This window comes from Adiantum capillus-veneris, chromosome 8, assembly GCF_014529385.1.
Source record: "Adiantum capillus-veneris isolate H3 chromosome 8, ASM1452938v2, whole genome shotgun sequence".
In the NCBI taxonomy this organism is placed as follows: domain Eukaryota; kingdom Viridiplantae; phylum Streptophyta; class Polypodiopsida; order Polypodiales; family Pteridaceae; genus Adiantum; species Adiantum capillus-veneris.
In genome coordinates this window covers 102,633,068-102,705,156 of record NC_140938.1, presented here as the reverse complement: position 1 = coordinate 102,705,156, position 72,089 = coordinate 102,633,068, and positions in this window count along the sequence as shown.

Sequence of the window (72,089 nt, the reverse complement as noted above, 5' to 3'; positions counted from 1 at the left end):
CTTTAGAGATAAGAGAATCGTACTCTGCTTCCATAGCCTCTTGCCATTGATCCTTTTGTGGTGAAGAGATAGCTTCATCATAAGTAACGGGATCTTCAGAAGTAGAAAAAGCATTATCAGCAATATCGTCATCATAAACATGGCATGAGCCATGTTCAAAATCAATAGGCAGATCAACAAAAATATCAATATCATCATTGGCAACATTTGGAATGGATGGTTGTGAGGAGGAAAGTTTCTCTATAGGAAGAGTTTCATCTTCTGAAAGAAATGGAAAAGCCTGAAGCAATGATTTAGTATCATCAAAATCATCCATGGACCATGAGCCTCCCATAAGCTGTTCGTTAAAAGTAGCATCACGATTCACAATTACTTTCTTGGAGGAAGGGTCATAGAATTTGTAGCCTTTGGTAGTGTCAGAATATCCAATAAAAATAACTTTAAGACCAGGAGCATCAAGCTTTATTCGTGTTTCTTTGGGAACATGAATATAAGCAATACATCCAAAGGTTCGAAAATGAGATACAAAAGGAATGTCACCTGTCCATGCTGTGATGGGTATCTTACCAGAGGGTGCAGTAGTAGGAAGATGATTCTGAATAAATGTTGCTGTCAAAATAGTTTCAGTCCAAAAAACACGAGATAAGCCAGAATGAATCAGCATACATCTTACAGCATTGAGAATAGTGCGATTCTTTCGTTCAGCAACACCATTCTGTTGAGGCGAATATGGAATAGTGTGTTCATGATGAATTCCACTGTCAGCACAGTAACTTACAAACTCTCAAGAAACATATTCGCCTCCATTGTCACTACGAAGCTTCTTAAGGCGACGACCAGTTTGAAGTTCCGCAGCCTTGTGGAATTGTTTGAAAACAGATAAGGCTTCAGATTTTTGTCTAAGTAGAAATACAATCGTATACCTTGAGAAATCATCAATGAAAGTAATGAAGTAGCGATATTGTGATCTCGAAGAAGGTAGAGGTCCACATATATCAGTATGAACAAGATCCAATATGTCATGAGAATGAGTTGTATTTGAAAGAGGAAAGGGTTTACGATTGTGTTTCCCAAGAGCACAAAATTCACAAATTCCCATATGGGGATGGGCTTTAAGATCCATGCCATGAACAAGATCACGACGTTGAAGATCAAGGAGTTTTGAGAAATCAGCATGAACAAAACGGTGATGCCATACTTTGCAATCATGATCACCTGGAGCAGTGACAATATTTGCTACAGCATCGTTGAAAGAGAGTTCAAACAAATTACGGTTTCGAGGAGCAGTGGCTATAGTCTGTCCATCTTTCTCAATTCCGTATTTGGTATAATCAAATCCAACAAACAGACCAAGATCAACAAGTCTAGCAACTGAAAGACGATTACGTTGAAGATCTGGTACATGTAATACTCCTCGTAAAATTCGAGTGGAAGAAGATAAGGTACCAAGATATAAGTCTCCAATACCCTTTACTTGACAAGTAGTATCATCAGCAAGATAAACAACACGTTGAACTGGCAGTGGATGATAGTTATGGAGCCACTTAGACTCATATGTCATATTTCCTGTAGCACCAGAATCGACAATAAAAAGTGATCCATCACGTACATGAAGTATTCTGTCTGGAGCAACTGAACATAGGACGCAGCTTGTTTCTTGTACAATGTTGTTTCGATGTTCAGTAGCATATGCTCTATTCCGATCTGTGTCGAATCGACGCTTATAGCACATATGAGTGGGATGATCAGATCGTCCACAATATTCACAAGAAGAAGAAGAAGAGTCTCTAGATAAACATGGTTGTTTTGTGGTAATATTGTGTTCTTCATCATATTGACGTGCCCAACAATCATCTTCAGTATGGCCATGTCTGTTGCAGTAAGAACATTGCTTATTAGGAAATTTGAGACGAGAGAAAATATTACCGCGACGGCCACCTCTGCGGTTTCCTCGTTGAAATGGACGCCTTCGAGCATAAAAATCACGTTCCATCTGTTGTGACTCAGTCTCCTCTTGTGAAATCATAGCTGTATCGTGACCAGCATTCCGACGTTCTTGACGTTGAGAGTATTCAATTAAAGACATGCAAGCTTGGTCGAAATCAAGACCATCTTTATTAGAGAGAATAGTAACAATGTTATCATAAGAAGAGTCCTTCACTGTATCAAGGAGAAGTGTAATCAGTTGCTTTTGTGGAATAGGATCACCGACAGCAGCAAGTTGATTAATAATAGATTTGAAAGACTCAATATGTCCCGTCATGGCAGTGCCAACTTCATATTGTAACTTGTTAAGAAACCCTCTCAAATAAAGTATTTCTGTAACAGATTTCTTCTGAAAGTTTGCAATAAGGTACTTCCATACGTCATGGGAAGTAGGCAGTTCATACATATCAAGCAAAAGGGAATGAGTAAGAGCAGAAAGAATATACCGACGAGTTGCTTTATCACGTCGTTGCCAATCCGTATAGGCAACATTCCAATCTTCAAATATAGGTCCTTCAGTGATAAGCGCGTTATCATTATCCGTATCAACAGGCTGAGGCGGATAAACACGATTTCCAAGAACAACATCGAAGAGTTCATCGCCTTCAAGAATTAACAACATCTTTGCTTTCCAGCCTGGAAATCCTTGACCTTGGAAAGGAGGAACAGAACGCTGGCCAGAAGGAAAGCCGTTGACGAGAATATTCATAGCCATATCTTGTTGCGAGAAGACGTATAAGATAAGATCGCATAATCTGCACACCATATATGGTGAAGGCTTCAAAATGTTTTAACAGGCCTTTAATCCTGAAACACATTTCCTTCAATGCGGTGTTCTTGCTCTTCCACACACCCAACACTTGCTTCACAACTAACAAGGCATCACCTTTTATGCTCAAACTTCTAATCCCATGCTTTAGAAAAATGTGTAATTTGGATTTCAACGTAGCATGTTCAGCCTCATTGTTACTACGTGCATCCAATTTGAACCCTCTCTTGCATACTAGCTTCCTCTCTGGATCATAAAGTGCTATACCCCTTGAAGCTACAGCATGGCTCTTTCTGTATGAGCCATCAAAGAAGAACACATGTTCATTGCAACTTCCCTTCTCACCACCTCTTCCACTAAAAAAGAGAACTCAAACTCTTGCAGCTCAATTACCCATTTCTTGATCACATTTGACATGTTTGTCCATTAACTAACTATGGAAAAAAGGTGCAACTCGTTAAAAAAACAAAAGGTCATGGTAGCAAGTAATGACAAAATCATCGACAAGCAAATATTACATTGACCATCGCTAGCTCTACTTCTGATAATTTTCTCTCTACTACCAACTTCACGCGGCTTGCACAATACGGTGGCCTCATATAATGGCTACCCTTCCTCTTTTGCAATAGCATGGCTCCAATGGAATCATCCCCTATTGATGGGTTTACATAAAACACTTCCTCCCAATCAAGAGCCTGCATGGTTGACAACCCCCCTAGCACCTCTTTCATTTCTTGAAACACTGCTTCACACTTGTCATCACATTGCAATGGATCATGATTTGCCAATTGTTGTAATGTATAAAGGAGCTGTGAAGACAATGGAAAAAAACCGTGCCATGTACTTCACTGTGTATAAAGGTTGCCAATTGCTTCGTACTCATAGGTGATGGAAGAAGAATAATAGACCTAACCTTGTTTGGATCAGCCTCAATGCCATTTTTTGACACCATATGGCCCAATAACTTCACCCTTGGCTGTGCTAGATGTCATTTCTTTGGATTTAGTTGTCCTCCACTCATGATATTGAGCCAATACCATCAGCAACTTCTCATGGTGTTCAACCATATGGCTGTAGACACAAAAGTCATCCATAAAAGCTTTAATACAACTACCAATGAATGGTTCCAATACCCAATTTGCTCTCCCTTGATAGAAAGATGGTCCATTTGACAACCCAAATGGCAATCTCGTGTAGCAATAACAGCCCCATGGCATAATGAAAGTTGTCTTTGTTTGGTCTTTAAGAGCAATCTTCAATTGAAAATAGCCTGAAAAACCATCACACACACTATACCTCTCATAACCTGCCACTGAATCCAAGATCTCATTGATGAATGGAAGAGGATATGGGTTCTTCTTAGTGTTTGTATTTAAGGGTTTAAAATCTACACAAATCCTCCACTTTCCATCCTTCTTTGGGCTGACTACTATTGGACTCACCCATTCTGTGGTTTCCACTAGGACTATGAACCCTGCCTTCAATAACTTGTTCACCTCTTCCCGCAAGGATTCCATTTTCTCTTGACCCATCCTTCTTAGCCTTTGTCACACTGGTTTAGCACCTTCCTTCAGCTCTATACACATCTCTTCATATGAAATAATGAACAAATCAGGAAAACTAGCCAGCATGTGCAAATATATCTCCTTCTCCATAGCTGAGAGGTCTCCACTGATCATTTGTGTCATCAATTCCTACTTCTTTGACAATTCAATCTTGGTTTACATCAGCCCTTCAATCACTTCATAAGGCCCTTCATTTTCATCTTCAATCTCATTTGCAAATGCCACTAAACCAGACTCATGGATTTCTTTGTCCATCAGAAGAATTGCAACATCAACATTCTCATCACTGTTGGTAGTACTATCACTGTCCTTGTCTGTCACTGTGGAATAGTCTTCATCACTAGACTCATCCTCATCTTTATCCTCCAATACTTTCCTTATGTCCATATTATATAGCTTCTTGGCACCTGTCTTTCCATAGAGGCTAATTGTAACACATATCCAATCTTGAATAGCTCCCACTACACGTAACCATGGTATACCCAGTATAATAGGATATGCTCCCAACCCCGCTGGCATCACATGAAAATCAACCACCACCTTTGCATCATATGCCTGCACTTCTAATCTCTTTACAACACCCAAACATTTTACTTTCTGATGGTTTTCTAATCTGAAACTAAAGCCTGAGACCCTAGTCACTATAATACCCATCTTCTCAACACATGAGTGTGTTATGACACATATTTGGGCTCCACCATCAACTTAACCTTGTCCTAGATTTTTTCTTTGTGCCACACATCTTCTATTGGGAAAATGTCTCGTAGCTCATCCATTGTCAATACCTTGACTAAACCTCTCTCTAGTTCTTTCTCCATTGGGTTAACCATCCTCTTCCACTATCGATTTAGCTTAGGAACCATCTCTATAAGCTGCCCAAAAGTGATCTGCTTTCCTGCTTGTAAAATACTCCTTCAAGTCATAGCTTAATTTCCCATCCCGTAGTGAAAAATTTGAAACATGAAACTTGCGATGACGAGCCCTTCTTTTCCTCTTGGACTTGACATCCTCGTCTTCATGGATCTTTCCCTTCTTCTTACTAGGACCTGGGGCATTTCTTCCTTCCTTGTCGTGTGTGGTCCTCTTCCCAATAGGCATCACTAATGTATCCTCCAGCTTTGCTGCCTCCACTATCACTTTTGTCTTTCCATTTTCCTGTCGGGTTAATCCATTGGTTCCTTCTTCTCCCTTAAGTTCAATGCCATAATCATTAGACCTAGTTAGTACCTACCTTGGCAATGGATAAATGTATCCCCCCATCGTTGGTGGCTTATCACATTGCGGGCTCATATGGACCAACTCTCCACAATTATAACACGTGGGCATCTGCCTCCAGAATCTACCATTGCTTTGTCCAACACCATTCCTCGGTTTTTCTTCACCTCCTGACTGATTTGCAAACCTCCCCCGACCTCGATTATTTCCCACATTACCTAGCATGTTTAGATTGAGATTATTCATTAAATCTACCACTTGCCTCGTGTCTTGCCTTAGCCCATCATCTTGCACTACTGTAGTGACCATTGCTGGCATAACTTGAGGAGTAACAGAAACCACTGGTTCATGATGAACCCCTGGCATACAACCTTGCAAAGAATCCATAGGCTGAAATTCAGACCTCTTGGGAAAAGACTCTACTCCTGGCTGACTCATTATTCTCATCTTCCACTCTTTGTTCCTGCCACATCTAATACATCTTCATATGTTCTAGGCTTCTTTAGCTCCACTCTCCAATGTATATTATCCCAAAGACCAGCCAAGAACCTGTCCTTCTTCATTATGTCAGGTGGAGGTACCTGTGGTGCTAAGGCCTTGCACATCCGCTCCCATGCCATTGAAAACTTATGTATGTATGCATCTACTGCCTTACCTTCCCTTTGCACCAAACCGTATACTTCTTGCCACACTTTGTCAGGATCTTCCATCTTCACAAACTCCACTTCCAATCCATGCCTTAGATTTTCCAAACTTAATCTCATAGGTGGATCCTCCGCACGCGACCCCTCTTCAAATGCTTAGGACCAAACTCATGCATCACTTTTCAAACAAATTTGGAGAATACGTAACATGTGTGGAGGATCGTGAATCTAATTGCTAATGTAGGAAACCTCCATCTTTTCCAAAAATTCTTTCACATCTTCATCACTTCTTCCATGGATCTGGAAAATGTGCAATCCTTTATTTTATGCACCATGCATGTGTATGTACATATGCGGAATCACTTCTTCCAAAAAACTCTTGACATAATTTGCCCACCCCCTAGCCTGCTAGATCATTCATGATCAGCAGCAGCATAAAGCGATATGAGACTCGGCGCATCACAAGTCTCCTCATCCCTCACAGACATTACTTGCTCCATAGACAGCTCATCTTGTTCCACCATCATTAATCTAGCATGATAAAATTTAAGACGCAATCCATTTACCCTTGACTTATGTAAAATCCCATCCAGGTTAGCCAACTGATATGTGCCATTCGGAAAACACTCCACTACCTTGAAAGGGCCTTCCCACTTAATTTGAAACTTCTTTTGGAAGGTGTTGTCCAGCTTACTGTTGTAGCGCAAAACCAAGTCATGCTTCTTGATACCCTTACTTTTGACCTTTTCATTTATCTTTGCCAAAGCCCTATCCTGCATCTGCCCATAATGCTCCAATGCACTCATCCTATCCAGCTGAACCTCTTGTAACTATAAGAGCCTCTCTTTGAATGCATCACTAGGCTTCCCAAGCAACTTCTCTAGCATCTTTACAGTAGGAAACTCTACTTCCACGGGCAATAGTACTTCCTTTCCATACACCAAATGAAATGGAGTAACCCTGTACCTATCTTCACCAAAGTACGGTAAGCCCATAATGCACTAGGCAATTCCAAATCCCAATTCTTTCCTTGGTGCTCTGTCACTTTCGAAAGGATTTGTACCAACTCACCATTGAATCTTTCATTCAAGCCATTACACTGTGGGTAATAAGGAGTGGTATGCTGATGCCTAATCTTCATCTTCACGCATAAAAAGTCTAGCAGTTTAGCTCTAAATCCTGGCCCCTTAAAAAAAAGTAGCTCCAATGGCACCCCAAACTTGCAACATATTTCATCATACACAAATTTTTCCACATCCTTTGCAGTGATCTGTTTTACTGCTATAGCCTCTGTCCATCTGGAGAGATAGTCCACTGCCGTCAAAATATAACTTTTGCCCATGCTTGTGATAGGTAACGGGCCTATTGCATCAATCCCCCACTTTTCAAACACATCAAACGCCATAATGGTTTTTCGTAGCTCTGGCTTCAACACTCTCTTCCCAAATGCTTGACACCTATTGCAAGACCTACACCAATGGTGAACATCCTTGTGCAAACTAGGCCAGACATTCCCCTCTTGCAAGATCTTATGCAACGTGATCTTTAGAGCAAAATTTCCACCACATGCACCTTCATGATTCTCTTCCAACACTCTGTAAAGCTCCTCCCTCCAAGGTACACGTCTCAACATAAGAGCATCCCCTTTTATGTATAAGACATCACCAATCAATTTGTACATGTATGTTCTACGCACAAAACCATACTTCTTAGACTTCTGAACCTCCTTTGGAATGATTCCTGTTAGCAAAAACTCCTCTTCTTGAGCCAAACTTTCCCGACCATGATAAAGAGGTAAAGTGGTCCTCAACACAAATAGCTCCCCAATCATGCTTTGAGCTGCTTCATGTGCCTCTCCATTTAGAGCACGTTCAATGTGTCTAATGCTCCATGCCTTAACAGGCCTTTAATTCTAAATAACATTTCCTTCAATGAGGTGTTCTTGCTCTTCCACACACCCAGCACTTGCTTCACAACTAACAAGGAATCATCTTTTATACTCAACCTTTTAACCCCATGCTTCAAACAAATGTGTAATCCAGCTTCCAATGTAGCATATTCAGCCTCATTGTTACTATGCGCATCCAACTTGAACCCTCTCTTGCATACTAGCTTCCCCTCTGGATCATAAAGTGCTATACCCCCTGAAGCCGCATCATGGCTCTTTCTGTATGAGCCATCAAAGAACAACACATGTGCATTGCTAATCTGTGGCACTTCTTCAACTACCTTGCTCACCACCTCTTCTTCAACAATAAGGGTATTCTCCTTGTAGGTCAACAAATCAGCTAGGGTAGCCCTTGTACTGTCTTCCACTAGAAAAGAGAACTCAAACTCTTGCAGTTCAATTACCCATTTCTTGACCATATTTGACATGTTAGCGCCATTAATTGACTATGGCAAAAAAGCATAGCTCGTCAAGAAAACAAAAGGTCATGGTAGCAAGTAATGACGAAATCGTCGACAAGCAAATATTACACTGGCCATCACTAGCTCTACTTCCGAGAACTTTCTCTCTGCTACCAACTTCACTTGACTTGCACAATACACTGGCCTCTTATAATGGCTGCCCTTCCCCTTTTGCAATAGCATGGATCCAATGGAATCATCCCCTACTAATGGATTTACATAAAAAACTTTCTCCCAATCTGGAGCCTGCATGGCTGACAGCCCCCCTAACACCTCTTGAAACACTTCTTCACACTTGTCATCCCATTGCAATGGATCATGCTTTGCCACTTGTTGTAATGGATAAAGAAGCTGAGAAGACAATGGAATAAACCGTGCCATGTACTTCACTTTGTGTATAAAGGTTGCCAATTGCTTTGTACTCGTAGGTGATGGAAGAAGAATAATAGACTTAACCTTGTCTAGATCAGCCTGAATGCCATTTTCTGACACCATGTGGCCCAATAACTTCACCCTTGGCTGTGCTAGATGACATTTATTTGGATTTAGCTGTCCTCCACATTCATCATATCGAGCCAATACCATCTGCAGCTTCTCATGGTGCTCAGCCCTACTGCTGTATACACAGAAGTCATCCATAAAGGCTTTAACACAACTACCAATGAAAGGTTCCAATACCCAATTTGCTCTCTCTTGATAGAAAGATGGTCCATTTGAGAACCCAAATGGAAATACTATGTAGCAATAGCAGCCCCATGGCGTAATGAAAGTTGTCTTTGTGCGGTCTTTAAGAGAAATCTTCAATTGAAAATAGCCTGAAAAACCATCACACAGACTGTACCTCTCATAACGTGCCATTGAATCCAAGATCTGATCTATGAATGGAAGAGGATATGGGTTCTTCTTAGTGGCTGCGTTTAAGGGTTTAAAATCTACACAAATCCTCCACTTCCCATCCTTCTTTGGACTAACTACTACTGGACTCACCCATTCTGTGGTCTCCATAGGGACTATGAACCCTGCCTTCAATAACTTGTCCACCTTTTCCCGCAACGCTGCCATCTGCTCTTAACCCATCCTTCTTAGCCTTTGCCACACTGGCTTAACACCTTCTTTCAGCTTTATATGCATCTCTTCGCCCTTGAATCCTCTGATCTCTTCATATGAAGTAATGAACAAATCACGAAAACTAGCCAGCATGTGCAAATATATCTCCTTATCCATAGCTGAGAGGTCTCCACTGATCATTTGTGTCATCAATTCATTCTTTTTTGACCATTCTACCTTGGTTTGCATCAGCCCTTCAATCACTTCATAAGGCCCTTCACTTTCATCTTCAACCTCATTTGCAAATGCGACTACACCAGACTCCTGGATTCCTTTGTCCATCAAAAGAAATGCAACATCAGCATCCTCATCACTGCTGGTAGTGCTATCACTGTCCTCATCTGTCACTGTAGAATAGTCTTCATCACTAGACTCACCCTCATCTTCATAAAGCTCTTCCAATCGTTTCCTTGTATCCATATTATACAGCTTCTTGGCACCTGTCGTTCCATAGAGGCTAAAACTACCATGTCGCCAATCTTGAACAACTCCCACTGCACACAGCCATGGTCTACCCAGTATAATAGGATATGCTCCCAACCCTGCTAGCATCACATGAAAATCAACCACTACCTTCGCATCATATGCCTCCACTTCTAAGCTCTTTACAACACCCAAACATTTTACTTTTTGATGGTTGGCCAATTTGATCCAAAAGCCTGACACCCCAGTCATTGTAAGACCCATCTTCTCCACACATGAGTGTGTTATGACGCATATTTGGGCTCCACCATCCACATAACCTTGTCCCAAATTTCTTCTTTTGTGCCACACATCTACGATTGGACAAATGTATGGTAGCTCATCCATCGCCAACACCTTCACTAACCTCTCTCTGGCTCTTTCTCCATTGGGTTAACCATCCTCTTCCACTGTCGCTTTAGTTTAGGAACCATCTCTATGAGCTACCCAAAAGTAACATCTGCCTTCCTGCTTGTCAGATCCTCCTTTAAGTCATAGATTAATTGCCCATCCCCTAGTGGAAAATCCGAAACATGAAACTTGCGACGAGCCCTCCTTTTCCTCTTGGCCTTGACATCTTCGCCTTCATGGCTCTTTCCCTTCTTCTTGCTAGGACCTGGGGCACTTCTTCCTTCCTTTTCCTCTGTGGTCCTCTTCCCAATAGGCATCACCAATGTATCCTCTAGCTTTGATGCCTTCTCCAAGGTGACTACACTTAGCACTTTTGTCTTTCCCTTTTCCTCCTGGGTTAATCCACTGGTTCCTTCATCTGTGACGGTGGTCGTTTGTGACGTGCAACAAGAGGTGCATGCATAGCATGGGCTACTGCCCTTAGTGAGAGTGGGTTCCCAAAATAGGGCGTCCCAAAGGCCCTGTTTTTTGAAAAAAAACAAAAAACAAAAAACAAAACATGAACTTCCTCGCTATGGTGGATGGACTGTGCGCAGAGATAACGCCATGCCCACGGCCTGCGTTGCTCGACACAACAAGCTTTGCTCCCCATCCCGGCACGCTCTCGTCAGGCCAAACATCACGTGATTCCAAGCAAGTCGACGGCTTCCCCAATTTGATGCAAGGTCGGCTTCACACGCGGCCTCCTTGGCTCTTGAGGGATTGGAGTCCCAACGCTCTGCGTTACATTCCAGGCTTCGTGCAGGTGACAAAAAATGCTCCCATAGGCTATGCGACCCCGTAGATCCCCTCTGCACATGATTTCATCGAGGCTGGATCTCGACCTTCCCCTTCGACAAGGGTTGTTACCCACGCAGCCGTTCGGTCTCTCTCCTTGACCCAGGGATCGTTGCCCACGTTGCCGACTTCATCTTCCCGTCCTCGGCTACCAAGGAATCTTGCCCACGCCCTGATGGCTTTTCATGATGCCGCCTTCTTCCTCCACTCCATGATGGCTTGGCCCGAGAGAGAGAGACAGAGAGAGAGAGAGAGAGAGAGAGAGAGAGAGAGAGAGAGAGAGAGAGACAGAGAGAGAAAGAGAAATCCATGCCTTCATAAGAAAACCATGCCATCTTCCCCGCCATGGCTCCACCCTCCTTCCTCCTCTCCACCTTGCTCTCATACCAATATAAGACCTAGGGTAACTGAACCTGTATATCCATAATGGTCCTTGCCAATACTGATGGAAAATGTGATGCGTCTAGCACACATTAAAAGGAATGTAAGTAGAATGTCAGGACAAGAGTCCTGTACCCTAAGAACTAGGTTAGTCACGGACTATGGCCAAATGCCGGGCTAGGCAGTGTGGACAGGGGATCCATCTAGGGCAAGGGGCTAGGAGCCCGCCTATATAAAGGGAGGTTGGCAGGAGGATCTCAATGCCTAGTTCCCTAGTTCTTACACTGGTATCGGAGCTTAGGATTCTCTCTTCCACTCTCTCTCTAGGCGTGGTCTCTTTAGGTCCCTAAAAGAAAGGACTTTGGGGTGAGAACCGTGGCTTTTTTGAAGCTTTTCCAAAAATAGCAGTTTGCCTCGCCAATTCGGGCAAACTTTCCTTTTTGGGACACAAAGCTATGGTGCATGAAATTCCAAGCTCTTGGGATTGACACAGGCGCCCTAGGGAAAGGAGGGAGTTTCCAGAACCCCGCGGCCATAGCCGGCCTAAGCAAGCCACGCCATCATCATCCGACTTTCAACGTGCAAAAAGTGAAAGGGCAGGGGAACTGAACATGCTCATCACCACTCAGCCATGCCCTATATAGGCCCTTGGCCTTCTTAATATAGGGACCCCCTTGACTGCATGCCCGTCCTGGTCCTACCATTGTCCTGACATTTCCTCCCAACCTCCCTTTATATAGGCGGGCTCCTAGCCCCTTGCCCTAGACGGATCCCATGTCCACACTGCCTAGCCCGGCCCTTGGCCGTAGTCCGTGATGTTCTTAGGGCACAAGACCCTTGTCTTGACATTACTTCCCCCTTAAGGAAGAGTTTTCGTCCTCGAAAACACAAGTAGTACTATCTTCTTAAGAATACCTATGTTTTCTTTATTGACGTCCCATAAGTGAGCCAGTTGTCTGTATGACCGATAATTGGTGCAGTGAGGAGGTTCAATGAAACCAAGAGTAACATCTTGATTTTCAACATTGTTGTCCGTTTGCAACCACTTCGGTCGAAATGGTAACTCCAGTTATAACTCACTTGAGTACTATAAAGGAGTAGCCACCATTAAGAGTCACTTGGGTCTAATTGGTAACTCCATTTATAACTCACTTGAGTACTGTAAAGGAGAAACCATAACGAGGAGTTGCCGAAAGAATAACCATGTTCAGATCTTCTGAAGGTACTGGAATAATTCAAGGAAACCTTGGCGCAACTGTCCCTGATGTTGAGAGCCAGATTTCCAACTCCCCACCACAAGAGGTGTTCAAAGTCGAAAAATGGTACTTAAGCAAATTCTAGAATAGGGAGAAAATCATCTATTCAGAAATGCATTGTTTTAACATATTCTCTTAGCAAATCCTTTAGCACAATATTACTCTTTGTAATCTGCCTATCCCCTTGGATAACTGACAGTACTGAGGGGTGTGTTTTCCTCACCGTTTACAGACAGTCGTCCCAGATGACTGGTAAACGGGGAATCACAGTATTGTACAATCATCGTGGTTAACTTGAGAAAATCTATAAACTCCCAAACCAAGCCATGACCTCTATTGGTGATTAGTAGACCCAAAAGTTATCTCATAGAGATAGTGCATATAGAGTGCATAATGCTTCATAAGCAACAACCTTAGGAATATGCATGCTGTTCGAAATCAGCCTTTACTAAACACTAGGGCCCATAACACCTAGTGTGCATGCATTTAGCAAAAACTAACCCGAACGTGTATATCCATACTACTCCTTGCATTGAATACTTATGCACAAAATGTGATGCGCCTAGCACACATTAAAAGGAATGTAAATAGTTCTGAAAAGAAACTAAATACTTTTAGTTGCAATATTTTGCAAGCCTTGCTGAAACGTCTGAATCACAGTAGAAGGTGAAACATTGATCACTTCTAGGTACAGACAATGAAACTTTTTCATTAACTGCTTATAGCTTTTCTATATGTATAAACAACCATCTATAATGTTGTTTAGCGGTACTTGTACCTTAATAAGTCATTCTGAGTATCCGACAATTTTTGGCCACGAAATTGCTCATGATATGTCAAGCTAAAAATGGTCTATAAAACAGATGTGACCAGCACCTAGGGACTTTGTCATGTCACATAATTGAAATAATGGCGCCAATGTCAGTCCAGAGACACATATTCTCCACATGTGGAATATGTCTCATGAAATGTGTAAAGAAGAACATCCTTCAAGTACAAGATGTACTTGTGTGTGGAGGTAACTGCAAACACTCTACGGTGGGAGTGAGAGGGACCCTCATTAGTCTTGCTCCACTGGCTAAACCGAACTCCTTGAGTTCATAGACCATGTTGTATCCCATGTGACAACATGTGCCAAATTGACCCCTACAAGTAGGTGCGTAACTGCATAAGGCAGAAAGACAGATTGGACACTTGGCCCAAAATACTTTGTGCCGGCATGCCCTTGGCATGGGTTTATAATATTCAAGCGTACTTAGACATCTTAAAACACCAAGCAAAGCATACTAAACATGGAATTGACACCAAATCAGTACACTTACCTATATGCAAATGCAATAACATACTGTACACTTACATGTATGAAAAGTGCAATAACATAATGTACACTTACCTGTATGCAAATGGAAAGGAGCACGTCCCCTACCTGAAAAACAAACAGTATTGCACTGAGAACACTGTTTGTTGCCTTTGCAACCCAAGCCCTTGAATTAGAATCTATGTAGTCAAATCCCTTGATAAGACTTCTTTGTAGAAACTGCTCAACTAGGAGATAATGGTAACCAACATAGTTATCCGTGTACAGATTGAGTGGAAGCAACTGGAAAAGTGTATTCGTCTGCTACCGCGTGGTAGATTTTGGAATTCTTTCCTTGAAAGTAGAACTGGGAGAGATCAATTGTGATCCTCAATGCAGATCAAACTGTGATCCTTAATGCCTATGGGGTGATGTAGCAATCACTCGCTGGGTCTTACCCCAAAACCGTATGTCCACAGACACTTCGTAGTGCCATAGAGAGAGCAGGAGACCCACACGAGTGAACGACTGATCCCTTACAACCATGTTGTCACTCCTGATTTCTCCGTCTATACTCCGTGGTAGAGATCAGCCGGTGTGAGGTTAAGATTATCAAGAAATTCACATGAGCGTTTGCACTGATAACATGTAGTGAAAACATGACACCCTAAACATCCGTGATGATATCTGTAATGACAAGACGCTTGCTTGTCAATTAAAATTAATGTGTACTCCACTGGGTAGAGCTATTCGATCTTGAGAACAATCATCCAAGGAATACTAACTAGTGAATCTTATCCTAGATTTAGAAATGGCCCGTAGCCAGCGTGCGTGGTTCATAGCCCGTATGGAAATGAGTGTTCAATCGATAAACCGATGAAAATAAATGTGAATGACACCTTGGCCAATTTGTAGCTGAGAATGGTAGAGCATCTTGGCTCAAAAGAACTCAGTAGTGAAACATGAAACAAACTTCGTACAAAATTTTCATTTTGTTCGTTATAGAAAGAAATGAAGAACGAACATAAGAGCATGCTGGGATGAGGAAATTTCCTTACATTTCTAGTGTGTGTGCGCCCAAAATGTGTGCTCTTAGACATCTTATGCTTGACTGCCAGCTTATCGTATAAGCATGCAACCATTTGACTGTATGGTGTTCGCATCCCGAGAGGGAACACAAGTCACATCTTGACCATCTACCGTGTATGGGTTGTGAATCCAATAGAAGTTTTAGGTTGTTTTGTATGCCTGAATAGCAACCAAAAATTATGGGAAACAATGCATAACTAATAGTGTCCTTGACAGAGTGATTTGTGAGAGCGTACTTTATACCATTTGGGTAGCATGCCTTGCATAAAAAAACAAAAACTCGTGGCTAGCGTGACAACCGTTGAAGTCAACACCCTAAGTGCCTTGCACGAGTTAGACTGGTAGGGATTCGATGAGATGATATCTTGAATCATGTAGGTGCCCCAAATTTGGTTTCCAACTGCTCTTGTTGCCGAGGTAATCGGACTACGAATTAGAAGCCTTGTGTCATGTGAAATGGGCCAAGCATTTAGCTTTTCATAATACTGTCCAAAATAAATACGAAACGTAAAGTTGTAGGACACGTGTATCATATACACCCTAATTCAGTGATCTTGCATGCATCTCAGAATGTTTTCAGAAGATCGTATAATCCGATATGATGTGACTGGTCGTACCAAAAATGACTATGGCAGAAAAAACAATTGGGGCATAGCAGTACCCAATTCAAAAATACGTACAATACGCTGAAAATCCCTATTGAAGTATGAGAAAATGGCTAAGATAACATGTTCAAAAGCCATATAGCTACTGTGCCGTGCACCAAAACTGGAGTTTATGTCAAATCACAAACGCATGATCATGCTTAAGTTGTCCGACATGTGGGCACTGCTTTTTTTGATGTGTTCCTAAGCAAATAAAGCATAATTTTTGACTTTTTGCACGTTGAAAGTCGGATGGTGATAGGAGCTTCTTGACCACGTTGGTCGTGCCTCGATTTGTTTCGATAACCAAATTATTGTGGACATGTTGGACCTCTTTGGTCCTAACTGGTAAATTGGCAACCCCTTGGGTTGCTGGCAAGTGGAGAGCTGATTCTGGTAGCATTCTGTAAATTAGTTGTGTAAGAGTTTCTACTTGTGTAACCAAGATTTGAACCATGACATCGAGCTTGCAAAATTGGGCATCAAATTTTTTTTCAATCCTGTCGAGCGACAAACTCCTTGGAATTTGGCAATTGACTGTCATCCTCTAGAATATCCAACACGCTCTGAGAAGGAGGGGTTGATAAATGAGGAGACAAAGATAGATCACTTGGGTTTGTACCGTCCATCCTTGTTGCCACAATGGTACTCTCCGTGAGAGTATCCGGCCCCATGACATCCATAGGTGGAGCCAATTCGATGTATTCAAAGTCAAACATGTGTTGATCATCAATTTCCGCACTCATGGCGAATCTGTGTTGTGCGAACAAAAGAGAAAACAGTATCTTGTAATGCAACAAAAACTCGTAACCGTATCGTGTTGAATTGGAGCGAGAGAGCGCAAGTGGACGAGAAGAGAGAGAGGAGACACCATCATATGCAAACCCCAAAGTGTGTATAGAGCACACATTGAGTACACATATATAGTGGGGACTCCTAGCTATACATAGCATAGGGACTGGTATATATAGCTCCAACACCCCCACTCAAATAGGTGTCCCTAGCTGTGGATGAAAAAACCCTTGGGGGTACAAGGGAAAAACCCACAGCACCATACACATGCATTATGCTATGTATAGCTAGGAGTCCCCACTATATATGTGTACTCAATGTGTGCTCTATACACACTTTGGGGTTTGCATATGATGGTGTCTCCTCTCTCTCTTCTTGTCCACCTGCGCTCTCTTGCTCTAGTTCAACATGGTATAAGAGCTCGCCACAAGAGAGACAACCACAATCGAGGTCTTGCATACAAAGGCCATGAAGAGGAGATGCTTAATCTCAGCGCATCAAGAAGATAAGGTTTGTGCGCATGACAATAGAGATGGAGAAGAAGGTAAGTAGTGCTTTGTCTTACGTGTTTCAACAAGAGATTGTAGTAGTAGATGTTTGTATAAATATATATATAAAAAAAATCAACAGAGTTGTCTGTGTTCGAGAAGAAATTGCGATCTCATAGTGCTTTTCAAGATTAAAACGTGAGAATCAGGTAAGCACTGCAGAATGTCGAGAGATATTCTAACTAATTGCATGCTATTTTGAGAAAATTATAGCTTGTTGCGTTATTAGTGTCAATTCACAGAACTCCTGCTTTTATTAATGTAAGCCGGCAGCGACCGTATGAAGGCCATAGCTCATGAGAAGAAAGTGTTCCCTCTCTTCTACCTCCCATGCTCGCAAGGCAGAGCTGCAGCGCTTATAATTATTGCTCTCCGCCTGCGCCAAGCTTTGATGGGTTGCTAGCGGCTAGTGAAGCTGGAAACGATGAGCCGATTTAGGGTTTATTTAATGCAGCATAAGCCGTTGAGGGCTTGCGATTAGAAGAAAACGTGACAGTAGGAAGAATGGCTTGCTATTAGAAGGAAAACTGAGTAGCCTGCAGAACCGAGAGTTGTGACAGTAGGAGCAACTTTTGGGAATCGGACAGAGAAAGGGAGCCGGGCAGATAGAGGCAACATGATATCAAACCGTAATTACGGTGCAGCCACCGGCCCTAATCGGTAGCACGCCTATTTTTACCTTGCTGTCTACTGACGACCTATTTTTACCTTCTTTATTTAAATTCCTATGCTATTTCAAGAATATATCATGTTATTTATCCTTTAACGAGCGAGCAGAACCAGAATAGTTTCTATTTAATGAAGTCATTAATCTACTATAGTTAGACTGCGCTTTCACGGCCTTAATTCAGTGACCTCGTGTTGATCGTGCTGCACCAAGGAGAAATATTATTGTTGTTATTATTGCCGACAAGAGCAACTTGCAAAAGCCTCTTATTTGATTGTTGACGTCTCTACGAACTGTTTTAATGACCAATGTGAAGTTTACGTTGTTGAGCTTATATGTGAAGCTACTCAATATATGGCTTCTCTATATATGGCACCCAGGTCCCCTCTATATATACATCATCTCATGTGTGTATTCTACACACTTTGGGGTTCTACTTCTGTGTTCTCTCCTTCTCTCTCAACATGGTATCAGAGCAGTACGTTTTTGTTTTCAATTTTTCTCCTGATCAAAATCGATTTTGCAGAAACTACCCATCTGCGAGACTGGAATCGATGTGGTCTACAACTTTGCAGAAGGAAGTTTCTTCAAATTCTGCACCGATTTTGAGTTATCATTCACGGACTGCGTACATACTTAAAAACAGCTTCCGCGTTTTGTTTTTTATTTTTCTGCTAATTGGAAACGATTTTGCAGAAACTACCCGGGAAAGAGACCGGAATCGATGTGGTCTACAACTGTGCAGCAGGAAGTTTTTTTCAAATTCTGCACCGATTTTGAGTTATCGTTCGCGGACTGCGTACATACCTGAAAAGCAACTTCCACTTTTTGTTTTTGATTTTTCTGCTAATTGGAAACAATTTTGCAGAAACTACCCGCTAGAGAGACCGGAATCAATGTGGTCTACAACTTTGCAGAAAGAAGTTTTTTCAAATTGTACACCGATTTTGAGTTATCGCTCGCGGACAGCGTACATATCTGAAAAGCAACTTCTGCTTTTTGTTTTTTATATTTCTGCTAATTGAAAACGATTTTGCAGAAACTACCCACGAGGAGACCAGAATCGATGTGGTCTACAACTTTGCAGAAGAAAGTGTTTTCAAATTTTGTACCGATTTTGAGTTATCGTTCGCGGACTGCAAACTACCCACGAAAAAGACTGGAATCGATGTGGTCTACAACTTTGCAGAAGAAAGTGTTTTCAAATTCTGCACCGATTTTGAGTTATCGTTCGCAGACTGTGTACATACCTAAAAAGAAATTTCCGTTTTTTTGTTTTTTATTTTTCTACTTATTGAAAACGATTTTGCAGAAACTACCCGCGTGAGAGACCGGAATCGATGTGTTCTACAACTTTGCAGAAGAAACTACCCGCGATGGGGATTGGAATCGATGTGGTCTATAACTTTGCAGAAGAATGTTTGTCTAAATTCTGCACCAATTTTGGGTTATCGTCTCAGACTGTGAATATGTTTGAAAATCAAAATTTTACTTTTTGCTTTTGATTTTTCTCATAATTGAAAACTTCTCAATTATATTTTTCCTCATCAATCATATATTTGTTACTGACGTAACTTTGCTGCAGAAGCCAGTTACACATCGTTCCGATTCAGTCGAGCCGTTGATGATCGTCCAAATTCTATCGAGCTACTGTTGGTACATGATCTTTTGTTATATGATATACTCGTTCATTGATTCTCGTATAATTATTCTTTTAGAGATATAGTTTACGTCGTTTTATTGATAATTTCTCATTGATACCATAGTGATTTTGATGGTACCATGATAATGTTTTGTTAATACTTTGGTCATGGTGATTTTCGTTGATACCATGATGATATGTCATTGATACCATGGTTATTCTCGGTGGTGCCATGATGATATTTCGTTGATACCATGGTTATTCTCGGTGATTCCATGATGATATTTCATTGATTCCATGGTGATTTTTATTGATACCATGATGATGTTTTGTTGATACCATGGTTATTCTCGGTGATACCATGATGTTGTTTCGTTGATACCATGGTTATTCTCGGTGATGCCATGATGATATTTTGTTGATACCATGGTTATTCTCGGTGATGCCGTGATGTTGTTTCGTTGATGCAATGATTATTCTCGGTGATATCATGATGCTTTTCGTTGATACCATGATCATTTATTCATTTTTATTGACATAATGATGATATTTTGTTAATACTTTGATGGTATTCATTGATCACTACATTGATAAATGTTGTTTTATGTAGTATATACACATATCATTTGTATCACGTAATCACACATTTTGTACTTTTACGTTTATACTTTATGTACCATATGTTGTCGTGCGTATATATGTCGTCAAAAGAGTGGCGTCACGAACCATCTCTTATGGCATTGTGAACGTAATTATTTCATTAACGATGCTAATAATTTTCATGACATGTTTTTTTTTGGAGTCTATGATCTATGTAGGATTGATCAAAGAATTGATTTTATGAAGACAAACTTGGTGACAATAAAAGATTTATGAAGATATGTTTGGTGATACCATATTCATGACAACATGAAGACATGTTTGGTGATGCGATATTGATGACAAGCTACACAGCAGATTCACGGAGACACTTTTGATTATAAGCTAATCGATAGCTTTTACACCTCTTTATTGAACCTTTGTATTCATTATTGTATTTGATAGGAGTAATGTAACTCCTCATAAAACATTCATTGTAAAAGGAGTGATGTAGCTCCTCGTAAACATTTGTATATTCAATGATTTTTATAATATAACGGTGGGTGTATATAGAGCTGTGGGTTTTTCCCTTGATCCCCCAAGGGTTTTTTCATCCACAGTTAGGGACCCTTATTTGAGCGGGGGTGTTGAGCTTATATGTGAAGCTACTCAATATATGGCTTCTCTATATATGGCACCCAGGTCCCCTCTATATATACATCATCTCATGTGTGTATTCTACACACTTTGGGGTTCTACTTCTGTGTTCTCTCCTTCTCTCTCAACATACGTATCCTTATTGTGTAAAATTTGAGTGGAATTTAGTTCCTTCTTTTGGCTTCGATCAGAGTAGCACCATGATGTTATATCTTTTCTCGTAAGTACTAAATGGATATACATGTTGGTTGTTCTTATGAGCCTTCAAGTTCTATGCGTGCTCAAATTAAACTAGTTCTTGTAATTTGTTTCTACCCGGACTGAGGCACAAATATTTCCAACCTTCCTCGTCACTAGGGACTGCCCTGTAGCCACCTCGACCTTGTCATATTGAGATTGTATGTTTGGACATCAAAACTTGTAATTTGTTGCTATTGATCTTGTTGCAATTTGCAATAAATATTTCACATAAGTTTATGATCATCTTATGGGATCGTATACTAATGTGTGTGATGGTTTTCATGTGAATCATTAATGCATGACTAATCATTATATTGAGGTTTTGCAGATTTTGCTCAGAACTAGCGTCTCTGATGCCATGGTACGTAAAACCATGATGATTGCTATTTCAAAGCTTTTTTGAACATCTCTTATACCATGGTGAATACCGTGATGCCATGGTACGTGAAGCCATGATGATGATTTCTATTTCATTGTTTTTCTTTGATTTGTTGAAAGCGTCTCTAATGCCATGGTGAGTATCATGATGACATGGTACGTGAAACCATGATGATTGCTATTTCAAAGATTTTTTGAGCGTCTCTTATGCCATGGTGAATACCGTGATGCCATGGTACGTGAAGTCATGATGATGGTTTCTATTTCACAGTTTTTCTTTGATTTGTTGAAAGCGTCTCTAATGCCATGGTGCGTGAAATCATGACGATTGCTATTTCAAATATTTTGATCTCTTATGTCATGGTGAATATGATGCCATGGTACGTAAAGCCATGATAATGACAACTGCCAACTGTTGAGATCTTGCGGACCCCAATATGTTCATTACATTTTGGCTTTGTATATATGTGTGCACATGTGATTACATTGATGTCACGTTTGTTTTTATGTCATCAATGTTGGAGCTATATATGGCTCACTCTACTCAACTTGGTCTCACCTATATATTTGTATCTTGTCCTCAATATGAATCAGTCTTTGGGAGCGTATATGGTGTGTCTCTTGTCTTGTCTCTCTCTTTCTCTCTACATCTCAACATGGTATCAGAGCAGTAACGATCATGCGCCGATTCAATTCATGGTGACAAAATAGTATGTGTATGCGATTTGCATGTAAGATTCAAAAATTGCTACAAATTTTATTTTTGAGCATTGATTCTTGTTAATTGTGGTTGTTTTGTGTTAAGAAGAATATGATTAGTGTTTTGTGTGACGTTTATTGCTAATCAATCTAATCGTTGATTACGTTTTCTTGTTCATGACACCCTGAACTTCATCTCAATTTTTCTCGCTGTTCTGCTCAAAATTTGGAGAAACGGGAAAAGCGCGATGGAGCGTTGCGCAATGGCACTTTTCATCCAAAACTTGTTCGTCTCCTCGAGCGCTTCGATTTGAGTTCTAGGTTTGCGTCAATCGGAGTTCACAGCAGAAAGTTATGTTGTTTTTACTGCAATTGAGCTTGACGCAGCTTTCTTCGTCCTACTTCTTCGTGAAGCGTCCGCGATCGTTTTTCTTATTTTGGCGTTAACTTTTTCGAGAAGATTTAGCTTTTTGCTATTCATATTGTGTCCGTCAATCTTGCGTCTCACGCCACTCTATTTTGAGGACTCTTTTATTATTAATGTCTCCTTTACCCTGCCGTTTTTGGGTGACGTCTCTTACATTTTTGGAAGTTCCTTGAGCATCCTTCTTACGTTTATCGTTGACAGAACGCAGTCCTCATATCTCTCTCATTCTCAATTGCGGCCTTCACCATATATGGTGTGCAAATTCTGCGATCTTATCTTATACGTCTTCTCGCAACAAGATATGGCTATGAATATTCTCGTCAACGGCTTTCCTTCTAGCCAGCGTTCTGTTCCTCCTTTCCAAGGTCAAGGTTTTCCAGGCTGGAAAGCAAAGATGTTGTTAATTCTTGAAGGCGATGAACTCTCCGATGTTGTTCTTGGAAATCGTGTTTGTCCGCCTCAGCCTGTTGATACGGATAATGATAACGTGCTTATCACTGAAGGACCTATATTTGAAGATTGGAATGTTGCCTATACGGATTGGCAACGACGTGATAAAGCAGCTCGTCGGTATATTCTTTCTGCTCTTACTGATTCCCTTTTGCTTGATATGTACGAACTGCCTACTTCCCACGACATATGGAAGTACCTTATTGCAAACTTTCAGAAGAAATCTGTCACAGAAATACTTTATTTGAGAGGGTTGCTTAACAAGTTACAATATGAAGTTGGTACTGCCATGACGGGACATATTGAATCTTTCAAATCTATTATTAATCAACTTGCTGCTGCCGGTGATCCTGTTCCACAAAAGCAACTGATTACACTTCTCCTTGATACGGTGAAGGACTCTTCTTATGATAACATTGTTACTATTCTCTCTAATAAAGATGGTCTTGATTTCGACCAAGCCTGCATGTCTTTAATTGAATACTCTCAACGTCAAGAACGTCGTAATGCTAGTCATGAAACAGCTATGATTTCACACGAGGAGACTTAGTCACAACAGATGGAACGGGCTTTTTATGCTCGAAGGTGTCCATTTCAACGAGGAAACCGCAGAGGTGGCCGTCGCGGTAATATTTTCTCTCGTCTCAAATTTCCTAATAAGCAATGTTCTTACTGCAACAGAAATGGCCATACTGAAGATGATTGTTGGGCACGTCAATATGATGAAGAACACAATATTACCACAAAACAACCACGTTTATCTAGAGACTCTTCTTCTTCTTCTTGTGAATATTGTGGACGATCTGATCATCCCACTCATATGTGCTATAAGCGTCGATTCGACACAGATCGGAATAGAGCATATGCTACTGAACATTGAAACAACATTGTACCAGAAACAAGCTGCGTCCTATGTTCAGTTGCTCCAGACAGAATACTTCATGTACGCGATGGATCACTTTTTGTTGTCGATTCTGGTGCTACAGGAAATATGACATATCAGTCTAAGTGGCTTCATAACTATCATCCACTGCCAGTTCAACGTGTTGTTTATCTTGCCGATGATACTACTTGTCAAGTAAAGGGTATTGGAGACTTATATCTTGGTACCTTATCTTCTTCCACTCGAATTTTGCGAGGAGTATTACATGTACCAGATCTTCAACGTAATCTTCTTTCAGTTGCTAGACTTGTTGATCTTGGTCTGTTTGTTGGATTTGATCATACCAAATGCCGAATTGAGAAAGATGGACAGACTATAGCCACTGCTCCTCGAAATGGTAATTTGTTTGAACTCTCTCTCAACGATGCTGTAGCAAATGTTTTCACTGCTCCAGGTGATCATGATTGCAAAGTATGGCATCACCGTTTTGTTCATGCTGATTTCTCAAAACTCCTTGATCTTCAACGTCGTGATCTTGTTCATGGCATGGATCTTAAAGCCCATCCTCATATGGGAATTTGTGAATTTTGTGCTCTTGGGAAACACAATCGCAAACCCTTTCCTCTTTCAAATACAACTCATTCTCATGACATATTGGATCTTGTTCATACTGATATATGTGGACCTCTACCTTCTTCGAGATCACAATATCGCTACTTCATTACTTTCATTGATGATTTCTCAAGGTATACGACTGTATTTCTACTTAGACAAAAATCTGAAGCCTTATCTGTTTTCAAACAATTCCACAAGGCTGCGGAACTTCAAACTGGTCGTCGCCTTAAGAAGCTTTGTAGTGACAATGGAGGCGAATATGTTTCTCGAGAGTTTGTGAGTTACTGTGCTGACAGTGGAATTCATCATGAACACACTATTCCATATTCGCCTCAACAGAACGGTGTTGCTGAACGAAATAATCGCACTATTCTCAATGCTGTAAGATGTATGCTGATTCATTCTGGCTTATCTCGTGTTTTTTGGGCTGAAGCTACTTTGACAGTAGTATTTATTCAGAATCATCTTCCTACTACTGCACCCTCTGGTAAGATACCCATCACAGCATGGACAGGTGACATTCCTTCTGTATCTCATTTTCGAACCTTTGGATGTATTGCTTATATTCATGTTCCCAAAGAAACACGAACAAAGCTTGATGCTCCTGGTCTTAAAGTTATTTTTATTGGATATTCTGACACTTCCAAAGTCTACAAATTCTATGACCCTTCCTCCAAGAAAGTAATTGTGAATCGTGATGCTACTTTTAACGAACAGCTTATGGGAGGCTCATGGTCCATGGATGATTCTGATGATACTAAATCATTGCTTCAAGCTTTTCCATTTCTTTCAGAAGATGAAACTCTTCCTATAGAGCAACTTTCCTCTTCACAACCATCCATTCCGAATGTCGCCAATGATGATATTGATATTTTTGTTGATCTGCCTATTGATTTTGAACATGGCTCATGTCATGTTTATGATGACGATATTGCTGATAATGCTTTTTCTACTTCCGAAGATCCAATTACTTATGATGAAGCTATTTCTTCACCACAAAAGGATCAATGGCAAGAGGCTATGGAAGCAGAGTACGATTCTCTTATCTCTAAAGGTACATGGATACTAACTGAATTACCTCCTGGTCGTACAGCTATTAAATGTAAGTGGGTGTATAAGACAAAAGTAAAAGCAGATGGATCTTTTGACAAGTTCAAGGCGCGTTTAGTTGCAAAAGGTTATTCCCAAGTAGCTGGTGTTGATTATCAAGAGACTTTTTCACCAGTTGTTCGCATTACAAGTGTTCGAGTTTTATTGGCATTTGCTGTTCAATTTGATTTAGAAGCTCATCAAATGGATGTGCGAACTGCTTTTCTTAATGGTGACTTGGAAGAGGAAATTTATATGGAACAACCAGAAGGGTTTGTTATTCCAGGTAAAGAAGACCTTGTTGCTCAACTCCATAAGGCACTATATGGTCTCAAACAAGCTTCGCGAGCCTGGTATACAAAATTTGATCTTTTTCTCACCTCTAAAGGATTCATCTCTTGCTCGTCAGACCCCAACTTATACATAAAACGCCAAGGTAGCAGTTTTGTGATTCTTGCTCTTTATGTGGATGATACCATCCTTGTTTCCAATGATTTGGGATTTCTTCAGCAAGTGAAAAAGTTATTGTCTTCTACATTTGATATGGTGGATCTTGGAGAGATTCACTTGTGTCTTGGCATTCAAATCCAACGGAACCATACAAAAGGTATTTTATTCCTTCGACAGTCAAAGTTTATTGCAGATACTATTCAAAAATTTGGTATGGAATCTGCACATTCAGCCAACACACCTTGTCTTGCAAGCTCTACGAAGAACACTTCTGACAATGGCGGTCAACTTGTCACAAATCAACCTTATGCTAACTTGATTGGATGTCTTCAGTTTGTTGGCATGAACACTCGTCCTGATATTTTGTTTGCTGCTAATTATCTTGGACAACATCTTGCATGTCCTTCTCTTAAGCATTGGTCTGCTGCAAAGCGTGTGTTGAAATACTTGAAAGGCACTACAGATTTTGGTTTAGTCTATCGACGACAACTCACATCGGATTCTATGCAATCTCTTTATCTTTTGGGTTACATAGATGCAGACTGGGCAAGCTCACATTTATCTATGCGATCTACTAGTGGAAATTGCTTCTTTATAAATGGTTGTCTTGTTTCTTGGACTAGCAAGAAACAACGTTGTGTTGCAGTTTCTACGACTGAGTCAGAATATGTTGCGGCATCACTTGCAGCTCGTGAGTTGATTTGGCTTCGACAAATGCTGGTTGATATTGGTCACTCTCCTCTTTCTAGCACACCCTTGCGGTGTGACAACCAAAGTGCTATTAGTCTTGCAAAAGACTATGTTCAACATAATAAGTCAAAGCACATTGCTGTCCATTATCATTATGTCAGGTATGAAGTACGCAAAGGAACCATTATGGTTGAACACTGTCCAAGTGACCAGATGATTGCAAACATTTTGACCAAAGGCCTCAACCAGTCACGTTTCATCCTCTTGCGCTCGGAGCTTGGAGTTGCTTCGACCTCACTCTTTCTAGATTAGCTTCTTTGCTATTGTAATAGCTTTGTAACATATGACATTGTAATCTTTTAGGTACCATGCACTATGCACACTCCACATTTTCACATTGTGATCTCTAAGTCACTTGAATATTTGTACATAGATGCACAATTCACTTTCACATCATCATCGCTGGTTCATATTTTCACATTGTATAGAGGCTTGGGTTTTTCCCTTGAACTCCCCAAGGGTTTTTTCATCCAAAGCTAGAGACCTTTGTTTGAGTGGGGGTGTTGGAGCTATATATGGCTCACTCTACTCAACTTGGTCTCACCTATATATTTGTATCTTGTCCTCAATATGAATTAGTCTTTGGGAGCGTATATGGTGTGTCTCTTGTCTCGTCTCTCTCTTTCTCTCTACATCTCAACAATCAACACATGTGATTGTATCGGCATTACGTTTGTTTCTATGTCCTCTCTAGAGCGGCATCGCGAACTGTCTCTAAGGATAATCTGATGTGTTTATTTCTAACCTTCACGTCTCGATATGTTTCTTGAGTTTATGTTGTTTACACGATGAAAGGCACGTAAAGCACTGTGTACATGGGCTCAAAGATATTGAAACGGCTCAAACATATTGAAGCTGTTCAAAGATTTTGAAGATTTTTTTATTTTTTTTTTCAATTCAATTGTATATATAGGGTTATTGAACTTCTAAAGATGCGAACTGTTTTAATGACCAATGTGAAGTTTACGTATCCTTATTGTGTAAAATTTGAGTGGAATTTAGTTCCTTCTTTTGAAGAATTTTTTTATTTATTTTTTCAATTCAATTGTATATATAAGGTTATTGAACTTCTAAAGATGCTTGAAAGCACACATTGTATATTATGGAGTGATGTAGCTCCTGAAAAATGAATTTTGTAAATTTTGATGATCGTTAATATAACAGTGCATGTATATGGTGCTGTGGGTTTTTCCCTTGTACCCCCAAGGGTTTTTTCATCCAGAGTTAGGGAATCCTATTTGAGTGGGGGTGCTGGAGCTATATATACCAGCCCCTATGCTATGTATAGCTAGGAGTCCCCACTATATATGTGTACTCAATGTGTGCTCTATACACACTTTGGGGTTTGCATATGATGGTGTCTCCTCTCTCTCTTCTCGTCCACCTGCGCTCTCTCGCTCCAGTTCAACATATCGAACACAGAGGTAGTTAGCCGTGCTAACCTCGCCGACGGTCGTAAAGAAGGTGAATTTCCAGTCCCGGTAGAATTGACAAAGAGGTGAAATCACCGAGGAACTTCAACACTAGCTCGTAGCAGGTTGGGATAATTAACTGGGTAATTATGTCTTCAACTAAACTAAACGCCAAATTTGAATTCGGATCGTAAATCGCAAGCCACCGCGAAATCAACAATTGATTTGCAGCCGAGGATGCATTTGAAAACACAGATCAATTCATAGCGGCCGATAACGGGATTTGCATGTTATGCAAACGGCAAATCGGTTGGAATTTGTGGTCGTTTGCCTTCCACCAGAGCACACTGTCGAGAAATTTGCGGTCTTGCCAAGAAAGCACCGGGCTTTTTGGCTGTGAGAGTTTGTGAGAGAACTCCAGGAAACTATATGAAGGAGTTAAGCCATAGATGCCATGAAGACTAGGGTTTGAAAGGAAGTGCAATCACCCCACTCTTTCTCTCTTGCACTCACACACAAGAAAGAACACAAAAAAGAATATCAAAACAACACAAATATGAAAACATCAAGGCTATGGTCATATTGTATCATGGGTAATATGAAAGTGTTAATAGATGAGTTGATGGTATTCAATCTTGGCTGACCAAATAGGCTACGGATTGTTATTTGGAATTGTAATTTTGTGCTTACTATAATATATATGTTTTGTCTAGTGATTGGGATTAATTGTGTGTACAAATCCTCTTGGTTCATAGCAAGATAACTACACTTCCATCAAAAGAAAAGTTATAGTCTATAAGAGGTAGTATGATGGGATCCGGTGAAAGAAGTATTTCATTGAGGCTTTCTGGGCCAAAGAGAAACACTATACGTTGTTGAAAGTGTATTTTACGGCTAATCCATACGTTAATTCTAATAGATCGCGCAGAGTGAAAGCGATAGAAATTCTCATCATGTGGATTATTCGTCTATGATAGTATGTGAGAAATGTAGATACGAGAGAAGTGAAGAGATGAGAAGTTTCCCTCCCAAGCCCTATTCTTGCCCGTAGGCAATAAAGATACTGCGCGGAGAGATGTACCTGTAGCAAGGAGAACCTAGAATTTGTAGAGAGAATGAATTTCTAAGAGTGAGAGAGATAGGTTTGGTTAAGGAGATGAGATTAGGTATATATATATGTTGGATTAGAGATGAAAAAGAAAACAACAAGAAATCAAGAAAACATCAATGTAGAACACATCTTACTTGACAAACCCTTCGGCACCATTATTGATGGAGAGAGAAGAAGAGGGGAGAATTCAACTTTGATTGATACGCCAAGTCCAAGACTTTCTTTGATTAGAGTTGATCTTCCAAGGATAGCGTGTAAGAATGGCTAGTCTTCCTCTAGGAGAAAGTGTAGGCTTAGGCTTATGTTAATGACTAAGTATAATTTGGAATTACTACTCACTCCCTCATGAATTCCTCTCATCGATGGCTTGAATGCTTGAGTGGTTTTCAAGGAAGAAGAGGTACCCTTTTATAGGTGAAGGGAACCCCCAAGAGTTTACACAAGAAGAGAAGAGCCAGTGTGAACAGAAACTCGAAAAGTTGAAAATGAGTTCTCCCTGCATGATGTGGGCAGACTGGGGTCCAGTATTTTGATTATATATCCTCAATCGTGGCTCCAATTAAAAAAGTAAAAATATGTGCAGAAACTTCAGCTCATTACCTACGATTTCCTTTTTATATGCATTTTCCAATTCAGATTGGAACCTTGTGTAAACAAATCATCAAAATAGAGTATAGTTTTGGCAGCAAAAGTGTTCTTGTGGTCCCCTTAGCCTAGACTTTTATTTGATTCCAATGGACACCTCATGCCATATGAAAGCATGACATTGCTCCTTGACAAAGTTTTGTAATCATGCTTGCAATAATGCATTAAAATAAGTGTATCTTTGAAATCATGCCACTTAGTGTCCCACTAGGATTTGATTCCTCCTAGTAGCTATTTAAAAAGAAATATAAGAAAAATATGAAAAATACATAGAATATATAGATTGGAAATTACTGTAGATATAGGATGTAAGATAATAATGAGATGGTAGAAAGAAAGAATCAATGCTTTTTTCCCGAAGTTAAAGAGGCGGAGCTATTGACGCTTTTTCCCATAGTACTTTTTGATGGTAAAGTAAGAATACGTTACCCTTGAGATAAATAATAGGATGAGATAGAAAGCTTATTGTTATACTTACATGTGCATATGTATATAATAGGAAATATAATTTTGTATATAAAAAGTTACAAGATAGATCTTGTAGCATGTGTTCCTACTATGTACGTGTCACAGCATGACATCCACCCCCTCTAAACCTGCACATCCTCCAGTATGTGCCACATTTTCTCTTTGTTGTAAGATCGGTCCTCTTGTATATCTTCCTTGCTTTCTTCTTCACTAGATGATTCCAAAGATTCATCTTCACATGTGTTTTGCTCCTCCTTCTCGTCAACATTTTTTGGGTCATTTTCACCTCTTCTCTTAAACATTTTGATCCTTTTTTCCTGCAATGGGAATCTTTACTTTTGTACCATCTAGTTCAGACAAGCTGTAAGTATCATTTTCATGCACATGCTTTACAACATACGGTCCAAACCATCTTTTTGAGAACTTACGCATGACTGTGTGCTGATTATCAAGGCTACTATCATACACTAAAACCCAGTCACCTTTGTCAATTGCTTTGCTCCTAAGCCGATGTCTTTTATCAAAGTAGTCCTTGTTGTTTAATCTTGCATTTTTGAGTCGTTCTTTTGCAGTCTCAATGTCTCCAGGTCTTCTCTCTAGTTTCCTTATGCACAATGCAAGGAGATCTTCCCTGCTAAGCCCCTCTTTCCAAGGTAGTACATTCCATGTGGGAATTGTATCTTCAATCGGCATCACTGGATTTTGACCATACATTAGCTCCGGAGGCATGTAGCCAGTTACTAAGCTATGTGTTGTACGATCAGCCCATAAAGCATATGGTAACAATTTTGTCCACTCACCAACTCTTCCTTCGCAAGCCTTGGCGAAAGCTTTGATGATAGGAGGGTGCCCTCTTTCACTCTTTCCATTGCCTTCAAGGTTGTAAGCTGTAGTAAGAGAAAGCTTGATTCCTAATCTAGAAAAGAACTCCCTTGCTTCTTCGGCATCGAGTTCACCTCTGTCTGCAATGATCTTTCCCACACAACCATAACGACAAATCACCTCATCAAGAAGGAATTTGCACACAACTTATGTGGTTTTAGCTCTTAATGATCTTCCTTCAACCTGGTTAGTTAGGTCCTCTCGTGCAAGAACCAAGTATCTCATCTGCCAGAGTCCTAGAGGCATTATGACTAGATCCACAACCCATTTATGGTTCATGGCTAATGGATATGTAGGGTACAATCCATCATGATGTCGGACATTTGAATACATTTGACAAGTTACACATGACTCTACAAATTGAGATACATATTTATACATACCCTTCCACCAGTATTTTTTTTTCAACTTGGAGAAGGTTGCCCACACACCCCTGTGTCCAGCCCATAGACTCTCATGAAACTCTTGCATGAGCTTTACTTGAGTCTCTTTTTAACATATAACCCGTTGTGGTGTAGCACCCTTTTGTTTAGGATGCTTCCACAAGTAACCATCCCTCAAAAAGTACCCATATTCTTTCCTACGTATCCTCCTGAATTCTTGTTCAGACCAATCATCCTATTTTGCTAGAGTACTCAAATAGCAGGCAGGTAGATTATTCATGCAGGCATTGTTACCTTTGACATGAGAGATAGAATAGAACTTTGTGCCTACATCATCTCCTTCGTCAATCATTTTTGACTCATCTTCATACCTTGCCCTTGATAGCATATCTACCACTGTATTATCTTTACCTGCAATGGGCTTACACTCGGGATTTAAGGACCTAATGTAGATAATCCACCGCAACATAGCAATGTCTCGAGTTGAGCAGCTTGTAATCATCCCAAGAAGTGGTAGACAATCTGTTTCTACAACCACACATGCACCAATTAGATACTCTTTCCCACTTTTCAAGGCTATAACCATACCCCATAACTCTCTCTTTATTCGTGGATAGTTTCTTTGGCGAGCACTTAGTAACTTTGCTCCAAACACTACAAGAGGTTGTGTGCTCTTGTGACGCTGTTAGTGACGGAAATACACTGGGTTTTTATAACTCCCGGCGTCGCTAAAACCGTCGCTACGAGCGTCGCTACGAGAGCGTCGCTATAGGCGTCGCTATATGCGTCACTATATAGCGACGCCCATAGAGATGCTCATAGCGACGCATATAGCGACGGTTACACAGAAGACTATAGCGACGCTCATAGTGACGCTACAGAGCCATAAATAGCGACGCTTATAGCGACGCCCGAGAGATTTTTTTTTTGGTGGCAGGACATTGAATGCCCTGCCACCCATCAACCATATTGTACTTGATTCACTTTTAAAAAAAAGTGCAAGGGTAGATAATAGACCCAAAATAGTCACCCACAAGACGCATTGTTTGAAAAATTGACAATTGTACACATCATAGGCAAAATGAATTGATTGGCAAATCTAAAAATGACAATTGTACAACATCATAGGCATAAAGAATTGATTGGCAAAAGGAACTGCGGTGACAAATGTAATAATATACATGGTTCAAAAAGACGTATAAAATCCGTCTCATGATACATAAGCTATGAGAAACCCTAAACTAATGCTATCTAGCTACGGCTAAACTGACGTCGTCTAGTCAGACGTCTCATCGCGTCCAAGCGGCGTATCTGTCGGATTCTGCAAAAAAAGACAATAAGACAGCTTTCAGTAAGTATAAACATATAACGACATTTATAAAACAATACAAAAAATAAAAAAGAGTAAACCCTAATACTAACCATGCCACCGCGAGAACTGAGAATGTCCATCAGGGCGTTTAAGCCCTTCCTGCCTGCGTACTCGCGCTCGTACGGTGTGGGATCACGTCTTGTCATCGACCACTATCAAAACATACAAAGATTTCATTATGTTAGAATTAAAAAACTCATAAACCCTAAACTATCGAACATAAAGAGCAATGTGAAAACACTTACAAAATCGGCCTCAAATGATGTCCATCCACCGCTCCCCAAGTGGTGCGAGCTCCCTGCCTCTACTCGCGCTCTGGCTGCATCCTTTTGTTGCTTCCACTTGTCGGGATTCTCGCGCGCTGCTTTCTTCGCATTCTTCCAATCTTCTTTGGCCAGCCAATCTGGCCTGTTCCACCCATTCTTGATTGCTTTTTGCACTTTGGAACGCTTGTGTTTGCAGTATTCGCGCATTCGAATCTTCATCAGGTCTTCATTGAAGCGCTGATCCCGTATTGGAACGGGAAACTCATCATGAAGTATGCTGATGACTCTGTTTTTTAAATCACTTGGTACTTCACTCTATTTGTTTAGTATGTAGTGTCTAAACAACTGAGAGCAAAGGCCACGCATGCGCGAGATCACCTTCTTGCCGTCATCATCCATGATGATGCCGCCGCTGATGTCGACGGAGTAAGGCAAGCCCTCTGGCCGGTGATGCGTGAACCTGGGTGTCACGGCAGGGGTCTCTAGCGGCGTGTCGATAGGGGTACGGACGTCAAGTGTCTCCACCGGCGTCTGGGCCCCGAAGTGAGGAGTGTCGAGTGGGGTGGCTCCTAGCGGAGTAGGTAGAGGTGTGTAGCTTCTAGGAACAGGCAGCCGTGCAAAACCTGGCGTAGATGGCGATGCTGTGGCTGGTGTGGGGGTGGGCAAAGAAGGGGAGGGTAAAGAGCCTCGTCGAACACGAGGCGGTGTGGAGGCATCGGTGGCGGAATCCCCACAACAACCGCCACCGCCACCACTAGAGCGCTGGTGTCTAGACGAGTGTGAAGCTCGTCTCGTCGACACCGAAGCTTCGGAGCGCACCGAATGCTCCGAAAGAGAGGGAGATGCGGATGGAGTAGGAACGCGCGATGATGCGCCAGAGCGATGACGCTCCACGTACCACTGTCTCTGCTGCGGTGACAAAGAAGAAAGAAACTCCTCATCATCCATACCTGCATTAAACACACGAATATTTAAACTTAATATTGAATGAATAGAGTAGACAATAACGCAAAGACCATTTAATACAATGACGTAATGACGCATATAAATACAATGAAGCAATGAATTGAGTGATAGAAGAGGCAAGTCGAAAACTCAGAATTTTCAATCAAAAGATGTGAGCACGAGTAGAAAAGAGCGTTATACACCATGGAAGGTACTTAGAGAGCCAGAGCTTTTACAACACGGAGCAAAATTGTTCAAATACAATATTTGTGGCTTTAAGAGATCTCTCTCTCATCCTCGCATAACTCAGCATAACTTCCTATATCTATATAGAGCTCTCAGTTTAAAAACATATCCTCTGTTTCATTTTGTAGCTCCTCTGTATGCACCCCATATAGAGTAGTAGCATCTTGATGCTCGTCTGTCACCACCGCTGCGGCTTCTGATTGAGCATCTTCTCTGATCTCCTCCATTGATGTCATTGTGATTGGCACATGGTAGCCTTCATAGGTCCTTGCACTATGAGAGGCTACCTCTATGACGTACCACCAGTTTGATGTAGACTTTGTAGGATGAAATATTACCTGCCAAAGCCACATAACTTACATGAGAGCTTTCAAGCACATAACTTGTAAAAGGGGGATGTTAACTATTTACATACTTACTTGTTCACAATGCTCGGGTAGTACGAAAGTGTCTCTTAGGTCAGTCCATTTCTTAGTAGAATCCACCTCAAGAAAACCAGACTCTCCTCTACGCACAGTAGCGTTGCGACCCTCCATGATTATCTTGAACCATTGCATGTCGAACAAGTCGACAAAAAATCCTCTGTAATCGATCCTCAAAATCTCTTGCAGCGTGCCGAAGTAAGTGAGTTCCGCCACCACAGGATCTGCATCAGAGGAACGTCGTCGACTAGACTGTTCAAATTTTGCCATGATTCCACAATCTTGAGTAAAACGCTTTTTGTCGATTCGTTCCACCCTAAAATGTCGACCTTTACACCATGCTGATGTGTATGACTTATACTACAATGAACAAAGATTATGAGTGGCCGTTCAAACGTTTATAAATAAAGTCACTTGCTAGTCGTACATTGCAAACTTACCTTGGTCGCGCAACCCCGAGAGTACTCCCACTCTTCTTCAGTCACTTCGTCACCGCATTGTTGTGCGCTTTTCAATTGGTTGTGCAACCATCTTAAGCTCATGAAGGTTGGTATGCTCTCCAGAACCGCTGGATAGTGCATCGGTGGTCGTCTTCCCCGTCTCCACTGGATTCGTGCCCTTTGTCGCTCTTGCTTTGCATCCTCATATTGTGAAATCCACTTTTGCATCACTGGATTGTGAAGCATGCAAAATCGGTTGATTTTAGCCTCTAGATCTTCCGTCATCTTCTTCTCAACACCGAGATTGCACATGACAATCCCAGATATGCGCTCATCATCTATGGTTCGCCATAACGTGTCCCGTGATTTATCAAATCCGTCTAGCCACTCTCCAATGTACACTAGGGACTCTGATACCAACCAACCTTCTGCCATGCTACCCTCCGGACGTGCCTTTTGACGCACATATCCCTTAAGCGTTTTCATGAAACACTCTAAGAAGAACATCCATCTGGAATGAACTGTGCCAGCTATTTCCACCTCATCAACTATGTGAACAAGAAGATGCACCTGAATGGTTAGCATTGTAGTAGGAAAATGTTTCTCAAACATGCACACAAGCTCCACAGCATTTAGTTTGGCGAAAGGAATGGAGTCTACGTTGATCTCCTTTTGTGAGATCCATTGCACCAGCTTTGCAAGTTTGTAGATTGTGTTACGGATGTCGAGAGACAAACATCCCTCAATGGCAACAGGTAAAATAAACTGTAAAGTATGTGCAGCAATGATATTAAAGTCCACATTTTATGCAATGATATTAAAGTCCACTATGAACATACCTGACACATTTTATGCCAATCGTGTGACTTCAAACCGGTAAGCTTTCCTTCTTTAGTAAAACACGTTCGGAGCGAGTGCATTACGCCAGTGGGGGTCCGCAAAGATCGAATGGTCTCTTTTACTTTGCGTTCTTGGGGTCCTGTGAAAATCCATGGTGCTTTACGGAGTTTTATCGATCCATCAGACGCTGTTTGCGGCCAATATTGCTCCATACGATCCACATTTCTAAGGTCAACTCTGGCTCCCAAAGTATCTTTCTTGCCGGTCAGATGGTCCCATAGTAGATTACCCACATTCTTGAATATGTGCATTGGATCGAGCAAGTGATTGATCATGAGTCGGGGCCAGTATGGTAACTCGTACCATAGAGATAGTCTCTTCATCCCTGGAGGCAATCCATCATCGCACATCTCCTTCTGCTCTAACCATGCTTGTGCAGACATCCTTGGTGGCTCTCTTCCCAAAAAGCCGTCGTGTAACACATGATTCTCTGGAAGATACGCTTCATGACCTTCGTAGAATTGCTTCTTCAGTGAGGGTGCCCTACGTGCATTCAGTCTAGGTCCACATGTGACACATGCTCTGTATCCGCTTTTTTGAAGCCCTGCATGTATACACATGATAATATATCAACTATGGGAAAAAACAAGATTTACAGTGTCTGAGTGAGGAGTGTCAATAGATCCACAATTGTTGTAGCGCTTCCAATAGTGGACGAAGATGTGTCACATCCATATTCCCCACTTTATATCGCCCTGGCACAATCAAGCTTAGCCATAGGTGCCCCTTCTTCGTAGTCAACCACGAGGGAATGTTGTAGTTGACGATGACAACGGGCCATACACTGTAAGATGTTGATCTTTGACCAAATGGATTTACGCCATCCATAGCCAGGCCTAAGCGCAAATTTCGAGCTACCCTGGCAAAATCCGACCATGTTCCATCTATATGTTTCCACGCTACGCAATCTGCAGGAATTCGTAGCACACCATCCGAAGATTTATTCTCCCCATGCCATGATGCTAGGGCGGCCATGGACTTACATTCGAAGAAATGCTTGATGCGAGGAAGCAGAGGGAAATGTCGCAAAACCTTTTGTGGAATTTTTGTCCCGTGGAGATCTACTCGATATGTTTCGGAATCACATTTCGGACACTTCTCCATGTCTATGTATTCCCCTCTGAAAAGAATGCAGTCATTAGGACAAGCGTGGATAGAATTGTAATCCATCCCCAAGTCTCGCAAAATCTTTCTTGCTTCATCTCGGGAATCTGGCATCACATTGTCAGCTGGTAGTATGTGCTCTTTCAGCAATCTACACAACATAAAAATATGCTACAGTCGTGTAAAAATCTATCAGATCATTATACATTTAGAGTTTTATTAAAGTAAACTAATTGTAATAGATCACCTGAAAAGCGCTGTGACGCTAGTGTCACTCCATCCAAACTTTGCCTGCATGTTGAGAAGAACCAGGAGTGTTTTCAATCTAGACATACGTGCTCCATTATACAATGGCGTATCGGCTTCACTTTTCATATCATCATAGATAAGCCTTTCTGAATCCATGATCGTCTCGATCATTTCATCAATCTCGGGCTCAAACATTGCCTCGTTGGGAATGTGCTCTGCATGATCATCCCCAGAGCTGTGAGAGGCTACATCTTGTGGCCTCACATATGTGCTTGACCAAAGCGCCTGCGAACACATCTATTGGGTTGCAAGATTGCTGCTTGTTGGCCAGCGTAAGAGTCCAACGAGTTATAATTGGCAACAACTCGATCTATAATAGATGGATTGAACTCGCCAAATTCACGAACGTGCTGCAAAGAAACACGTCTTGTCCGTCGCACAGCATGCTTGCATTGATTACAAGGACATAAGACCCTCGTTGAGAGATAGGTGTTTCGGTTGGACGGTCCCACATCCTCGTCGCTACTCATATGAGGATAAAAAACTTATAACCTGGACAACAAATTTAATATTCTATTGGCATTCTTCGTCTTCTCTCTCTCTCTCTCTCTCTCTCTCTCTCTCTCTCTCTCTCTCTCTCTCTCTCTCTCTCTCTCTCTCTTTACCTCACATTCTCTAGTCATGTCCAATCCCCGCACACCTCGGTCAAGAGGTGCACCGAGATCAGAACCACCGGGTTATAGTCTCGTCTTTATTGGTCAATACCTATATTTGTGGGTACAAGAAATCTACACACCCACGTCTACATGATACTGCATGTAGTGGACAAAACCCCTTTGCCTCTTCTCTAGCTGTAGCACTTCACAGCATCTTCACATCTTTTCACAGTAGATCTTTTCACTGTTCGTCTAACTCTAAACCCTAAACCGTAAGTAATTCTTGCGTGGACTCGATCAAACGTAAATAAGCGTAAATCTAAATAAACGTAAATCTAACTAAAAATAAACCTAAATCTAATTTAACGTAAGTCTACATCTAACCTAATCTTTAACGTCTTTTGGGATAGTTTCCTACGACGTTAAAACTCTCTTCTTCTTGTGTGTGTGTGTGTGTGGGGGTAAACCTAAATAAACCTAAGTCTAATCTAATATAACATAAATCTAAATCTAACGTAAATATATTAGGTTATATTAAAAACAAAGAACTAAACTAACAGGGATTATAAGAACCTTAAAATTGATTTAACACATAATTTTTCACATAACTCGGCAAGAGTTGGCATTCTCATCACTAAAGATGTGAGAGTTAACTTCCGGCGGTGACAGTGCCTCATCTCCATCCACATCTGACGACAGCAATTGGCCCTTTAGACCGTTCTTGCTCTTGTTACTAACTTTGAAGTTGCTGTTGAATGACTAGAGGTTGTCTAGATGGTCATTGTGTCAGGGATGTAGTGACTCTTGCCGCCCTGAAGATCCACCTTCTTCCCTATCTTTTGAAGACATTTCACCAGTACTTTTGGATCAACGGAGCCTACCATGAGTGAAGGCAGCAATACCCTATATTCCATTGAGGGCTTTCTTCACCCGCTTCATGTAGGCATCGCAGTCTATGGAGACCTAAATCTAATCTAATATAACGTAAATCTAAATCTAGCGTAAATAAACGTAAATCTAGTTAAAAACAAACCTAAATCTAATTTAATGTAAGTCTACATATAACCTAATCTTGAACGTCTTTTAAGATAGTTTCCTACGACGTTATAACTCTCTTCTTCTTGTGCGTGTGCGCGTGTGTGGATGTGTGTGCCAATAAAAAGAGATAAATGGTATAACCTTTCTATCACCCATGCCAAGTATGATAGATTGATTATGCCATTTCCCTCTTGAATAATAGGTCTTGAGTTCAACTCCTCGTCGGGTAGATCTTTAGTTCTTTTAATTTTAATTAGTTTCCTACGACGTTAAATTAGTTTCTCTCTCTTTGTCTCTCAATGTGTGTGCGTTTTTTTGGATCGTATGCATGTTTTCTCTCTCTTTTCCTCTCTCAATGTGTGCGTTTTTTGTTTATGCATGTTCTCTCTCTCTTTTCCTCTCTCAATGCGTGCGTTTTTTGTTTATGCATGCTCTCTCTCTCTTTTTCTCTCTCAATGTGTGTGTGCATTCTTTGTTTATGTATGTGTGTGTGCGTTTTTGTTTTTGTTTGTACTCTCTCTCTCTCTCTCTCTCTCTCTCTCTCTCTCTCTCTCTCTCAAAAACACTATGTGTGTGTGTGTATGTGTGTGTGTGAGAGAGAGAGAGAGGGAGAGAGAAAGAGAGGGGAAGGGAACATGAGAATGAGGAGAGGGAAGGAGCATACCTGGCTCTCCTTCCTCTCCTCGTGTGTGTGTGTGTGTGGAGAAGAAAAAGACAGAGAGAGAGAGAGAGAGAGAGAGGGAGAGAGAAAGAGGGGAAGGGAACATGAGAATGAGGAAAGGGAAGGAGCATACCTGGCTCTCCTTCCTCTCCTCGTGTGTGTGTGTGTGTGTGGAGAAGAAAAAGAGAGAGAGAGAGAGAGAGAGAGAGAGAGAGAGAGAGAGGGGGGGAGAGCATTACCTGCTCCTTGCTTGAGGGCGCCGAAAAACTCAGATCTGAGATCTGAGTTTTTGGGCGCGCTCGGTTAATTTTTTAGCCTAATCGGCATCGCTATGAGCGTCGCTATGAGTGTCGTGACGCTCATAGTGACGCCGGGAATTTTTTTTTTGAGCGTCGCTGTGTGAGCGTCGCTAATATGAATAGCCTCTTGTAGTGAAATCTTACCACATACATGTGTCCTTCTTTGTCATCTTGCCCTATTGCCCATCCAATCCCTGTAGGACTGGTGTCTACTATCACAATTACTGGCCTTTGACACTCATAGTCTACCTTTCTCAAAGTTGTTGCTGACTAGAGCAACTCATTTATCTTTTTCATGGATTTTACATGTGCTTCTGTCCATTTAAACTTTTGATTCTTTCTAAGCAGCTGATAAAGAGGATCAGCTACATGCATATAATGTGGAATCCAAATAACATAGAAGACACATGCTCCCAGAAACCTTCTAACCTCAGTGATGCTAGTGCATGTTTCTTTCATTCTTTGGATGGCATCTACCTTTGCTGGACAAGGTTTCCTACCATATAGCTCGCACATGTGCCCCACAATGAGCACTTCATTGACACCAAACATAGACTTTTTCCCTGACAATGTAAGATTCACTTCTTCCAACCTAGACAAAATTTTATCACAATCATTTATGTGATTTACCACAAACCTTCGACATCCCTTGAGATCCAAAGATTCATCTTTGTCACTTTCTTCACATCCTTTAATAGGCAAATCATCAATGAAAGGCATTTTGATTTGAGGAATAAAGTCACGTAAGACCTTATTCATCCCATTCATCATATGTGCAACCGAGTTGGTTGCTCCCTGTGGCAAGGTACACATCCTTACCAAACCCAAAGGTGTCCTCATGGTTGTCAAGTCTCTGCTTTCGATTGCAAGCTGAACTTGATCATACCCTAAGTAGAGATCCCCCATTGAGTAGATTGCCCTCCCTACAAACGCCTCTGCAAACTCATCCACAATTGGACCTGTACCTACATTTCTGATTGTCATCTTGTTCACTGGTTCCATATCTTGGATGAAGCGTAGAGAACCATTCTTCTTTGGAACTGTGAACCACCTGTTTGAGTATGGAGCACAAGAAGGCTCCAAGATTCCCATTTTGATTTTCTCATTCAGTAGCTCTACTAACTTTGGCAAATGAGCCTTTGGAACCGGAATAGGCCGCAGATTCCAAGGCACATGAGGTATTGTGAAAATTACCATGGGAGCTACAATATAGGGATCAACACATCCTATCTCATGTGGATCAAATGCAAAAGCCTTCCCATGCTTTGAAAGCATTTCTTTGAAGCACTTTGTCTCCTCCTGTGTCAGAAACTCCTCGCGACCAATCCGCGACTCTTGGGAAGACTCCTTTGTGAAGGTATGCCCAATCTTTTTAGGATTCCTCAAACTTGGTTGTAAAGAAGCCTGCTCAATCTTTTCCCTATTGTTGGGTGGTAAGGGTGAAGCTACTGGTTTCACCTTCTTTGCTACACTCTTGTATCTAGTTTCAACATGGACTTCTGGGCCAACTGTTTGGTTTTCTTTATAGGCTTCTATTACTTGATACATTTCCATAGAGCAAACTTCCACAACTTCATTTTCAAGATGCAAACTAGACCCCATTATAGCATCAAGCTCACCCATAGTATCTACAAAAGAAACTTGTTCACACAAACCTAAAACATTTTCAGTAGGCTCTAGCAACCCACTCTTTTTCATGCCTATTTGTACATTATGCACATATTGCCTCTCACATCTCTTCAAATCTTCAAGTTTTGTAAAACATACTGATCCATTCCTTGTTACCAAGGAGCCCATTGAAAAAGTTTCACCTATTTTTGGATTAGGCGAGACCCTTCTTCTTTCTATACCACTGCAATCTCGCTTTACAATGGTACTTGGCCAAAACCCATCATTTCTCTATGATCATGGAACTCTTTGCTCACCTTTGGTAGAGGATGTTCTCTGAGGTTGTCACGATTTCTTTCATGATTTACACAAAGTGTGAGAAATTGGATAGCTCATTTACCATCTTTGCTACGTATCCTAGCATATACTGAACCATCATCCATTACCTTTGTTTCCATTCGAACTCCCACAATGTAGGGTTGTCCAAGGATGAGATGATATTAGGATGTATCCTGTACAAAGAAGTTTTGGTCAATCTTTACATCACCTATTGTCACCTTCACACCTGGACATGCTGCATACAATTCACCGGATGAATTTTTTGCCACTTTTACCATCCAACCATGATCTGTGTCCATCGTCCATTTGCACTTATTGTAGAGACTCTTTGACATTATGTTTATTTCTGGTCAATCAAGGCAACAAATGTCTCTTCAAGATCACCTACCTTGACCAAAGTTTCTGTAGTAGCCCTTGCCCAGTGACTTCGTGAATAGTAGCTCGTAGGAATATCTTCAACTTCTTCATCATCATTTGAGAAATGCACTTGATTCACTCTCCCACTAGATTGGTAGCATCCTACCACAGCTCCACCATCCTCCTTATTTTGCAGTTGCAACCCTTGTGTCTTCGAGGTTTCCCCTTCAACCGGTGGACGAGAAACTTCAGCAAGGGTTTGCCTCTTCCTCTTGATGATTTCAATGATCTCCTCATGGAATTCACACTTTGCAATGCCAAGAACTTCTCCCAGAGTAAACTCAATCTTGCTATTCAAGATCCTTTCCTCCAATACTTTCTTTAAATCTGTAGCAACCTCAATATCAGATTGTAGTTTATAAGTAGGGCCTTTTGTCTTACCTTTTGTTGGATCTTTCTTCTTTCCTGTTGTAGACTCCTCCATGAGTACTTCAGGTGGAGATGCTCCTTGTGTTGAGGGTGTTTGAGAAGGCATTGAGTCACTTCTTCCCCCGCTTCTAGAAGCTCTTTTTGATGGTCCTTCATCAACATTCTCACGTCTGCTCTTCTCTTCTACAATTGCCTCATTTTGTGGGCATTTTGTAATGTAGGCATACACTGACAATGAATCCACTGGATCATTCCATCCTATTTCTAGACGTATGCAATCACCTGCTTCATGTAGAATCTCTTTTGTAAGCTTTCCCTTTTTAACTAATTGCATGACATTTGGCCAAATTTGACCATGATGGTCACTCACCTCTTCATCACAAAAATGATCAATTTTTACTCCATAAGTAGCTGCCTCAATTGAAGAGGTGGCATACTTAGTTGCCATATCTTCAACTAAGGTTTGCATTCCCCCCTTCCCAAAGTTAGTTCTCAAGGGTAGACGTGTCTCTCTTAAGTGGATTTTACCATCCTTAAAAAAGACAACATCTTTTGACAAAGCATCACTAAAATCATCACAATCCCTTCTTACATGGTATGTACTATCACACCAAATACATCTATTAACAAACACTTCTTTGGGCTGTTGTCTTTTCCTAGAAAGTGGCCATGATGGTTGGCCTTTTTCTTCAAGCTTTGCAAGCTTCACTTTCAAGTCACGCATTCCCTTCACAAGCTCATCTAGCATGGACTCATCAAACTTTGGAGCGATAAAAGTAGGCTTTACCATTTTGTCAGGAGTTGAGGTGGAAGGACTTGTAGTGTTTACTACCATCTTGTCCCTTCTTCTTTGTCGTTTGACAAGTAGTGAGACAACACCTTCAACCTCATTCCAGTCGGTCTTTAGTCCTTTCTTAGCATCTTTATCTTCAAGAACAAGCTCCAATATTTCTTGAAACTCTTTACCTGTGGCTTGTAAGAAAAGATCAGTCTTCTCTGCATCTAGTGTGTCCCTTTCTGTCCTGGTGAGTTGTGCATAGCGCCTCTCTAATTCCATAAGTAGCTCTGTTATTGATAGTCCTTGCTTTGGCTTGACTACCCATTCTAAGAATGTCCTTTTGGTCACTCTCTCCAAGTCCTCCATGAAATATTCCTCCTTTAAAGATACTTTGAGTTCTTCCCAATTTGATCTCCCATGCCCATCTTTAATTGCCCTAACATGCTCCCTAATTTATGAAGCAATAACTAGCTCAAAGCTTTGAATCATCTCACCTTCTGACAAGCGATTCAGCTCCATCTCCTTTACATACTCGCGTAAGTACTTGGTTACATCTTTGCCATTGAATTGATCCATTCTGTTGACGACCGCTTGTATGGCCTTTGTTGCTGAAATCTCCCTTCTTTCAGTGGCATGTTGTTGTTGCATGAACATTTCAAATGCTTGAAACATTTGCATTGTTCTTGGGTCAAAATGAATACCCTGTTGCTCAACATGATCACCCATGGTTACCCACAAACTCTCACCTTGGCAGTTTCGCGTCGGGTTCACCAAAAATATGTCGAGAAATTTGCGGTCTTGTCAGGAAAGCACCGGGCTTTTTGGCTGTGAGAGTTTGTGAGAGAACTCCAGGAAACTATATGAAGGAGTTAAGCCATAGATGCCATGAAGGCTAGGGTTTGAAAGGAAGTGCAATCACCCCACTCTTTCTCTCTTGCACTCACACACAAGAAAGAACACAAAAGAGAATATCAAAACAACACAAATATGAAAACATCAAGGCTATGGTCATATCATATCATGGGTAATATGAAAGTGTTAATAGATGAGTTGATGGTATTCAATCTTGGCTGACCAAATAGGCTACAGATTGTTATTTGGAATTGTAATTTTATGCTTACTATAATATATATGTTTTGTCTAGTGATTGGGATTAATTGTGTGTACAAATCCTCTTGGTTCATAGCGAAATAACTACACTTACATCAAAATAAAAGTTATAGTCTATAAGAGGTAGTATGATGGGATCCGGTGAAAGAAGTATTTCATTGAGCCTTTCTGAGCCAAAGAGAAATACTATACGTTGTTGAAAGTGTATTTTATGGCTAATCCATACGTTAATTTTAATAGATCGCACTGAGTGGAAGCGATATAAATTCTCATCATGTGGATTATTCATCTATGATAGTATGTGAGAAATGTAGATATGAGAGAAGTGAAGAGATGAGAAGTTTTCCTCCCAAGCTCTATTCTTGCCCGTAAGCAATAAGGATACTAGGAGGAGAGATCAATACAAGAGGCTATTCATATTAGCGACACTCACACAGTGACGCTCAAAAAAAAAAAATCCCGGCGTCGCTATGAGCGTCGCAAATTTACAAGTAAATTTGCGACACTCATAGCGACGCCGGCTGGGATTTAAAAAAAAACAGAGAGCGCCAAAAAACTCAGATCTCATATCTGAGTTTTTCGGCGCCCTCAAGCAAGGAGCAGGTAACGCTCTCCCTCTCTCTCTCTCTCTCTCTCTCTCTCTCTCTTTCTTCTCCACACACACACACACACACACGAGGAGAGGAAGGAGAGCCAGGTATGCTCCTTCCCTCTCCTCACTCTCATGTTCCCTTCCCCTCTTTCTCTCTCCCTCTCTCTCTCTCTCTCTCACACACACACACACACACACACACACACAGAAAGTGTTTTTGAGAGAGAGAGAGAGAGAGAGAGAGAGAGAGAGAGAGTACAAACATAAACAAAAATGCACACACACATACATAAACAAAGAATGCATACACACATTGAGAGAGGAAAAGAGAGAGAGAGCATGCATAAACAAAAAACGCACACATTGAGAGAGGAAAAGAGAGAGAGAACATGCATAAACAAAAAACGCACACATTGAGAGAGGAAAAGAGAGAGAAAATATGCATAAACAAAAAAACGCACACACATTGAGAGAGAAAGAGAGAGAAACTAATTTAACAGCGTAGGAAACTAATTAAAATTAAAAGACCTAAAGATCTAGCCGACGAGGAGTTGAACTCAAGACCTATTATTCAAGAGGGAAATGGCATAACCAATCTATCATACTTGGCATGGGTGATAGAAAGGTTATACCATTTATCTCTTTTTATTGGCACACACATCCACACACGCACACACACACAAGAAGAAGAGAGTTATAACGTCTTAGGAAACTATCATAAAAGACATTAAAGATTAGGTTAGATGTAGATTTAGGTTTATTTAAGTTAAATTAGATTAGATTTAGGTTTATTTTTAGTTAGATTTACGTTTATTTACGCTAGATTTAGATTTACGTTATATTAGATTAGATTTAGGTCTCCATAGACTGCGATGCCTGCATGAAGCGGGTGAAGAAAGCCCTCAATGGAATATAGGGTATTGTTGCCTTCACTCATGGTGGGCTCCGTCGATCCAAAAGTACGGGTGAAATGTCTTCAGAAGATAGGGAAGAAGGTGGATCTTCAGGGCGGCAAGAGTCACTACATCCCCGATAATGACCATCTAGACAACCTCTAGTCATTCAACAGCAACTTCAAAGTTAGTAACAAGAGCAAGAACGGTCCAAAGGGCCAATTGCTGTTGTCAGATGTGGATGGAGATGAGGCAGCATCACCGCCGGAATTTAACTCTCACATCTTTAGTGATGAGAATGCCAACTCTTGCCGAGTTATGTGAAAATTATGTGTTAAATCAGTTATAAGGTTCTTATAATCCCTGCTAGTTTAGTTCTTTGTTTTTAATATAACATAATTTACGTTAGATTTAGATTTATGTTATATTAGATTAGACTTAGGTTTATTTAGGTTTACCCACACACACACACACACACACACACAAGAAGAAGAGAGTTTTAACGTCGTAGGAAACTATCCCAAAAGACGTTAAAGATTAGGTTATATGTAGACTTACGTTAAATTAGATTTAGGTTTATTTTTAGTTAGATTTATGTTTATTTAGATTTACGCTTATTTACGTTAGATCGAGTCCACGCAAGAATTACTTACAGTTTAGGGTTTAGAGTTAGACGAACAGTGAAAAGACCTACTGTGAAAAGATGTTAAGATGCTGTGACGTGCTACAGTTAGAGAAGAGGCAAAGGGGTTTTGTCCACTACATGCAGTATCATGTAGACGTGGGTCTGTAGATTTCTTGACGAAGAATGCCAATAGAATATTAAATTTGTTGTCCAGGTTATAAGATTTTTATCCTCATTATGAGTAGTGACGAGGATGTGGGACCGTCCAACCGAAACTTCTATCTCTCAAGGGTCTTATGTCCTTGTAATCAATGCAAGCATCCTGTGCGACGGACAAGACGTGTTTCTTTGCAGCACGTTCGCAAATTTGGCGAGTTCGATCCATCTATTATAGATCGAGTTGTTGCCAATTATAACTCGTCGGACTCTTATGCTGGCCAACAAGCAGCAATCTTGCAACCCAATAGACGTGTTCGCAGGCGCTTTTGTCAAGCAGCATATGTGAGGCCACAAGATGTAACCTCTGACAACTCGGGGGATGATCATGCAGAGCACATTCCCAACAAGGCAATGTTTGAGCCTGAGATTGATGAAATGATCGAGACGATCATGGATTCAGAAAGGCTTATCTATGATGATATGAAAAGTGAAGCCGATACGCCATTGTATAATGGAGCACGTATGTCTAGATTGAAAGCACTCCTGGTTCTTCTCAACAAGCAGGCAAAGTTTGGATGGAGTGACACGAGCGTCACAGCGCTTTTCAGGTGATCTATTACAATTAGTTTACTTTAATAAAACTCTAAATGTATAATGATCTGATATATTTTTACACGACTGTATCGTATTTTTATGTTGTTTAGATTGCTTAAAGAGCACATACTACCAGCTGACAATGTGATGCCAGATTCCCGAGATGAAGCAAGAAAAATTTTGCGAGACTTGGGGATGGATTACAATTCTATCCACGCTTGTCCTAATGACTGCATTCTTTTCAGAGAGGAATACATAGACATGGAGAAGTGTCCGAAATGTGATTCCGAAAGATATCGAGTAGATCTCCACGGGACAACAATTCCACAAAAGGTTTTGCGACATTTTCCTCTGCTTCCTCGCATCAAGAATTTCTTCGAATGTAAGTCCATGGCCGCCCTAGCATCATGGCATAAGGACAATAAATCTTTGGATGGTGTGCTACGAATTCCTGCAGATTGCGCAACCTGGAAACATATAGATGGAACATGGTCGGATTTTGCCAGGGAAGCTCGAAATTTGCGCTTAGGCCTGGCTATGGATGGCGTAAATCCATTTGGTCAAAGATCAACATCTTACAGTGTATGGCCCGTTGTCATCGTCAACTACAACATTCCCCCGTGGTTGACTACGAAGAAGGGGCACCTATGGCTAAGCTTGATTGTGCCAGGGCGATATAAAGTGAAGAATATGGATGTGTATCTTCGACCACTAGTGGAAGTGCTACAACAATTGTGGATTGGCATAGAGGTGGTGGATAAGAGCCGACACACAGGACGACGGAATGCTTTGATCAGAGGCATTCTAATGTGGACCATGCATGACTATCCCGGGCTAACAGAATGCTCAGGTGATCTATTGACACTCCTCACTCAGACACTGTAAATCTTGTTTTTGCCCATAGTTGATCTATTATCATGTGTATACATGCAGGGCTTCAAACAAGCGGATACAGAGCATGTGTCATATGTGGACCTAGACTGAATGCACGTAGGGCGCCCTCACTGAAGAAGCAAATCTACGAAGGTCATCAAGCGTATCTTCCAGAGAATCATGTGTTACGGGACGGCTTTTTGGGAAGAGAGCCACCAAGGATGTCTGCACAAGCATGGTTAGAGCAGAAGGAGATGTGCGATGACGGATTGCCTCCAGGGATGAAGAGACTATCTCTATGGTACGAGTTACCATACTGGCCACGACTCATGATCAATCACTTGCTTGATTCAATGCACATATTCAAGAATGTGGGTAATCTACTATGGGACCATCTGACCGGCAAGAAAGATACTTTGGGAGCCAGAGTTGACCTTAGAAATGTGGACCGTATGGAGCAATATTGGCCGCAAACAGCGTCTGATGGATCGATAAAACTCCCTAAAGCACCATGGATTTTCATAGGAGCCCAAGAACGCAAAGTAAAAGAGACCATTCGATCTTTGCGGACCCCCACTGGCGTAATGCACTCGCTTCGAATGTGTTTTACTAAAGAAGGAAATCTTACGGGTTTGAAGTCATACGATTGGCATAAAATGTGTCAGGTACGTTCATAGTGGACTTTAATATCATTGCATAAAATGTGGACTTTAATATCATTGCTGCACATACTTTAGAGTTTATTTTACCGGTTGCCATTGAGGGATGTTTGTCTCTCGACGTCCGTAACACAATCTACAAACTTGCAAAGCTGGTGCAATGGATCTCACAAAAGGAGATCAACGTAGACTCCATACCATTCACCAAACTAAATGCTGCGGAGCTTGTGTGCATGTTTGAGAAACATTTTCCTACTACCACGCTAACCATTCAGGTGCATCTTCATTCCAGATGGATGTTCTTCTTAGAACGTTTCATGAAAACGCTAAAGGGATATGTGCGTCAAAAGGCACGTCCGGAGGGTAGCATGGCAGAAGGTTGGTTGGTATCACAGTCCCTAGTGTACATTGAGACTGGCTAGACGGATTTGATAAAGCCCGGGACACGCTATGGCGAACCATAGATGATGAGTGCATATCTGGGATTGTCATGTGCAATCTCGGTGTTGAGAAGAAGATGACGGAAGATTGGTTGGTATCACAGTCCCTAGTGTACATTGAGACTGGCTAGACGGATTTGATAAAGCCCGGGACACGCTATGGCGAACCATAGATGATGAGTGCATATCTGGGATTGTCATGTGCAATCTCGGTGTTGAGAAGAAGATGACGGAAGATCTAGAGGCTAAAATCAACCGATTTTGCATGCTTCACAATCCAGTGATGCAAAAGTGGATTTCACAATATGAGGATGCAAAGCAAGAGCGACAAAGGGCATGAATCGATTGGAGACGGGGAAGACGACCACCGATGCACTATCCGACGGGTCTGGAGAGCCTACCAACATTCATGAGCTTAAGATGGTTGCACAACCAATTGAAAAGCGCACAACAATGCGGTGACGAAGTGACTGAGGAAGAGTGGGAGTACTCTCGGGGTTGCGTGACCAAGGTAAGTTTGCAATGTACGACTAGCTAGTGACTTTATTTCTAAACGTTTGAACGGCCACTCATAATCTTTGTTCGTTGTAGTATAAGTCATACACAGCAGCATGGTGTAAAGGTCGACATTTTAGGGTGGAACGGATCGACAAAAAGTGTTTTACTCAAGATTGTGGAATCTTGGCAAAATTTGAACAGTCTAGTCGACGACGTTCCTCTGATGCAGATCCTGTGGTGGCGGAACTCACTTACTTCGGCACGCTACAAGAGATTTTGAGGATCGATTACAGAGGATTTTTTGTCCACTTGTTCGACGTGCAATGGTTCAAGATAATCATGGAGGGTCGCAACGCTACTGTGCGTAGAGGAGAGTCTGGTTTTCTTGAGGTGGATTCTACTAAGAAATGGACTGACCTAAGAGACACTTTCGTACTACCCGAGCATTGTGAACAAGTAAGTATGTAAATAGTTAACATCCCCCTTTTACAAGTTATGTGCTTGAAAGCTCTCATGTAAGTTATGTGGCTCTGGCGGGTAATATTTCATCCTACAAAGTCTACATCAAACTGGTGGTACGTTATAGAGGTAGCCCCTCGTAGTGCAAGGACGTATGAAGACTACCATGTGCCAATCACAACAGCATCAATGGAGGAGATCAGAGAAGATGCTCAATCAGAAGCCGCTGCGGTGGTGACAGACGAGTATCAAGATGCTACTACTCTATATGGGGTGCATGCAGAGGATCTACAAAATGAAACAGAGGATATGTGTTTAAGCGGAGAGCTCTATATAGATATAGGAAGTTATGCTGAGTTATGCGAGGATGAGAGAGAGATCTCTTAAAGCCACAAATATTGTATTTGAACAATTTTGCTCCGTGTTGTAAAAGCTCTGGCTCTCTAAGTACCTTCCATGGTGTATAACGCTCTTTTCTACTCGCGCTCACATCTTTTGACTGAAAATTCTGAGTTTTGGACTTGCCTCTTCTATCACTCAATTCATTGCGTCATTGTATTTATATGCATCATTACGTCATTGTATTTAATGGTCTTTGCGTCATTGTCTACTCTATTCATTCAATATTAAGTTTAAATATTCGTGTTTTTAATGCAGGTATGGATGATGAGGAGTTTATTTCTTATTTGTCACCGCAAGAGAGACAGTGGTACGTGGAGCGTCATCGCTCTGGCGCATCATCGCGCGTTCCTACTCCATCCGCATCTCCCTCTCTTTCGGATCATTCGGCGTGCTCCGAAGCTTCGGTGTCGACGAGACGATCTTCACACTCGTCTAGACACCGGCGCTCTAGTGGTGACGGTGGCGGTTGTTGTGGGGATTCCGCCACCGATGTCTCCACACCGCCTCGTGTTCGAAGAGGCTCTTTACCCTCCCCTTCTTTGCCCGCCCCCACACCACCCACAACATCGCCATCTACGCCAGGTTTTGCGCGGCTGACTGTTCCTAGCAGCTACACACCTCTACCTACTCCGCCACGACCCACCTCACTCGACACTCCTCGCTTCGGGGCCCAGACGCCGGTGGAGACACCTGACGTCGGTACCCCCATCGACACGCCGCTAGAGACCCCTGCCGGGACGCCCAGGTTCACGCGTCACCGGCTAGAGGGCTTGCCTTCGTCCATCGACTTCAGCGGCGGCATCATCATGGATGATGATGGTGTCAGGAGTTTTTTGGAGCAAGGGATTGCTCATATGTACATATACATGCATGGTGCATCATATAAAGAATTGCCCATTTTCTAGAGCCAGGTGGTTACGTGGGGCCTACGTGTGTACAGGTAGGACAGGGTGTACATAGTGCTGCGATTTTCACTATTATCAGTACTAGTGTGTTTTTTCTACAATAAAGTGAAGTTGGTAGCACGTAAAACTTCTCGAGGAAGCTATCCGCGGGCCGACGACGTGAGGTCAGCAGGTGCGTCAGATGGCATCTAGTGGCGTCAGGAGGGCAAACGAGGTCAATATTTGCACGCGGATGAGGACCGATACAACGTGGGTGTTTTCTGGTGAGAGTTACGCAGAAAGGTCATCATTAGGACCACTTTTTGGGGCCACTTCACGTGGTGGCGAGATGCATTATTGGAAAAACTCTGAGTGCCAAGTGTGCGGATGATGCAAAAAGGTGACAACTATGCACTGCGAGGTCAGTTTTTGGCCTGTTCGGGGTCCGTTTGAGGTCATCCAAAAGGCCAAGGGTGCCCAACTAATAAAGCTAAGTGTGGGAACTGAAAAAACTGAGAGAAGACCAGAAAAAACGTGGAGAAGAGAGGAGGAACAGCCGCAGGTGTGTTTTTGCTCATTTTGGAGCCTGTTTTGGCCGTAAACTGCTCATCCGAGGTCGGATTTGAGCACTTTGACATTGTAGAGTGGGGTTTTGGGCCATTCTGGAAGCTATGGCGCTGTCCATTTTGCCAAATTCCTCACTCTTTTCCTGCTGTTTTTCTGTGTAAGTTTCTCCTAAGAGCGAAGTTTCTGCTCTAGTTTGTGATTGTATCTGGCTTATTTTACCCATATTGTGTGAGCTATTTGCCCCATTGGTGTTGGCCCAAGCTCAATTGTATCTAAACATCAGAAATTCTCCTCTTTTCAGCTGAGTTTTTTGGGTGTGTGTGTGTGTGTGTGGAGTGGGCAAGTGGATTGTCTCTCTCCTCTCACTCCAGAGGTGTGTTCCCTGTCTCGGCCAGGTGTGTTGTCTAAGCCAAGTGGTGCCCCATAGTGTGTGTGTGTATCTTCCCAAGAGTGTGTGTCCGGTCGTTATAGAGGCGCTCTGTGTGTTTTCATCCCGCTCACATTCTTTTGGTGCCCCCACTGAGGATCTTCTTCGAGTACCTTCTGCTTCGAGCTTCGAGCTTCGAGCTTCGGGATTACAGGTTGCAGGTTGCAGATTACAGGTTACAGGTTACAGGTTACAAGTTACAGGGACAGGTACAGGTACAGGTGATTCATACAGGTACAGGTAGCTGGAGTACAATGATATACTAGCAGTGATGTCACATGCAGTTGTTGTGGGAATGCATCACTTGGCGCCTATTTGAGCGCATTGTCTGCTGGATTGTACGTTACTTGTGGAAACTGCCATTGTACGCATTTGTGGAGCCATACTTGGTTGTATTTGGTAGTCCCAGCCATTTCTGAGACTTGGTCTGGAAGATAGTCATTTCTGAGACTTGACTATGTGCGATTTGCATTAGCCTTCGTGTGAGGGTCGATAGCGTGAGGTTTTTATTGAGCTGGGGGATTCTCAAATGTAGAGATCCTTTCGGTGATACAGGTAGCTGGAGCACCCTTTTTGTGACCTTGCCATAGGCTATGTACTAGTGAGTCCTACTTGATGCTCGGGTTCTATTGTTGACAGTTTATGCATACATAGGCAGTCTATATTTTGGGTTCCTACTGCTCTACTTCTGGGGAAACTCTGTCGAAATTTTCCCAAGTTATGATGGCTGGTTTTTTGGTATTTTGAGCCATTTATGCTGTTATGCTGCTGAAATTTTGGCAAAATCAGAGGATAAGACAGGTGTGCTTTCTTGGGAGCTTCATGGTTGGCTTTAATGGATGATCAAAATGGACCTCAGTTCACTCCTTTTCATTTAACTCAAAGAATCCAGATTAATGTTCATGTGTCCAGGAAGATCTTTTCCCAGCAGCGCATAGTCTTTATGTTTGGGCCAAGAAGATTGAGAGAGATCCTGGAATGTCCTTTGCCTGTTTTCATTCCGATGATTAACTATGAAAACTCATTTGATGTGCATGTGTTTGTCCTTATCTAAAGTTGAGCTCCATTGAAGTTTCTGGGGATTGGGTAGTGAAAAGTTTTGGGTTCTTGCATGTGTGTTCGAAGGGGGTCTCAAAGCATCATAATTTGGGTAGACATGGCTTTCTCTTATCCGGAGTTTCATGGAAGAAGTGATGAAGATGTGGAATGTTTTTTGGAAAAGATGGAGGTTGCCTGCATTAGCATCCAGATTCATGACCCTGCGCAAATGTTACGCCTTCTCCAAATTTGTTTGAAGAGTGATGCACGAGTTTGGTCCAAAGCATTTGAAGAGGAGTTGCATGTGGCTGATCCACCTGTAAGATTGAGTTCGGACAATCTACGGCATGGGTTGGAAGTGGAGTTTGTGAAAATAGAAGATCCTGATAAAGTGTGGCAAGAAGTACAAGGTTTGGTTCAAAAGGAAGGTGAGCCAGTAGATGCGTACATACGTAAGTTTTCATTGGCATGGGATCGAATGTGCAAGGCCTTAGCACCACAGGTACCCCCGCCTGACATGATGAAGAAGGACAGGTTCTTGGCTGGTCTTTGGGAGAATATACGTTGGAGAGTGGAGCTAAAGAAGCCTAGGACATATGAAGATGCACTAGAGGTAGCAAGGAACAAAGAGTGGAAGCTGAGGAAAATGAGCTAGTTAGGGGTGGAGTCTTTGCCAATGAGGTCTGAATTTCAGCCTATAGAGTCTTTACAAGGGCGCATGTCAGGGGTTCATCATGAACCAGTGGTTCCTGTTACTACTCAGGTTATGCCAGCAGTGGTCACTACAACAGTGCAAGATGATGGGCTAAGGCAAGACATGAGGCAAATGGTAGATTTGATGAAGAATCTCAGCCTAAACATGCTAGGTCAAGTGGGAAATAATCGAGGTCGAGGGAGGTATACAAATCAGCCAAGAGGTGAAGAAAGACCTAGGAATGGTGTTGGACAAAGCAATGGTAGGTTTTGGAGGCAGACGCCCACCTGTTACAATTGTGGAGAGTTGGGTCACATCAGCGCGCAATGTGATAAGCCACCAAGGATAGGGGGAGACATGTATCCATTGCCAAGACAGGTGCTAGCTAGGTCAAATGATTATGGCATCGAAATTAAGGGAGACGAAGGAACCAGTGGACTGACCCAGGAGGAAAAGTGGACTGACCCAGGAGGAAAAGGGAAAGACAAAAGTGCTAAGTGTAGTCACCTTGGAGAAGGCATCAAAGCTAGAGGATACATTAGTGATGTCTATTGGGAAGAGGACCACAGAGGATAAGGAAGGAAGAAGTGCCTCAGGTCCTAGTAAGAAGAAAGGAAAGAGCCATGAAGGCGAGGATGTCAAGGCCAAGAGGAAAAGGAGAGCTCGTCGAAAGTTTCATGTTTCAGATTTTCCACTAGGGGATGGGCAATTAAGCTATGACTTGAAGGAGGATCTGACGAGCAGGAAGGCAGATGTTACTTTTGGGCAGCTTATAGAGATGGTGCCTAAGCTAAAGCGACAGTGGAAGAGGATGGTTAACCCCATGGAGAAAGAGCCAGAGAGAGGTTCGGTAAAGGTGTTGGCAATGGATGAGCTACCAGACATTTGTCCAATAGCTAATGTGTGGCATAAAAGGAAAAATTTGGGACAAGGTTATGTGGATGGCGGAGCCCAAATATGCGTCATAACACACTCATGCTTTGAGAAGATGGGTCTCACAGTGGCTGGGGTATCAGGGTTTCGGATCAGATTGGCAAACCATCAAAAAGTAAAATGCTTGGGTGTTGTAAAGAGCTTAGAAGTGGAGGCATATGATGCAAAGGCAGTGGTTGATTTTCATGTGATGCCAGCAGGGTTGGGAGCATATCCTATTATACTGGGCAGACCATGGTTATGTGCAGTGAGAGCTGTTCAGGATTGGCGACATGGTACGATTACCCTCTATGGAAAGACAGGTACCAAGAAGCTTTATAATATGGACACAAGGAAACGATTAGAGGAGCTTTATGAAGATGAGGATGAGTCTAGTGATGAAGACTCTTCCACGGTGACAGATGAGGACAGTGATAGCACTACCAGCAGTGATGAGGATGCTGATGTTGCATTTCTTTTGATGGATAAAGAAATCCAGGAGTGTGGTTTAGTCGCATTTGCGAATGAAGTTGAAGATGAAAGTGAAGGGTCTTATGAAGTGATTGAAGGGTTGATGCAAACCAAGGTTGAGTTGTCAAAGAAGCAGGAATTAATGACGCAAATGATTAGTGGAGACCTCTCAACTATGGAGAAGGATATATATTTGCATATGCTGGCTAGTTTTCCTGATTTGTTCATTACTTCATATGAAGAGATCAGAGGGTTCAAGGGTGAAGAGATGCATATAGAGCTGAAAGAAGGTGCTAAGCCAGTGCGGCAAAGGCTAAGAAGGATGGGTCAAGAGCAAATGGAAGCCTTGCGAGAAGAGGTGGACAAGTTATTGAAGGCAGGGTTCATAGTTCCAGTGGAGACCACAGAATGGGTGAGTCCAGTAGTAGTCAGTCCAAAGAAGGATGGGAAGTGGAAGATCTGTGTAGATTTTAAACCCTTAAATGCAGCCACTAAGAAGAACCCATATCCTCTTCCATTCATTGATCAGATCTTGGATTCAGTGGCAGGTTATGAGAGGTACAGTGTGTGTGATGGTTTTTGAGGCTATTTTCAATTGAAGATTGCTCTTAAAGACCGCACAAAGACAACTTTTATTACGCCATGGGGCTGCTATTGCTACACAGTATTGCCATTTGGGTTATCAAATGGACCTTCCTTTTATCAAGAGAGAGCAAATTGGGTGTTGGAACCATTCATTGGTAGTTGTGTTAAAGCTTTTATGGATGACTTCTGTGTCTATAGCAGTAGGGCTGATCACCATGAGAAGCTGCAGATGGTATTCGCTTGATATGATGAATGTGGAGGACAACTAAATCCAAAGAAATATCATCTAGCACAGCCAAGGGTGAAATTATTGGGCGATATGGTGTCTAAAAATGGCATTGAGGCTGATCCAGATAAGGTGAAGTCTATTATTCTTCTTCCATCACCTATGAGTACAAAGAAATTGGAAACCTTTATACACAAAGTGAAGTACATGGCACGGTTTATTCCATTGTCTTCGCAGCTTCTTTATCCATTATAGCAAGTGGCAAAGCATGATCCATTGCAATGGGATGACAATTGTGAAGAAGTGTTTCAAGAGGTGAAAGAGGTGTTAGGGGGGTTGTCAGCCATGCAGGCTCCTGATTGGGAGAAAGTTTTTTATGTAAATCCATCAGTAGGGGATGATGCCATTGGAGCCATGCTATTGCAAAAGGGGAAGGGCAGCCGATATATGAGGCCAGTGTATTGTGCAAGCCGAGTGAAGTTGGTAGCGGAGAGAAAGTTATCAGAAGTAGAGCTAGTGATGGCCAGTGTAATATTTGCTTGTCGACGATTTCGTCATTACTTGCTACCACGGCCTTTTGTTTTCGTGACGAGTTATGCCTTTTTGCCACAATTAATTAATGGTACTAAAATGTCAAATGTGGTGAAGAAATGGGTAATTGAGCTGCAAGAGTTTGAGTTCTCTTTTCTAGTGGAAGATAGTACAAGGGCTACCCTAGCTGATTTGTTGACCTACAAGGAGAATCCCCTTATTGTTAAGGAAGAGGTGGTGAGAAAGGTAGTTGAAGAAGTGCCACAGATCAGCAATGCACATGTGTTGTTCTTTGATGGTTCATACAGAAAGAGCCACGATGCAGCTTCAGGGGGTATAGCACTTTATGATCCAGAGGGGAAGCTAGTATGCAAGAGAGGGTTCAAATTGGATGCGCATAGTAACAATGAGGCTCAATATGCTACATTGGAAGCCGGATTACACATTTGTTTGAAGCATGGGGTTCGAAGGTTGAGCATAAAAGGTGATGCCTTGTTAGTTGTGTGGGCAGAAAAAATAGCAGTAAACCAGATCACTGCAAAGGATGTGGCAAAATTTGTGTATGATGAAATATGTTGCAAGTTTGGGGTGCCATTAGAGCTACTTTCAGATAAGGGGCCAGGATTTAGAGCTAAACTGCTAGACTTCTTATGCACAAAGATGAAGATTAGGCACCAGCATACCACTCCTTATTACCCACAGTGTAATGGCTTAAATGAAAGATTCAATGGTGAGTTGGTACAAATTCTTTCTAAAGTGACAGAGCACCAAGGAAAGAATTGGGATTTGGAATTGCCTAGTGCATTATGGGCTTACCGTACTTCGGTGAAGACAGGTACAGGGTTTACTCCATTTCATTTGGTGTATGGAAAGGAAGCACTATTGCCTGTGGAGGTAGAGTTGCCTGCGGTCAAGATGTTAGAGAAGTTTCTTGGGTCGCCTAGTGATGCATTCAAAGAGAGGCTCTTGCAGTTACAAGAGGTCCAGTTGGATAGGATGAGCGCATTGGAGCATTATGGGCAGATGCAGAAAAAGGCTTTGGCAAAGATAAATGAAAAGGTTAAAAGTAAGGGTATCAAGAAACATGACTTGGTTTTGCCCTACAATAGTAAGCTGGACAACACCTTCCAAAAGAAGTTTCAAATTAAGTGGGAAGGCCCTTTCAAGGTAGTGCAGTGTTTTCCAAATGGCACATATTAGCTGGCTAACCTAGATGGTGTTCTACATAAGTCAAGGGTAAATGGGTTGCGTCTTAAATTGTATCATGCTAGATTGATGATGGTGGAGCACGATGAGGTGTCTGTGGATCAAGCAGTGTTGGTGAGGGATGAGGAGACCTGTGATGCGGCGAGTCTCATATCTCTCTTTGCTGCTGCTGATCATGAATGATCTAGCAGGCTAGGGGATGGGCAAATTATGTCAGGAGTTTTTGGAGCAAGGGATTGTGCATATGTACATATACATGCATGGTGCATCAAATAAAGAATTTCCCATTTTCCAGAGCCAGGTGGTTACGTGGGGCCCACGTGTGTACAGGTAGGACAGGGTGTACATAGTGCAACGATTTTCACTATTATCAGTACTAGTGTGTTTTTTCTACAATAAAGTGAACTTGGTAGCGCGTAAAACTTCTCGAGGAAGCTATCCGCGGGCCGACAACGTGAGGTCAGCAGGTGCGTCAGATGGCATCTAGTGGCGTCAGGAGGGCGAACGAGGTCAATATTTGCACGCGGATGAGGACCGACACAACGTGGGTGTTTTCTAGTGAGAGTTACGCAGAAAGGTCATCATTAGGACCACTTTTTGGGGACACTTCATGTGGTGGCGAGATGCATTATTGGAAAAAAGCTGAGTGCCAGGTGTGCGGATGATGCAAAAAGGTGACAACTATGCACTGCGAGGTCAGTTTTTGGCCTGTTCGGGGTCCGTTTGAGGTCATCCAAAAGGCCAAGGGTTCCCAACTAATAAAGCTAAGTGTGGGAACAGAAAAAACTGAGAGAAGACCAGAAAAAACGTGGAGAAGAGAGGAGGAACAGCCGCACGTGTGTTTTTGCTCATTTTGGAGCCTGTTTTGGCCGTAAACTGCTCATCCGAGGTCGGATTTGAGCACTTTGACATTGTAGACTGGGGTTTTGGACCGTTCCGGAAGCGATGGCGCTGTCCATTTTGCCAAATTCCTCACTCTTTTCCTACTGTTTTTTTGTGTAAGTTTCTCCAAAGAGCGAAGTTTCTGCTCTAGTTTGTGATTGTATCTGGCTTATTTTACCCATATTGTGTGAGCTATTTGCCCCATTGGTGTTGGCCCAAGCTCAATTGTATCTAAACATCAGAAATTCTCCTCTTTTGAGCTGAGTTTTTTGGGTGTGTGTGTGTGTCTGTGTGGAATGGGCAAGTGGATAGTCTCTCTCCTCTCACTCCAGAGGTGTGTTCCCTGTCTCGGCCAGGTGTGTTGTCTAAGCCGAGTGGTGCCCCATATTGTGTGTGTGTGTATCTTCCCAAGATTGTGTGTCGGGTCGTTATAGAGGCGCTCTGTGTGTTTTCATCCCGCTCACGACGGCAAGAAGGTGATCTCGCGCATGCGTGGTCTTTGCTCTCAGCTGTGTAGACACTACATACTAAACAAATGGAGTGAAGTACCAAGTGATTTAAAAGACAGAGTCATCAGCATACTTCATGATGAGTTTCCCGTTCCAACACGGGATCAGCGCTTCAATGAAGGCTTGATGAAGATTCGAATGCGCGAATACTGCAAACACAAGCGTTCCGAAGTTCAAAAAGCAATCAAGCATGGGTCGAAAAGGCCAGATTGGCTGGCCAAATAAGATTGGAAGAATGCGAAAAAAGCAGCGCGCAAGAATCCCGACAAGTGGAAGCAACAAAAGGATGCAACCAGAGCGCGAGTAGAGGCAGGGAGCTCGCACCACTTGGGGAGCGGTGGATGGGCATCATTTGAGGCCGATTTTGTAAGTGTTTTCGCATTGCTCTTTATGTTCGATAGTTTAGGGTTAATGAGTTTTTTAATTCTAACATAATGAAATCTTTGTATGTTTTGACAATGGTCGATGGCAGGACGTGATCCCACACCGTACGAGCGCGAGTACGCAGACAGGAAGGGCTTAAACGCCCTGATGGACATTCTCAGTTCTCACGGCGGCATGGTTAGTATTAGGGTTTACTCTTTTCTATTTTTTGTATTGTTTTATAAATGTTGTTATATGTTTATACTTACTAAAAGCTGTCTTATTGTCTTTTTTTGCAGAATCCGACAGATACGCCGCTTGGACGCGATGAGACGTCTGACTAAACGACGTCACTTTAGCCGTAGCTAGATAGCATTAGTTTAGGGTTTCTCATAGCTTATGTATCATGAGACGGATTTTATACGTCTTTTTGAACCGTGTATATTATTACATTTGTCACCGCAGTTCATTTTGCCAATCAATTCTTTATGCCTATGATGTTGTACAATTGTCATTATTACATTTGCCAATCAATTCATTTTGCCTATGATGTGTACAATTGTCAATTTTACGCTTGTCAATTTTGCAAACAATGCGTCTTGTGGGTAACTATTTTGGGTCTATTATCTACCCTTGCACTTTTTTTAAAAAGTGAATCAAGTACAATATGGTTGATGGGTGGAAGGGCATTCAATGCCCTGTCACCAAAAAAAAATTCTCTTGGGTGTCGCTATAACCGTCGCTATTTATGGCTCTGGAGCGTCGCTATAGACTTCTGTGTAAACGTCGCTATGACCGTCGCTATGAGCGTCTCTATATAGCGACGCATATAGCGACGCTCTCGTAGCGACGCTATTAGCGACAGTTTTAACGACGCCGGGGATTATAAAAACCTAGTGTATTTCCGTCGCTAACAGCGTCACAAGAGCACACAACCTCTTGTAGTGGATGTACTTGTAGCAAGGAGAACCTACAATTTGTAGAGAGAATGAATTTCTAAGAGTGAGAGAGATAGGATTGGTTAAGGAGATGAGATTAGGTATGTATATATGTTGGATTAGAGATAAAAAAGAAAACAACAAGAAATCAAGAAAACATCAATGTAGAACACATCTTACTTGATAAACCTTCGGCACCATTATTGATGGAGACAGAAGAAGAGGGGAGAATTCAACTTTGATTGATACGCCAAGTCCACGACCTTCTTTGATTAGAGTTGATCTTCGAAGGATAGCGTGTAAGAATGGCTAGTCTTCCTCTAGGAGAAAGTGTAGGCTTAGGCTTATGTTAATGACTAAGTACAATTTGGCATTACTACTCACTCCCTCATGAATTCCTCTAAGCAATGGCTTGAATGCTTGAGTGGTTTTCAAGGAAGAAGAGGTCCCCTTTTATAGGTGAAGGGAATCCCCAAGGTTTTACACAAGAAGAGAAGAGTCAGTGTGAACAAAAACTGGAAAAGTTGGAAATGAGCTGTCCCAGCATGATGTGGGCAGACTGGGGTCCAAATAAAATAGTAAAAATATGGACAAAAACTTCAACTCATTACTTACGACTTCCTTTTTATATGCATTTTCCAATTCGGATTGGAACCTTGTGTAAAAAAATCATCAAAATAGAATATAGTTTTGGCAACAAAAGTCTCCTTGTGGTCCCCTTAGCCTAGACTTTTATTTGATTCCAATGGACACCTCATGCCATATGAAAACATGACATTGCTCCTTGACAAAGTTTTCTAATCATGCTTGCAAGAATGCATTAAAATAAGTGTATCTTTGAAATCATGCCACCTAGTGTCCCACTAGGATTTGATTCCCTCCTAGTAGCTATTTAGAAAGAAATATAAGAAAAATATGAAAAATACATAGAATATATATAGATTGAAAATTACCCTAGATATAGAATCTAGATAGTATGTGAGATAATAATGAGATGGTAGAAAGAAAGAATCAATGCCTTTTGCCCCAAGTTAAAGAGGAGGAGCTATTGACGCTTTTTCGCATAGTACTTTTTGATGGTAAAGTAAGAATACGTTACCCTTGAGATAAATAATAAGATGAATAGAAATCTTATTGTTATACTTACATCTGCATATGTACATTATAGGAAATATAATTATGTATATAAAAAGTTACAAGATAGATCTTGTAGCATGTGTTCCTACTATGTACGTGTCACAGCACGACAACGCAGGTTCTGAAATTTCTATAGAACTAAGTATTATCTTAAGCCGTCAAGGTCGAGGGAAAGACTTCTCCGGCTTGCTTGACGGCTTTGTTCATCGATTTGCTTGTGGGAAGGGCCACTAATAGTGGCCAAGGCTCAAATTAAGTTTCAAGTGGCCATTGTTATGTGAAAATAACTCACCTTGTTGAAGTAAAAATGCGCAGACAGCGTGACCTTCACTGCGAGGAGGAAGATGATGATGGCTATTGTGATTTTTGTTTACCAGTCGTCTGGGAAGACTGTCTGTAAACCATGGGGGAAACACACCTCAGTATTGTCAGTATCCAAGGGGATTGAGAGATTACAAAGTGTAATCTTGGGCTACAGGATATGCAAAGTGCGTACATTAGCACCAAGAAATCAAATTCATAAGCATTTATTGCTCTTTTTGGAGTTTACGCATGTTGCGACTAGGTAGTCTCTTCATGTATAACTCAAGTTCTCAACCTTGATCACTCATTCGGGTGGGGTTGTTTACTGATGATGAAAATTGGGACCAAGTAAAGGGCTTAAAATTGGCTGATGAGTTATGTCAGCAATTTACTTTCATGGAAAGTGACAAGAGGTACTCTTTTTGGTACATCTTTGTTGTGATAAACTTGTTTACCATGCTCATGAGCATTCTAAATAGAGTCTACACACTATGTTTGGATAGAAACCGGTACCATCAGATGGTTACAAATGGACAACAATGTAGAGAATCAAGATGTTACTCTTGCTTTCATTGAGCCTCCTACTGAACCGGGTTCCGCTCAAATGAACCGTTGGATCCATGTGGGATGTTACGGTAGAAAACATTAGTGTTCTTATGAAGATACCATCACTTGTGTTTTTGCGGACGAAAACGCTTCTCCAAGGGGGAAGTAATTTCAGGACAATGGTAGGACCAGTCTGGGCCAAGGTCCAGGACGGACATGCAGTCAAGGGGTCCCTATATTTAGAAGGCCAAGGGCCTATATAGGGCATGGCTGGGTGGTGATGAGCATGTTCAGTTCCCATCTCATCGAGACAGGCAATAGAAACCACAAGTTAAATCTTGACCCTCTACCGTGTAGGGTCGTGACTATATTAGGATGACTTGAAAGGGGCACCTTGCCGGTGAATCTAGACCAAATTTTAGGTTCCTTTTAGTATTGTTGAGTGTTGATAGCAACCAACAATCCATCCGTACTCTGTCCTTGAAAGAGTTGTGAGTGTGTTAGCGAAAGCGTAATGCATGAAGCGGCAGAATTGAATTTACGTCACTAGAGCTCGGTCTGCTCAGAATTTTGATTTGGGCTCATTTCGGCCTCCGTTTCCACTACGGGCAGTACTGCACAGGCTATTTCGTCATTTTGTGCAGATTTTCTGTCAGTGCCGTTTTCTGCATAACAGGTGCCTTATAGTCTTCTACGGTTTGTGCTATATAGCACAAGTTGTTCCCGCTCCATTTCTCCTATTTTCGGGCAGTTTTCACATCAGGTGCAGCATTTACCATGGCTGACAACAACAACACAGATGTGTTCAAGATGTTTGCTGCTGAGGACAGGTTGGATGGGGACAACTACCCTATGTGGGCTTATATGATGCAACATGTTCTTGTGTCAAAAGGTGTCTGGAACATTGTGCAGGGCATTGATGTACGTCCTGGTTCTGAAGATGTAGGCGATGTTGAGGATGTTGCAGGTCTTGCTGCAAGGATTGCAGCTGTTAGAGTTGTTTTGCCTACAGCAGAACAAGCTCGTTGGGATGTTAAGGATGCGCAGGCTCATGCATTGATTGCGTTGTCTGTGAAGCGCACCATTATTCCTCACATCCGTTCAGCAAAATCTGCAAAACAGGCTTGGGATATTCTAGCAGGTCTTTATGCAAGCCGCAATGAGGCTAAAATTGCTTTGCTGCGTAAAGAGCTAGAGTCGAAGATTATGCATGAGGAAGATGATATGGACACTTTCCTTGCTAGTGTCAAGGATATCAATGAGCAACTCATTTCTGCAGGTGAAGTCATTTCTGACAGTTCCCTTGTGCAGACTGTTCTTGATGCCTTACCAGATTCCTACCAGACTTTTGCTAGTACTTGGAGACTGATGACCCAAGGAAATCCTGAAGTTGTCAAGTTTGATGCATTATGCACATTGCTGTTGCAAGAGTCACTTTCTAGAAAAAACAGGACTAGGCAGCGTGCAGTTGAACAGGCTTTTATTGCTTCTCAAAGAAAGGGTGGTAACAGTAATGCAGCCACTTCTTATGGTTCTGCTGCGAGTGGCAAAAATTCTGTTCCTAATGCTTCTGCTGGCAGCACTTCGTCTGGCAATTCTGGTGATAAGGGCAAAAAGAAGATGCCTTGCCATTATTGTAAAGCCAATGATCACTTGATCAAGTCGTGTCCTAAGTTGAACGCCAAAGAGGCTAAGAAGAAAGAGGGTGGTTCCACTGCAAATGCTGGTTCCACTACAAATGCAGCCATTGTTGAGTCTTCTGTGAAAGGAGATTGTGATGCTGATGTTGATGCAGAATGGGCTTTTAGTGCAGAGTGCACTTACAATCCTGCTGTCCATGATGCATGCTTGTCAGTTGCTGCAGATTCACATGTGTGGTATTTCGACAGTGGTGCTACAAAGCACATTACCTCACATCGTGAATTGTTTACCTCTCTCGAGTCTGTCCCTCATGGGAATTCAGTCACTTGTGCCAACAACGCCTCTTATCCAGTTCAGGGAGTTGGAAAGATTGTGCTCACTGCTGCTAATGGCAGTTCCTTCACACTTGTTGATGCACTTTATGTACCTGGGATCAAGAAGAATCTATTGTCTGTATCCGCACTTGCTAGACTTGGACTTGTAGTCAAATTTGTGGATGACAGATGTACAGTTCATGATCTCAGTTTTGGTGATGAAATTGTTGCATCTGGGCTTTTGTGCCGTGGGCTGTATAAGCTCACTTTGTATGACAAGTGTGGACAAAATTTTGCAAATGCTGTTGCAGATTCAAGGGCTATTTCAGATGCAAAACTTTGGCATGCACGTTTTGGTCATCTGAATTTTGCCAGTTTGCTGCGTTTGCAGAAATCTGATATGGTTGCTTCTTTGCCGCCTCTTGAAGCACCTATCAAACATGTTTGTGAAGGCTGTATTCTGGGTAAAATGCAGCGTTCTAAGTTTCCAAAGGATGGTTCAGTTAGGGCCACATGCAGGTTGCAGCTTGTGCATAGTGACGTTTGTGGGCCCATGCAAACTCCGTCCTTGGGCAATTACCTGTACTTCGTGACTTTCATTGATGATTACTCCAGGCATGCGTGGGTATTTCCGCTTAAAGCGAAGTCCGAAGTTTTTATGTGCTTCAAACAATTTTTGGCTATGGCTGAAAATGTCTCAAAATGTACTATGGGCACCCTCCGTTCCGATCGAGGGGGGGAGTATATGTCTCATGAATTTAATGCATTTCTGGCTAGTCGTGGGATAAAACACCAATGTACAGTGCCTTATACACCTCAGCAAAATGGTGTTGCTGAGAGGAAAAACAGGTCACTAACGGAAATGGCACGATGTATGGTCAAAAGTCAAGCTTTGCCGCATTCTTTTTGGCTTGAGGCCATCATGTGTGCCACTTATGTACTTAACAGGTGTCCTACGAAAGCTTTGCAGTCTATTACTCCATATGAAGCATGGCATGATAGAAAACCTTCTATTGAGCACATGCGTGTTTTTGGCTGTTTGGCATATGCTTTGGTACCACAAGTGCAGCGCAGAAAATTGGATGATAAGGCTGTCAAATGTATTTTTGTTGGTTATAGTGCTGAAAGCAAAGGTTACAGGTTGTATCATCCGCAAACAAAACGTATTTTGGTTTCACGGGATGTAGTGTTTGTGGAAGATTCTGTTCAACCCTTGCTGTCATGTACTAGAGACAGTAATGTAAGCTCACAGGACATTTATGACACTTTGTTGCCTCTTTTCAGTGGTGGAAATACGAATGTAAGTTCCAATGAGGCAAATGTACAGCCTATGGGGGTTTCTGAAAATGTTTTAGAACAGCCTATTACTGATGCAGATGTACATGATGTACTTGATGAGGAAAGGGCTGAAAATGAGCAGGCTAGAGGTATGCCAAAATGGCTGGTGCACACTTTGCGTGACAGTAAATTGGATGCACCTTTATCTAGTCGTACTCGTTCAGGCTCTCGCCATGCATCTTATGCATCAGATTGTTATGCTTTGGCTGTGTCTAGTTTACATGATGTTGAGGAGCCTCTGTCTTTTGATGAAGCACAGAATTCAGAAAATTGGATTGCTGCCATGAAATCAGAATATGATGCACTTATAGAGAATGACACATGGACTTTATGTGATTTGCCTCCTGGCAAAAAGGCCATTGGTACGAAGTGGGTTTACAAGTTGAAACGCAAGCCGGATGGTGAAATCGATCGCCATAAGGCTCGACTTGTTGCAAAGGGTTATGCACAACAAAAAGGCATAGATTATGAAGAGACTTTTGCTCCCACTTGTCGTATGACTACTGTGCGTTTTCTATGTGCATTGGCAGCTCATTTTGGTTGGGATGTACATCAATCAGACATTGTTACTGCTTTCTTGAATGGTGACATATTTGAGGAAGTTTATGTAACGCAGCCTCGCGGTTTTGTCATAAAAGGACAAGAGGACAAAGTGTGCAAATGTAAGAAGGCTTTGTATGGGTTGAAGCAATCTCCTCGTGCTTGGTATGAGAAAGCTGACACTCATTTGGTTAAACGAGGCTTTCGTAACAGTCCAACAGAAAGCACATTGTATGTAAAGCGTGAGGATGATGTATTTCTCATTGTGGTTCTTTATGTTGATGATTTGCTGATCACTGGACCAAATGAGAGACATATTGCTGAATTTAAGGCTGATTTGAATGCTACTTTCAAGATGAAAGATTTGGGGCTGTTGCATCATTACTTGGGTATACAGTTTAAGCAGTGTGATGGTGGTATTGCCTTGTGTCAGAAAAGTTACATAGAGACATTGCTATGTAAGTTTGGACTTGAGGATTGCAAACCTATTGCCACTCCCATGGAAACAGGTTTGAAGTTGAGTCTACATGATGCTGGCGATCCTGCTGATGTCACTCTTTACCAAACTGCTGTTGGCTGCCTCATTTATGTATGCAACACGAGGCCAGATATTCAGTTTGCAGTCTCGCAGGTCAGCAGATTTATGCATAGCCCAGGGTCTAAGCATTGGCAGGCTGTCAAGAGGATTTTCCGCTACCTTAGTGGCACTTTACATCTTGGCTTGTTTTATCCCAAGGGGGGATCATTGCCGCCAGACTTACATGCTTTTTCGGACTCAGATTGGGCTGGTTGTTTTGACACGCGAGTGTCCACAAGTGGTTTTTGTTTCATGCTTGGCAGTTCATGTATATCATGGTTGAGCAAGAAGCAACCTATTGTGGCCACTTCGAGTTGTGAGGCTGAGTACAGGGCAGTCTTCACAGCTACGGTTGAGTGTGTATGGCTCAGACGCCTTATGGCTGACTTGGGTGTTGGACAGGACACTGCCAACACTATCTACACTGACAGTCAGAGCGCATTGGCAGTTGCGAGGAACCCAGTTTTTCATGCTCGCACAAAGCACATTGAGGTGCATTACCACTATGTCAGGGAGAGGCTCTCAGCAGGAGAGATCAGCTTGGCTTATGTGCCAACACAGGACAACCTTGCAGATCTTTTCACAAAGGCATTGTCTCGTGAGAAGCTTGAAGCTTGCCGCAAAGCTTTGGGCTTACTCCCCTTTGTGGACTGATCCTGTCCTCAGGGCATGGCACTTCCCTTTACTCATGTGCCAGCTCTCGTTCACCGCATCACTCCAGGGGGGATTTGTTACCATATACATGTGGTAGTGATGTGTGTGAACACACTACGACCGCCGGGGCATTTTTTCCCTCTTTAGGAGGTTTTTTCCCCCGTGCATTGTATATACGCCCATCACTCTAGGGCTATCTATCTTTCCATTGCACACTAAGGAACACACTCTCTATTGTGTGCCTTGAGCTTCCTTCGTCTTCTCCAAGCTGTGTGTGTTTCTCTGCAACCCTAATTCCAACACATAGTATATGCCAAACATGGCCAGCTTCAAGGAAAGATGTAGAAATTGAAGCCTTGCTTCACATAAGTACTTATGGAGTTTTTGTGTTCATAGCTAACGGAGACTCCTGCTAACAGACAGATATCGTAGCAAGCAGTGTTGTGTGGCAAGCATCCTTTGTCAACATCTAGAAGCAGTGACCATTAGTCAACCATGCCAAGTACCTTCATCAAGTCGAGCAATAGTTTGTGCTGATCATCACCTTGAGATTCTAAAGCATGGAAAATTTGCTATGCTTTTGCATCAAAGTGAACTGTTGAGAAGGCGTGCTTCAGAGCGAGGTGGTTGGGAGTCAAGCCGTGCTTGATTCAAGTTTTCAAGCTTATCTTTGGGCTTTTACCAATAATGTAGGAAACAAAATTTAATGTTTCAGATAATTGTGACAAGCCATGCTTGTGCGTGGAGTGCAGAAGATGCACTTTTTGTGATGCATGTAGAGATATGCAATAGAGGTGATACTTCCTCTATCTGAAGAATATGCTTCCTAAGAAATACACAGCCTTGCTGTTAGAAACATCATAACCATGTCATACTCAAGCCATGCTTGATTCAAGTTGGTAAGGGAAGCATGGGTCTTATGCCAATAATGGATGCAACATGGCATGCATAAAACAATTTTTCCAATGATAAATATGTCCCATATGCTGAAGGAGTATGCATTTTGTACATGAATGATCAGGCATATTAGCTAATCGTCCATGCCAAGGAATGTAAGTGACTAAAGTTAATATTAGCCATGTTGGACTGACAATCAAGCCTTGCTTGATAAAGTCCAACCTACCCCTTGGGTGGCCATCATGGCATAAATTGGTATTCACAAACCCAACAAAATGCAGATGATGACATAACCAATTCGAAAGTAAAGGGAAAATCGAAAGCTACTTCTTACCTCAGTAAGTGCTCATGCCGCCTAGTTTTACAGTCGTACTAATCAAAGAAAACACGGAGGAAAGGTGTTTTCTTGCACACCGAGGAAACACCGAGGACTTGTGTTTCTTTGCACACCGAGGAAACATAGGAAGCATGGGAATGAAGGCATTGCATGCACTGCTCCACGTTCTTCCTTCCCCTCCACCACGTTCTGATACCAATATAAGACCTCGGATAACTGAACCTGGGAACTCCAAGAGGCTCTTCATATTAGCGACGCTCACACAGCGACGCTCCAAAAAAAAATTCCCAGCGTCGCCGGCTGGGGTAAAAAAAATAACCGAGCGTGCCCAAAAACTTAGATCTCAGATCTAAGTTTTTCGGCGCCCTCAAGCAAGGAGCGGGTAACGCTCTCCCTCACTCTCTCTCTCTCTCTCTCTCTCTCTCTCTCTCTCTCTTTTTCTTCTCCACACACACACACACACACGAGGAGAGGAAGGAGAGCCAGGTATGCTCCTTCCCTCTCCTCATTCTCATGTTCCCTTCCCCTCTTTCTCTCTCCCGCTCTCTCTCTCTCACACACACACATAGTGTTTTTGAGAGAGAGAGAGAGAGAGAGAGAGAGAGAGAGTACAAACAAAAACAAAAACGCACACACACATACATAAACAAAGAATGCACACACACATTGAGAGAGAAAAAGAGAGAGAGAGCATGCATAAACAAAAAACGCAGGCATTGAGAGAGGAAAAGAGAGAGAGAGAGAGAGAGAGAACATGCATAAACAAAAAACGCACACATTGAGAGAGGAAAAGAGAGAGAAAACATGCATACGATCCAAAAAAACGCACACACATTGACAAAGAAAGAGAGAAAAACTAATTTAACGTCGTAGGAAACTAATTAAAATTAAAAGACCTAAAGATCTAGCGGACGAGGAGTTGAACTCAAGACCTATTATTCAAGAGGGAAATGGCATAATCAATCTATCATACTTGGCATGGGTGATAGAAAGGTTATACCATTTATCTCTTTTTATTGGCACACACATCCACACACGCGCACACACACAAGAAGAAGAGAGTTATAACGTCGTAGGAAACTATCTTAAAAGATGTTAAAGATTAGGTTATATGTAGACTTACATTAAATTAGATTTAGGTTTATTTTTAACTAGATTTACGTTTATTTAAGCTAGATTTAGATTTACATTATATTAGATTAGATTTAGGTCTCCATAGACTGCGATGCCTGCATGAAGCGGGTGAAGAAAGCCCTCAATGGAATATAGGGTATTGCTGCCTTCACTCATGGTGGGCTCCGTCGATCCAAAAGTACTGGTGAAATGTCTTCAGAAGATAGGGAAGAAGGTGGATCCTCAGGGCGGCAAGAGTCACTACATCCCCGACACAATGACCATCTAGATAACATCTAGTCATTAGACTTACGTTAAATTAGATTTAGCATTATTTTTAGTTAGATTTATGTTTATTTAGATTTACGCTTATTTACGTTAGATCGAGTCCACGCAAGAATTACTTACGGTTTAGGGTTTAGAGTTAGACGAACAGTGAAAAGATCTACTGTGAAAAGATGTTAAGATGAAGTGAAGTGCTACAGCTAGAGAAGAGGCAAAGGGGTTTTGTCCACTACATGCAGTATCATGTAGACGTGGGTGTGTAGATTTCTTGTATCCACAAATATAGGTATTGACCAATACAGACGAGATTATAACCCGGTGGTTCTGATCTCCGTGCACCTCTAGACCGAGGTGTGCTGGGATTGGACATGACTAGAGAATGTGAGGTAGAGAGAGAGAGAGAGAGAGAGAGATAAGACGAAGAATGCCAATAGAATATTAAATTTGTTGTCCAAGTTATAAGTTTTTTATCCTCATTATGAGTAGCGACGAGGATGTGGGACCGTCCAACCGAAACACCTATCTCTCAACGAGGGTCTTATGTCCTTGTAATCAATGCAAGCATGCTGTGCGACGGACAAGACGTGTTTCTTTGCAGCACGTTCGCGAATTTGGCGAGTTCGATCCATCTATTATAGATCAAGTTGTTGCCAATTATAACTCGTCGGACTCTGACGCTGGCCAACAAGCAGCAATCTTGCAACCCAATAGACGTGTTCGCAGGCGCTTTGGTCAAGCAGCATATGTGAGGCCACAAGATGTAGCCTCTGACAGCTCGGGGGATGATCATGCAGAGCACATTCCCAACGAGGCAATGTTTGAGCCCGAGATTGATGAAATGATCGAGACGATCATGGATTCAGAAAGGTTGATCTATGATGATATGAAAAGTGAAGCCGATACGCCATTGTATAATGGAGCACGTATGTCTAGATTGAAAGCACTCCTGGTTCTTCTCAACATGCAGGCAAAGTTTGGATGG